This window comes from Heteronotia binoei, chromosome 15, assembly GCF_032191835.1.
Source record: "Heteronotia binoei isolate CCM8104 ecotype False Entrance Well chromosome 15, APGP_CSIRO_Hbin_v1, whole genome shotgun sequence".
NCBI lineage: Eukaryota > Metazoa > Chordata > Lepidosauria > Squamata > Gekkonidae > Heteronotia > Heteronotia binoei.
In genome coordinates this window covers 9,328,380-9,400,468 of record NC_083237.1, presented here as the reverse complement: position 1 = coordinate 9,400,468, position 72,089 = coordinate 9,328,380, and the positions used below count along the sequence as shown (strand labels likewise).

Genomic DNA, 72,089 nt, shown 5'->3' with positions numbered 1-72,089 from the left:
AGACGATATCTCCGGAGCGAGTTCTTTTTTCCACTTCTCCCATACCCTACTGGGCCCCATAAAGGTTGATAATTTATCACCTATCTTCTTCCTCCTTTTTGTTCTATCAAATAAACTTTCCTTTCCTCCTACTACCTCTAAATTTTCCTTTTCTATCCCGTTCAGCTCTTCTCCTAACTCTCCCTCCAACCAAATCATTAAGTGCCTTAATTGATATGCATCATAATAGTAAATTATATTGGGAATCCCCCATCCCCCATCTTTAATACCATAATATCTATACCTATTAGCTGTCCTTGGTTTCTTTGATGCAAAAACAAATCTATCTATATCTCCTTGCCATCTCTTCAGTATGTATTCTGGTATATGCCAAGGCAATACATAAAATAAATAAGTCAACCTAGGAACTAAAAACATTTTAACCATAGCATTCCTTGTACTAATTGACTTCTTCCTCTTCCTCCAGTCTCTCATTTTAACTTGAATTCCACTCCAGATTCTTTTATAATTATACTCAAATATTTTTTTAATATTCCTAGGAATATTAACCCCTAAATATTTCACCATTTTATTTGCTATGGGAATACCCAAAATTTTTGAAGCTGCTAATTGTAACCCTGGTTTTACATTAACACACATCATCGAAGATTTTGAAAAATTCACTTTTAACCCTGACACTTCCTCAAATTCCTGTAGTATCTTTTTTAAAGGTGCCACTGCGGGCTCCACATCCTTAATTGTCACCATCATGTCATCTGCATACATTGTTAAGAGATTCCCATCTATTTTCCCTTTCCCTGGAACTTCAAAGCCTATAATTCTTTTGTCCTTTTTTAATTTATTCACTAACGGTTCCAATGCTAAAATAAATAACATAGGGGATAAAGGGCATCCCTGCTTCGTACCACTCATTACCTGAACATATCCCTCTACTGATCCACCAACTCCTATCAACGCCTTGGATTTAGAATATATTGCCTCAATCATATTTTGAAATGTCTCCCCAATCCTATACTTTTGAAATATAATCTTCATGTATGTCCAATCCACAGAATCAAAGGCCTTATAAATATCCAACGCCAAAAGCGTAAGCCTTTTTGCAAATAGGTCATTGTAATAGATCTTATAATTGGAAGTTTAATCCATGGTTAGTGGCAGATGAAGAAAGTAAGTGTAATATTAAAAATGCAATGGAAAGATATTTTGAGGAGAATAGGAAATCAGATACTTCATTAACAATAATATGGGAAGCAATGAAAGCCACTATTAGAGGTGTGTGTATACAGAATTTGGTGAGATTGAAGAAAGGTAAAGATAGGAAAATTAAAGAAGTAGAAGAAGAAGTTAGAGTATTGGAGGAGAAATTTAGGAAATCTAAGAAGAAGGAGGATAAAGAACAAGTAGTTAGGAAAAGGGAAGAGTTGAATGTATTGGATGTTAATAGGACTACGTTAAAATTATGGTATAACAGACAGAAGTATTATGAGTTTGAAGGGAAAGGAGGAAGAATTTTAGCAAATAAAATTAAGAATTTTCAGGTTAGGAAAAATATTAAGGCAATCAGGAACGATATAGGGTTTTTGGAAACTGAACCTAAAATGATACTGGAGAATTTTATAGAATTTTATAATAAATTGTACGCAAACAAAGGGATTAAAAAGGAAGATATAGAAAAATTCTGTGAGGGGTTGGAATTTTTAGAATTAAGTGAAGATAGTAGGAAAGAATTAGATAAGGATATAACGGAAGAAGAAGTTAAGATGGCTATAGATTCTATGAATATGCAATCTGCACCTGGACTGGATGGTTTTAATGCGGTATTTTATAAGCATTTTAAGGATATATTGGCGCCTCATGTGACTGAATTGTTTCAAGGAATTTTGGATGGATCTCCTACACCGCCTACATGGTTGGAGTCGAGATTGGTGTTAATTCCGAAACCTGGGAAAGATCAGACTTTAAGGGATTCTTATAGGCCAATTTCAATCACCAATATGGACTATCGAATATTTGCAAAGGTTATGGCAATGAGACTTAAAAAATGTATAGCACAATTGATAGGGAAAGAGCAATTTGGGTTTATGCCTCAAAAGTATTTGGTAGAGGCAGTTAGGAAGGTGATGGGTATGGTTTATTTAGCCCGCTCCTCCACTTGCAGCTGCTGGAATGGCCTTGGGTCAGCCATAGCTCTGTTATCCGGGAGAACCGGGTTTGATTCCCCACTCCTCCACTTGCAGCTGCTGGAATGGCCTTGGGTCAGCCATAGCTCTCTTATCAGGGAGAACTGGGTTTGATTCCCCACTCCTCCACTTGCACCTGCTGGAATGGCCTTGGGTCAGCCATAGCTCTGGCAGAGGTAGTCCTTGAAAGAGCTGCTGCTGTGAAAGCCCTCTCAGCCCCACCCAACTCACAGGGTGTCTTTTGCGGGGGAGGAAGGTAAAGGAGATTGTGAGCTGCTCTGAGATTCTGAGATTCAGAGTGCAGGGCAGGATATAAATCCAATATCTTCTTATTCGTCTTTTTCTACAGGCACAAAGTCCTGGTTAATTTCTATGGACTGGATTCCTGATCATGTTGGCTTAGAATTATATCCAATGCAAACCTGTGGAACTAAGGAAGGTCTATTCTGAATCCTACTTGGGTCTGTTTACGGGTGATTCCTCCTGGGAAATGTTTGTAAGGTTTCCCAGGAACATATTTGCCAGGGTACTTCAGCCCACAACCTTTTAAATAGTGATTTCCATTATGTCTGCAGTTGTGCAATACACCCAACTATATCACTCTTGAGCAAAAGTCTCCTCTTCCTAGCCCTGTATCATTCAACTGGAAATTTATTTCCATTAATTTTATGGAGAAGATTCCTATGTCATCTCTCCTAAGATGAAATAAAATGATAATTAGACACTAAAAGGCTGCTAAACATGATGAAGAAGATGGACACAGAGTCCTTAAAATGGTCAGTTTCCTGGCAATGAAAAGCCACAGAAAGCAAATATCCCTAATTCAATACTTTACTCTCTGCAATAACTGTTCTCTCTTATTCAGCTCAGGCCTCAATAGAATAATGTAGCATTTAGGAGAAAAGATGCAACCCAGTAACCCAGCACTGGAAGCCAAGATAGAGAAGATCTCCACTGCCACTGTGTATTTCCCTTTGGTGCTCAGGTAGGTTGGAACAAAACAGAACCACACACTGCAAAACATCAGCATGCTGAAGGTGATGAATTTGGCCTCATTAAACGTGTCTGGCAAGTTTCTGGCTAGGAAAGCCATGCTCAAGCTGATGAGGGACAGAAGTCCCAAGTAGCCCAACACAATATAAAACATGATGGCAGACCCTTCATTACATTCTGCTACAATCTGTGTAGTCAGGGACTTCTTGTCTAAATGTGGGTATGGAGGAGAGGTTCCAAGCCACAACACACATAGGCCTGCTTGAATAAGAGTGCAAAGAAGGATGACAGAGTTGGTCAGTCTTTTCCCCACCCACTTCCTCATGCTGGACCCTGGTTTGATGGCCATGAATGCCACAACCACAGTAATGGTTTTGGCCAAGACACAAGAAACAGCCACTGAGAAGATGATGCCAAAAGCTGATTGTCGGAGGAAACAGGACACCTTGGTAGGTTCTCCAAGGAAGAGAAAAGTAGAAAGGAAGCAGAGCAGGAGAGAGATAAGAAGAGTATAGGTGATATCCCGGTTGTTGGCTTTGACTATGGAGGTATCTCTTTGCTTAATAAAAATTCCCAACACGAATACAGTGATTAGGGAAAAATAAAGTGCCACTGAAGCTAAACTGATTCCTAAAGGTTCTTCATAATACAGGAAGCTGATTGTCTTGAAAATGCATTGATCTTGGTCCTTGTTTGGATATTGATCTTCTGGGCATTCAATACAATCGTCCATATCTACAAAAGAGAAGGAAGAAAGAATGAAAATAGTGGTAGCACATATGATTTGGATCAGTTACTCTTGTGGTTTCAGGAATCCCTGTGAGATCTTTTTTATTTTGATTTCTCAGTGTTGTTTCTAGGTCATGACAAAAAAGACACAATTGTACACAATTGAATTATTGCTGTTCCTTTTGTTGAATTGCACAATCCCTGCTACTTTTATTTATTGATTACAAATTCTTCAAATACCTTACATTACATATGTATCCCATACATCCTGTTATTGTTTCCTGTTTCATAATCCAATTACAAATAAATAAACAAAAACAATAAAATACGAAATCCACAAAATTATTAAAACAGAGAGCAAAGGTTTCCTAAGTTGTTTCCTAAGTTCCTACAATGCTTAATATTCTTACAGTCCATCCATTCCTTTTCTTATATTCATCCACTATTAGTCATTTCTTACAACTTTTAACCCTTTACTTGCTTTTTCTCATCTTCGACTCTATTTTGCATCCAATCATATAATTTCTCCCATCTTTGATCTGCCAATTTTTTTTTATTTCCCATTAAATATTGTCGTGAGTATATCTGCTTCTGCAGCTTGTAAAACCTTATCTATTAATTCTTCCATATTTGGAGTTTTGTCTAGTCTCCAATATTTTGCATATAACATTCTCACGGCGGTGCTCTTCCTGTTCCTGTTGTTGTTGAATTGCACAATCCTCGCTACTTCAGGGCTCTGAATGATGGACTATATCCATAGAAACAACAACCAAATACAGCCAAATAAAACATTAACAGGACATTTCAACAATCAGATTGAGAGAAAAAAAAATCCCAGTTATGACTGCTGACTACATCTATTGGCAGTGGGAAAGAGGACAAGATAGACATAACTAGTAGAGAAGGATGCTAGGTCTTCAGGTCTTCACAAAAACTACCTGTTTTGTTTTCTTATACACATTTGAATTATCCTTGCTGCTGTTCCTGTTATTATGAATAACACAAATACATATTATAATGTATATCATACTATATATTGTATATGCTGATCCCATATAATAATTGTATACAGAGCCAAGGCAGCATGGTCTAGCCTGATCGCGTCAGTTATTGAAAACTAAGCAGGACCCATACTTGAAAGGGGAGATCAACAGAGAAGACTCTACAGTGGAAGGCCATGGCAAACCACCTCTGCTTCTCATTTGCCTTGAAACTGAGGTCTTGCTTAGGTCTCCATAGGTCAGCTGCAATCAGATGGCATCTTAGACACATATTGTGTACATGCTACTTACTTGTTGTGCTCAGTGCTTTATTAGTCATTTATAGTTAAAGATTTACATATGACACTTATAAGTAAATTACGGGGAGAAAAACATGACCCCCACCCCATAAATGCATTCCCCCCGCCCGGTCGGAATAATGAGGCAGACACGTATGTTGGGTGAAAATCAGGGCCACTTTATTAACATATTAAACTGGTGGGGAAAAACAAGACCAGACGAGCCCAGGGTACGACCCTACCCTGCCTTGTCCTGGATAGGGTGAGCCACCCTGCCCCTGGCGTGAGCCATCCCTGCGGCTACTACCAGGCGGCTGGATCCAGGTTGCCCCCCCCTCTTCCAGCCTCCCCAACTAAGGAGCCTTTCAAGCTGAGGGCAACCGCTGGCCAGCCATCCTGTCAGATAGCCATACAGCCCAGCTGCCAATCAAGCCGACCAGATGTCCAAAATAGGAAGGTGTCAGAGTGCTTGCTGCATCAGCAGTATAAGCCCCACCTAACTCCAGCCAGTGACCAGCTTAAAACTCAACCTATAACAGGGATCCCAAAATGACCCTAAACAAACAGTGCAAGGTAGGCAAAAACACCACAATCCAGGTCAATTAATTGGGATGAAAAAATCCCTACCTGGCCCTGAAAACCAGCGACCAGCTAATCCTGCACTATTGCTGGGCAGGAGGGTGGGCCAAGAAGAAAGAGCAACTGTGTGCTCTTGGGCAAGGCTGGGGCTTATAAAGCTCCAGCATCCCACTCACCCCTTATCCCTGGATGGGCAGGAAGACACGTTAGACTCCCATTCTTCGAGGAGGTACATGCAGCCCCCGGCCTCAGCCGCAGAAGCGGCGTGACCAGGAAGAGGCTGGAAAACCATGACACAGTCAGGTTGCACTCAAATGCTTCTGAATCTGTTGGTTATGCAGGTCATTCTAAGATATGTATCTTATCTGAGAAACATGGATCACTAAGGACAATGTCAAATGTGTGTGGATGACCTTCTTTCAACCCCAAGCTCACCTTATGAAATTTGGATGCTCATATTCAGGCCTTGAATTCAGTAGGAGCTCACAGGAGCACAGCTCTTGAACCTTTCTGACAGCTCCCCCTCCTCCTCCCCACCTATCTATATTGTCAATTAAATAGCTGCATAACAATCCCTCCACCACCTATTTTTCTACAAAACAACCCCTGGTCATATTCCATTCTTTCCATCTCCAAGAGAGTCCATTTTACCTTGGGTTTTAATCTTATCAGAATTCTGTTTTGGCCTTCTCTTCATTTGACCTCATTCCACCAACTGCACTACATATCAGGGAAACATCTGGGAATGTCCAGAGCAATGCCCAAAATGAAGTGAGGCTTCATCAAGAATGAGTTCGTGAATTTTTTCCCCAACCTTATCTATTGCTAGCTAAAGTGTGATTCACACATGCATGAACTTTGCTTGAGTCCTTACTGTTCATGAACCTTCAGTTGAAGAAAAGAAGACAATACTGACTTTGATGGACTGAGGCTCTGATTCAGTATAAGGCAGCTTCCTATTTTCAAAATGGTGATATAACAGGAAAGTATAAAGAAACATGAAAGAAAAAATGAAATTTTCCATGGAATTCCCATGAAAACATGGAATTTCCCAAATTTTTACTGTGTTGAGAAATATCCCAGATCTTTGGACAGAATGAGACTGTCCGTTGTGGTTTGCACATTTCCATTGCACATTGAAGAAAAGAACTGACCACTATTGAAAACATGGAATTTCCCAGATTTTTGACTATGTTTAAAAATATCCCAGATCTTTGGACAGAATGGGACTGTCCATTGTGGTTTGCACATTTCCACCAGTTAGTATATATGCATTGAAGTCATATACTGAAAAAAATAGGGTGTTTTACCTTTCTGGTTTGAAATCTTTCCATTGGGGCAAGGAACACAGTCATAACAGCAAAATTGCTCTCCTTCTTTCTTTTGCTTCCGAGAACCAGGAAGGCAATATTCGTTGCACTGTGAAATGGGCACCACCTATGCAAAAAGAACAATGGGACTTTAGAACAAATGTGGCAAGACCTTCCATTTTACTGATCATAGGTCTTGTGGTAATAGGGATGAAATAAGAGAGATGAATGATAAGTAACTATTTAAATTCATTTTTTCTTTCATGTTTCTTTATACTTTTCTGTTATATCACCATTTTGAACATATGAAGCTGCCTTATACTGAATCGGACCCTCAGTCCATCAAAGTCAGTATTGTCTGCTCAGACTGGCAGCAGCTCTCTACGGTCTCAAGCTGAGGTTTTTCACGCCTACTTGCCTGGACCCTTTTTAGTTGGAGATGCCAGGGATTGAACCTGGGACCTTCTGCTTACCAAGCAGATGCTCTACCACTGAGCCACCGTCCCTCCACATTTTTCTGTTTGCAACTTCAATCCATGTATTTTTTTCAATGTGACACATCACTAAGTTCCTTGGCAGGAAGGCAGGAAGATGTGGAATACATTGCCCATCTCCGGCATCCACAAAATGAAAGTCTGAGATCTCATAGAACCTCCTGAACACATCCATGAGAACATATGAAGCTGCTTTATCCTGAATCAGACTATTAGTCTACCAGGGTGGTTATTGTCTAGTGGTGGTGGTCTTCAGGATCTCAGGCAGATGTTTGCCCCATCACCTCCTTTCTAGCTCTTCAACTAGAGATGTGAAGGACTGAATGTAGGACTTTCTGTGTGCAAAGGGAAACTCTTCCAGTGAGCCATGCCTCGTCCCACATTTCCATCCCCTTCTATCTTTAATTTGTTTAGCACATGTGATTTCCAGAGTCTGATTTCTGAATATATGATTGACTACTCAGCTAAATGGCACATCCCACCTAGGCTGATAAACATTTCTATTCCAGTGGTGGCCCAAAGTGGCTTATAGAGGGGGGAAAGAGCAAGCAAATACACAACACTAACTTCTGGGCTGGTTCTTAAACTACTGGACAGCTGACTTATAGCCTCAAGCTTTTGTAAAATTCGTATAATATTGAAAACATAAATGAGATCTCTGGTATGTGATTCCTGGGATACAGGAAAGGCAGCCCTCCAAACTTAGACACCTGACCTGGTAACAGAGGCATCTCTACAAACATCCCAGAACGCATACCTGGTTGAAGCGGCTCTGCCACAAAATTTTGTCCTCATCAATGATCAGTTCCTTTCCTTCAATAGCGTCAGGATCCACTTTTCCAATTCTCACTTTAGCATAAGACTTGTTTGGGAATACGACCAAGTTCATGACATCAAATCCACCTCCTGTTTCCTTCTTACCACTGAAAGACACTGTTTCTTCTGCTGAGTTGTTAAAGGAAATATGCTGAAGACATTGGTGAAGCTGGATAGGAAAAAAAAAATGTGAAAACGTTGAAGGGTTTGAAGCCCAGCACTATTCCGAAGACCCTCAATTCTCCTCAGATTTTTTATTGGTTGGTGAAGACTGGCAAGAGGCTTGGATTTAGTAAACAGAGAGAGAGAGACTAATAAGACTAGACTAATTTATGCCATTTCATGAATTATATATTTTGAAGACATAAAACATAACATTCCAAAATTCAGAATATCACAATTTCATAAAACCCAAAACTTGACTTAATACACTTATATGAACCCAAGAGGTTTTAGATATACAGAACATTCTGGACTGATCAACAGTGTTTCACAAGGAACTGCTTGTTGATAGCCAGCCCAGAGGAGACAAATTCGTATTCAATAAATAATCATAGCGTACAGAACACGACTCACAGCCTATTACAAGAATAACACAAAAGGAAAATATATAACCAAAATTCAGGAGACCACCCTCCCAAAATCAAGATCTGGATATTTTCTATAAGAATTTATGAAATCCTTTTGGCTTACCCAATTTGTGTATATATATTGCTCTTATTCAATGATATATTCTGAATAATATAATAACTTGGCAGAAAGCTTATAAAACAAATGACTGGCAATTAAAAATCTGATTCAAATTTTAGGTATACTTTGATATAGGTTGTGACCTCAATAACCAAAATCATTCAAGCACTGGGTTTTCTCCCCAAATTATTGAAATAATGGAGAACTGATCTGCGTGTCTCTGGGGCTCTGAAGGAGCAGTTTGTTTTTGAAGTAGAAGCACAAAATTTGCAGCATAGTATTCAATGCCTCTCCTTAAAATGCCCTCAAGTTTCAAAAGGATTGGACCGAGGGTCCAATTCTATGATCCCCAAAAGTAGGTGCCCCTATCCTTCCCTATTATTTCCAATGAAAGGAAGGCATTTAAAAGGTGTGCGGCCCCTTTAAATGTGATGGCCAGAACTCCCTTTGGAGTTCAATGATGCTTGTCACAACTTTGCTCCTGGCTCCAGATATTTCGTGAATTGATATTTGGGGGCTCCACCCCAAAAGTCTCCTGGCTTCACCCCCAATGTCCCCTTGAATTGGACTTGGCAACCCTAGAAAAAACGCAGTCTGTTGACAGCCTTCCAGATAACTCTGTTCTGGTCACCGGGGATGTAAAGGATTCATTTATTTAGTTCATTTATACCATGCCTTTCACTCCAAAAGGAAATCAAGGTGAGGTAGGCTAGGCTCAGAGGGTTTCCATGGCACAAATGGACATTCAGACCAAAGTCTCCCAATTATGAAAATTAGCTAAGAAAGTCTTGACAGGATCTTGAGCTTGTTCGGAGGTTCTAGCAGGGAAGCTCAGCTATTCCATACCCTTGACCGAAGAATGGGACATTTCTTCTATCTAGGATTGTTGTACTTTTCCACCAAGTGTGCAGCTCTGGGAGGGATAGAGATGGAGCAGTGAGAGAGGTAGGGGACCCCTACTTAGCCAGCCAGATCTGCCAAATCAACTATGAACATAAATGGGGTGACTGATGTTGCAGCCAGATGGCTCTCACATCCATATATACACATATACATATTGTGTTGTTGTGCTTGATAAATAAATTTTAAAAATAAAAAAGACATTCTTGAATGAATTATGCATTCTCCAGCAGCCTTGGCTTCCGAACATTTCTGGGAAGGCCACACAAATCCCACGCTGAAAAAGCAAAGGCTCCATTTCCTGGACAGAATGTTCTTCACTCTCATCAGTCCTGGCTGAGGGCCCAAACCACGTCCATTCCCTCCCAGAAAGTTAAGCTGCACAATTACTAAATTACTAAATTTCTACATAAATTTGTGTTGCAGAAAGTCTCATGCACTGATGTGTTCATGCCAATACGGACATCTCTTTGGAAAGTTAATAGATTCATACTCTAGCCAAGGCTAGAGATTACAAAGGTCATCTCCTTGGCAACCACCCACCACTAATCTGTGGTTGGAGTGGAAGAGATGCCCTCATAAAGTAAGGGACCACAACCACCCAAAATTGGAGAGAGAGAGAGAGAGAGAACATTGTTTTGAGGGACAAAACCCATCAAATATTCCCATTTTGTTGACTTCTTTGCTGCACGTCCCTTTTTCTCATTTTTGAGTTTTTGCACTATCAACTCCCATATTTATTTTAAAGATTTTGAACTCTGAACATCCCTCGGCACCCCCCCCCCTTCTTTCTGGTTTCAGGCCATGAACCACATTTTTAAAATATTTTCTGAGATTTGGACATAAAGCTTTGGCAACCTCGACCGTACAAATTCTATCTTTGGCCCAAAGTACACCATGTCTTTCACCCCAACAGGGAATCATGGTGGTTTATATCATTGTTCCCTCTCCTATTTTATCCTCAGAACAATCCCATGAGATAGTATGACTGGCCCAAGATCACCTAGCAAGTTTGCATTGCAGAATGAAGATCCATACCCAGGTCTCCCAATTAGATAAGAAAGGAAGATAAGCATGAAGCGACCATCCCTATCCCCACCACCGCCACCAAGAAAATGTGCAAAATTACAAATTTTCTACATCAGTTTGCATTGTACAAAGTTTCCTGCACTGACATATTCATGGGGAAGGTATTACCTGCCAAGACTGGAGATCATGAAGGCCATCTCTTTTGTCAACACCCACCACGGATCTGTGGTTGGAGCGAGATAGATGCATGTCATGCAGAACATGTGCTATCGCATAGACTGCATTATAGATGCTGTAGCTATGGCCAGTCATCTGCATTTCAAAAAGAGGTGCAGGAAGGCTCTCCAGCTTCTCCTCCCCAGTACAGGTTCCATCACTCTGAGATGATTCTTGGGAATTGGGAAGTAGACAGTCAAATGCTTGTTCCCAAAAATCCTTGAGGAAACTATTTTCTGCTATCTGATATGGTTTTATATTTTGAAGAAATATCTGGAATGCTGGTAGCTCTTGTGAGTGAATTGAGAAGAAGATTGCACCCTGGAAGAATTCAAAACCCCCGGACCTTTGTATGCCTGTTAATGCAAAATCAACCTGAGCAGTAATAATCCACACCCTTCTAAATGAAGTATTTTCCAGTAGTTCGTGATTACCTATATGTAGAAATGTGGTCAATGCAATAATGGTCATAGTTTCTCCATAGAGGATTAATGTATTTGCTTTGCTGTTTACCAAAGCTTGATGAACACCTAAAAATAAATATCCAAACTCAAAAATGGAATTCCAGCCACCTTGGCCTCCAAACATTTCTGTGAAGGCCACACAGATTCGATGCTGGAAAAGCAAAGGCTCCATTTCCTGGATGAAATGCTCTCCGCTATCATCAGTCACAGCAAAGAGCCCAACCCACGTCCATCCAAAGTGCTGAAGTAACTGGACAATCCCTGTGTACTGATGGGCTTCATTGGGAACCATGTGGTAAAAGGAAGGGGACTTAGCATTGACCCTGTCAACTGGGGGAAATGATCCATATGTGAGCTAAAAGGAAACAAAGAGAAATGTTTGAAATGCGTTATCAAGTGCTTCTGCGCCTTGTTACTGCTGACTGTTCTTAAAACGAGAACAAAGGGCAATTTCTAAGTAATGGCTAATGGGAGGGGGAGAATCTATACAAGCAACTAGTATTGTATTTCTACAACTATCACATCTCACTTTCAAAGAGGTTTCCATTTGATTTTAATTCTTTGCCCCCCCCCAGACAATTTTTTCATTCACAATTTTCTCTGCTTCTGAGCATGTCCCAGTAAGAAAGACATTTACTTGACAAGATCTCTCATTCTTCCATGCACACAGCCTACCTGTGGAATCTTATAGAGGCCTAGAATGTCTGCCATGTGGAAGGAGTCATCAGATCCAAGTGCCCCTATGATGGCCATTAGATTCTTCTGAATGTCGCATTCAAAATTTGGGAAATATCTATGGCATTTATAAAGCAATTCCAGAGTGGTGCGGTAGGACATCTTATAATCTTTGTAAGTGTCATAGATGTGGAAGCCGAGAGTGACATTAGGCAAGATCTTGGGATCCATGTTGATCTCATCAACAGCAAAGGCCAAGGCCAGGAGGTGCTGGTAAAATTTGGTTGCCATGCTTCAAAGAGAAATAAATCCTTTTACACCATTTCAATTAATGACACTTTTAAATAAATTCTGCTTTAATGGTAATGAGAGCTCTAGAAGTATACACTTTCATGTCATTGTCTGAGGAAAACACATAATTTCCCTATTTTCAACCCAAATAATTCTAGTTATACATTAGAATAGTAAAGCTTATGTTAGAGGTCTTGTAATAAAATTTAATGCAACACAGAACAGGGAAAAGAGGGGGAAAAAAGATTAAGGAATGGATGACTGCATTAAGTAAAAAAGAGAAGGACCTCAAGCAGAAACCAAGTTTGTTGGAACTGAAAAATGAAATGAAAATGCTACAGCATCAAATAAATCTCATTTAATTAGAGGAAATGGAAAAGAAGTTGAGATTCGCAAGACAAATTTTTTTCGAATGGGCAAATAAACCAGGAAGGTGGTTAGCATATAGGATTTGGAAAAGGAGAGAAGACTAATAACCACCCTAAAGGACAGAAATGGGAAGGAAAAATACTCTTAATGATTTTAATGATGTAATCAATGCAAGATCTTAAGGATGTAGTCAAGGACTATTATAGCCAATTATATTTAAAATATTGAAAGAGAAATAAATGCTTTTTGCACCATTTCGGTTAATGACACTTTTTAATATATTCTGCTTCAAACGCAATTAGAGCTCTATAAGCATAGATTTTTATGTTACTGAGATGTCTAAGGATAAACACACAATTTCCCTTTCTTCATCCTGAATAATTCTAGTTATACATCAGAATAGCATAGCCTTCACGTCAGACAGAAGGCAGTTTAGATTAATAGCCTTCACATCTTAGTAAAGGCAGTTTCAAACATCTCTTTAAAATAGTATTACGTATCAGAACAACTCTTCCAGATGACAAATTGCTGTCTACATAGACAAAGATTAAATCAATTTTAGTGTTTGCACTTGTCTCTTTCAGGGTTGATACCCTTTTCTCCTCCTTCTCTATAACTACTCCAAACAACCTACTTCATCACTACTTGCTCCACAGTAATGGATTTCGAAACATTAAAAGCATGCTACAATAATGCTGAGATTTTAAAGGGCCACTTTCTCATTGGTTTTGCTATCCTGAGAAATCTGTAGACCAGATAACAATTGTCCAAGAAAAAAAATGATTTAAGACTGTCAGCTGAGATCATTCACACTAAATAATGCACTTTCAATCCACTTTCAATGCACTTTCTAATTGGATTTTACTTGTGTGAACAGGCAAAATCCAGTTGGAAAGTGCATTGAAAGTGGATTGAAAGTGCATTATTTCGTGAGTGTGATCACAGCCACGATTTGCACAACTCCTTCCGCTCTACTTCACAACTTCAGCACTCTATTTCGTTATCAGTGTTAACCATGCTATTTAACCATCATTATTTGATATTATTTGGTATTGAGGGTTCACAATAAGCTCAAGAAAAATATAATTTCCTTACTCTGCGGCTGCAAAGATTTCTTCAGACACGAATTTTTTAAACTCTAATTCATCTAATTGGTAATTGAACAGAGAAACAACACCACCAATCAGGATGTCTCCTGGATGGTACCATTCATGTGGAATAGGGATCTCCCTTCTGGTGCACTGCATCATACCAACTCTGAACACAATGCAAGGCAGAAGCAGCAGGCACACCAGTAGGTTCATCATCCATTAGTAACAACCCTTGTTTCTAGACCCAGCCTCCCCTCTCTCTGTTTACTGCATCAATTCTCTCAGTCAAGCTCCCTTGCAGAATTGCTGAGTCTGGCCATTAATGTCTTTGTCTTAGTAAGGCTGGTTTTCAGAATGCTGTTGGAAGTTCCAACACTCTGATTTCAAGCCTGCCTCGTACGAAGAGGAAATGCCAGAGATCAACACGACTGAGTCTCTTCTTCCAACATTCAACTGAACACAAGTATTGCAGTAATTATTATTACGACTGCTTCTTTATTATGTTTGCAGTTTGTAAACTGCCTCTGCAACATTGGCTGGATTGTTTAATTATCGTAATTTGAATAATTCCAGTGGGGAATAAGTATGCCTACAGAGTTTATGTTCCTAGTAGTAACTTTGGAAGCAAACATGTTTTTCTCCCTCCACCCCCCCCCCCCCCACACACACACATCTGAGCATGCGGCTCTTCTCTGCTCCTCAGTGGATCAAACTTGTTTTTCAGAGTTCCCCACTGAGCAAATAGCCACAGCCTTACTGTCCAAGAAAAGCCTTTCATTTGAAGATTACAGGCACAAGACCTTAGTTAATTCCTGTGGATGGCATTCTGATTCCTGTTTGCTTAGAATCATAGAGTTGGAAGGGACCTCCAGAGTCATATAGCCCAACTCCCTGCACAATGCAGGAAACCCACAAATACCTACCCCAAATTCACAGGATCTTCATCACTGTCAGATGGCCATCTAGCCTCTATTTAAAAACCTCCAAGGAAGGAGAGCCCACCAGCTCCCAAGGAAGCCTGTTCCACTGAGGAATCGCTCTAACAGTCAGGAAGTTCTTCCTAATGTTGAGCCGGAAACTCTTCTGATTTAATTTCAACCCAGTGGTTCTGGTCCTACCTTCTGGGGCCACAGAAAACAATTCCACACCATCCTCTAGATGAAAGCCCTTCAAGTACTTGAAGATGGTGATCACATCACCTCTCAGCCGCCTGCTCTCTAGGCTAAACATCCCCAGCTCCTTCAACCTTTCCTCCTAGGACTTGGTCTCCAGACCCCTCACCTTCTTCGTCGCCCTCCTCTGGACCCGTCCAGCTTGTCTATATCCTTCTTAAAATGTGTTGTCCAAAACTGAACACAATACTCCAGGTGAGGTCTTACCAGAGCAGAGTAAAGTGATACTATCACATTAAGTGATGTGGACAATATACTTCCGTTGATACAGCCCAAAATTGCCTTTTTAGCCACCGCATCACACTGCTTAGAATTATATTCAATCCAAACCTGTTGAACTAAAGAAGGAATCCTAATTAGGTGTATTCTGAATCTGTTTAGGGGTGTTTCTTCCCAGGAAATATTCGTAAGGTATCCCTGGAACACGTTTCCCAGGTTGCTTCAGCCTGCAGCCTAGCTCAGCTTTTCTATGGAACAATATTAGGCCCATCATCCTCTTGCTTTACTCCAATAGAATTAGTGCAGTCAAAGTTTATAAGGGCACTTTTACGACTCCCCAGATGTGTTTCCAATGCAAGTTTACGCTTGGAATTTGGCTCGATTAAAATAGAAGCCAGGGCAACCCTAGCCTCTATTAATTTCTGGCTTATGCTAAATTATTGCCCCCAAGGATTGCCATCATTAGTCCTTCAGATGGCTTTCGATCTTCTTGGTAAACAGCAGTCTACAATAAATTGATGAGCCTAGGTCTTTCCCCACACTCTCTCCTAAATATAGGCTTAGACCAGGCAAAAGCCATCACCAGACAGAGGGTGCTTGATACCAAATGGCAACGTGATCTCGGCGAAGTGCCAAATTATTTGACACCAGATAATTCTAGATACATTGTAGCACCAGCACCGTATCTCTCATCCCTGGAATCCTCCATTCATCGTAGAACATTTTCTTTAGCCAGATGGCATGCGCTCACCTCAGCAGTTTTAGAGGGGTGATATAGAAAGATCCCTATGAAAGAGAGGTTCTGTCCTTGTGGAACAGGGGCCATCGAAACTGTTGAACATGTTCTCTCATGCTAATTTTACCAGGAGATACGGGCAAGGTTAATTAGTCCCTCAGCATGTAGATTTCAGGGCCATTTCAGTCTTTCTAATTTGGAGATTGCTAGGAAGCTTTTTATGGGAGTGAACCCACAGATTACAGGTCCTTGTGCAAGGTTTTTTGCAATTGCATGTAAAATTCGCAATGTTAGATTATGTTCCGAAGCCAAATTTTAATTGATATTTTAGATACCTTATTTCCTACTGTTCATACTGCAATGTTTGAATATTTTGTAAGTATTTTAGCTTTGTTTTTTAGCTTCTGCAAATTCTTTCATTGACCATATTAAAATCAAACGAACGAACGGATATTGATATCCATTTTGTCCCCAGTTGAGGAATACATCTCACTACATCATCCTTGAGCAAAAGTCCCCTCCTCCAGCCCTGTATCATCCAGCTGAAAATTTATTTCCATTAATTTTATATAGAAGATTCCTAGTCCATCTCTCCTGAGCAGGGCCAGCCCGAAGTCTGGGGGCGTGGCAGGGAGCATGCTCTGCAGAGTTCGTGCCCACTGTCTTTCTGAATTTGCCAAGGCTTCTTGAGGCTCGGGGAGCCTCGGCGAAGTCGGGGGTGTGATGTCATTAAGGCATGTACAAATAGAAAAATTGCGGGCGGGGGGGGGGGGTTCAGCCTTGGGCGCAAGAACCCCTAGCGCCGGGCATGCTCCTGAGACCTGCTCAAGGGGATTTCAATTAAAATATCAAAAGAACATTTATCCAGGAAGATTTGACAAGGGACATAAACAATGGATAAAAATATGCACAAACAATGCACAAACTGTTGAGAGACCAGCATAGCACTGTGTGCTCCAGCACTAATATTCTAATTGGGGAGAGCAATTCCCTGGCATGCCTGTGCTGCAGCAGCTAGGGTGCTACTGAAGTGCTGCTAGCCACTCTGAGTTCAGAGATCTCACTGTGTTAATTAAAGGAATCTTGGTATTCACGTGAATTTCTGAATGTAATACAAGGAGGATATTGAGGAAGGTAGCTAAATAAAGCCAAATCTTGGTATCCCAAGTACTTGCCAGAATCAACTCTGCATAGCTTCTGAGATCTGACGAGACAAAGGCTATCCAGGTAAGGGTGGGCGGTTATTTTTTTTGGGGGGGGGGGGGTAATTTTTTATTCTTTATCATGAGTGAGTGTGTGAATGCACCTGGAAATCCTGTTGACCTCTGCTGACTGACCACTAGGGGAGCATGCAGCCCTATACGGCCGGGGACCTGTATACCGAGCACTTCGGTCAGGGTCACAAAATCTGCTTTCAATCCCTTGCCTTAAAAAGGCCAGACTCATGACAACTAGAGCCAGGCCCTTTTCTGTTTCAGCCCCAAGCTGGTGGAATGAGCTCCCAGAAGAAGTTAGGGCCCTGCCAGAGCTCGCACAGTTCCGCAGGACCTGTAAGGCAGCGCTCTTCCGCCAGGCATTTGTAAATTAAGATCACAGGCTACAACAGACTCTGAAACAACTGGACCACCTTGAACATGAACCTAAGATTGGTATTTCTATAGAACGCCCAGCTGGAACAACAGAATAGGAAAATTCAAAGATTATTATAGCACTTGAATTGGTTTGATTTTTTATGTTTTTAGATCATGTGATTTCCATGTATTTAAATGAGTGTGTAAACTGCCCTGAGCCTGAATTCATGGGGAGGGCGGGATATAAATTGAATAAAATAAATAAATTCAGAGAGGTGGCTGAATAAAGCCTGCCCTGGCCTCACAATTCCTGGTATTCCACGGAGGTCTCCCGTCCAAGTAGCTGCCAGAGTTGACCCTGCTTAGCTTCTGAGATCTGATAAAACTGGGCTTCCCTGGGCTATCCAGATCTGGACTGAGGCATTGAAATCTTCTTTATCAGCCACACTGGACCAAGCAGCGGCAAAAGATGGAGGCAGAATCAAGGTGCTGCTCCATGCCAGATACACCATTCCAGGTCTGGAAGGACAGAGGTGGCTGCTGCCACTCCTATGTTCTTCCTCATGTGTTGATGTTCTCCTTTCCTCTGCTGACATCTCAGCACAATTATATCGGATTTAGTGGAAAGATAACGTCCAGGAATCTAGTGCTGATAGATGAACCATAGAAGAATTCCATGATTACCAGGTATTTGTTTTTGGTGGGCAGGTAGATTAGAATTAGACACTAAAAGGCTGCTAAGCCTGCAGGGCCTGCAAGACCGCCCTTTTCAGACAATCTTATACTGATACCAACTGCTGAGTTGCTTGGAATAAAGAGCCGCCATCCATAATACGATCATGGAACCACTTAAACTGGCAGAACCAGCGCCAAACAATTTTATTGCTGCCAGATACATTTAATACAATTTGAACTATGTATTTTAATTTAATTGACTGGTTTTTCTGTTTAAAAATTTTAATTGTTAAATTTAAAGTTTTATCTATCTATGTTAATTGTTTGAAATGTTGTTAGCCGCCCTGAGCCGCCTAGGCGGGGAGGGCGGGATAGAAATAAAATTTATTATTATTATTATTAAGCATGATGAAGAAGATGAACTTGATGCCATTAAAATTGTCTATTTCCTGGCAATGAAAAGCCACAGAAAGCAAGGACTGAGTGCAAATATCCTTCATTTATTACTTTACTTTTTGTAATAACTGTTCTCTCTTATTCTGGTCAGGTCTCAACAGAATAATGTAGCATTTAGGGGAGAAGATGCAACCCAGTAACCCGGCACCAGAGGTCAAGATAGAGAAGATCTCCACTGCCACCGTGTATTTCCCTTTGGTGCTCAGATAGGTTGCAACAAAACAGAACCACACACTGCAAAACATCAGCATGCTGAAGGTGATGAATTTGGCCTCATTACAAGTGTTCTGGCAAGTTCCTGGCTAGATGAGGGACAGAAGTCCCAAGTAGCCCACAACAATATAAAACATGATGACAAACCCTTCATTACATTCTGCTACAATTTGTGTGCTCAGGGACTTCTTGTCTAAATGTGGGTATGGGGGAGAGGTTCCAAGCCACAACACACATATACCCCCTTGGTAAAGAGAGCAAAGAAGGATGACTGAGTTGGTCATTCTTTTCCCCACCCATTTTCTCATGCTCGGCCCTGGTTTGGTAGCCACAAATGCCTTATGTAATTTTGCCTAGTGAGAGCCCCATGGCACAGAGTGCTAAAGCCACGAGTGGTAGAGTCCATTGTATTCTACGGCACCATAAGATCGAATGGCCCATAAGGGGGGGTCATTTTTTAATTCTGCCCACCACCCCCCTCAAAAACATGTAGATCCGGTCCTGCTCTTGACTTCTGGTATCCAAGGAGGTCTCCCACCTAACTACTTGGCAGAATCAACCCTGCTTAGATTGATGAGCTGATGAGATCTGGCTTGCCTGGGTAACCCCCCATTGGGGGGGGGGGTTATATTTTTGTTTGTGTGCATGCACAAGTGAATATGTGTGCGTATGTGCACCTGGAAAGCCTGGTGGCCTCTGGTGACCTACCTCAACTGGGGGCGTGGAGGATTTTCAAAGAGGTAGCTGAATAAAGCCTGCTCCTGCCTCTTGACTCCTGGTATTCCGAGGAGGCCTCCCATCCAAGTCGTTGCCAGAGTTGACTCTGCTTAGCTTCCAACAGCAACGGCCAAGGGTGCTGGTTAAAATTTGGTGGCCATACTTCAAAGATGAATAAATCCTTTTACACCATTTCAGTTAATGACACTTTTAATATATTCTGCTTCAAAGGCAATTCGAGCTCTATAAACATCCACTTTCATGTTACTGAGTTGTATGAGGATAAACACACCATTTCCCTTTCATCATCCCGAATAATTCTAAATATACATTAGAATGGCATAGCCTTCATGTCAGACAGAAGGCAATTTAAAATAGCCTTCAGTTAAGAGTAAAGACATTTTAAAACAACTTTTTAAAAATAGTATTAAGTATCAGAGCAACTCCTACAGATGACAAATTACAGTCCAACCATCACATAGACAAAACCTCAAAAGTACTATTATCATTTCAATGTTTAGTTTGCTCTGGTTGTCTTTTTATTGTCTCAAGGTTGATCTCCCTCTCCAAATTCAGATATTAGTTTCTCAAGTTGGTACCAAAGCTATCTTCACCTTATTGCACAGTCATATAAATACATCCACAAAAACACCAAGACACCTCTCAACCCATTTCTGTTTGGCTTCGTGGCTGGCTTTGGTATAGAGCCAGCCTTCTGACTGTATGAACTGCAGCCCTCAATGAGGTTTGATGCTTTCTGACTGCGTTGTATGATACAGAGACCACTGGTTGAATCATTGGTTGGATCATTGAGAAATACAAGTGGGGTGAAAAGAACAGTGTTCTGGTGGTTTCTTGGAGATGCCCAATCAAAAGCTTGAGATTTATGCTGCTTACCCCATCAGTGATAGAACATTGAATGACGTCATGCACTGATTCGGGGTTGGATGTTGTCATATGCCAATGTAGTAAAGAGTCCAGTAGCGCCTTTAAGATGAACAAATTTTATTGTAGCTCAAGCTCTTGAGAAGCACAGCTCTCTTAATCCGTCGACAGCTTATGCTACAATAAAATGTGTTAGTTGTAATGGTGCTACTGGACTCTACTTTTTTTTTTTTTTTTGCAGCAACAGACTAAAATGGCTAAGTCATCTGAATCACATGCCAATGGCATCTAGTTGTATAGTCCCATAACTAAGTTTTAGAAAAGGGTCTTCTGCCAATGGCTCTGTGTTTCTCGGCTTGGCTTCGCGAACGAAGATTTAAGAAGGGTGCAATAGTCCACGTCTGCTGCAGGCTCGCTGGTGGCTGAGAAGACCAATGCGGGACAGGCAGGTCCGGCCACAGTGGCTGCAGGGAAAAGTCTGATTTAGGGTTGGTGCTGTAGCAGTGCGATTCTTCCTCAATCTCCTTTTGTCCTCAAGACCAGCTATGCGTGCGTCCTCAAAGGAAGAGACAGCCTTGTGGATGGTGTGTCTCCATGCTTTGCGATCTGAGGCTAGGTCAGACCACTGGTGATGGTTGATGCGACAGGTGCCAAGTGATTTCTTCAAGGAGTCCTTGTACCTCTTCTTTGGTGCCCCTCTATTTCGATGGCCGGTGGAGAGTTCGCCATACAGGGCAATCTTGGGAAGGCGGTGGTTTTCCATCCTAGAAATATGCCCTGCCCAGCGCAGCTGCGTCTTCAGCAGCAGTGCCTCGATACTGGTAACCTCCGCCCGCTTCAGTGTTGGTCACAAAGTCACTCCAGTGGATGTTGAGGATGGTGTGAAGGCAGCGCTGATGAAAGCGCTCGAGGAGTCGCAGGTGATGACGGTATAAAACCCATGATTCGGAGCCGTAGATTAGGGTTGTCATCACAACCGCTTTGTAAACATTGATCTTTGTGCCTTTTTTCAGATGCTTGTTGCTCCACACTCTTTTGTGCAGTCGGCCAAAGGCACGGTTCGCCTTTGCCAGCCTGTTGTCAATCTCCTTGTCGATCTTGGCATCTGAGGAGATGATGCACCCCAGGTAGCTGAACTGCTGGACTGTCTTCAGAACTGATTCACCCACAGTGATGCAGGGAGGGTGATAATCTTCCTGGGGTGCAGGCTGGTGGAGAACTTCTGTCTTCTTCAGACTAACTTCTAGGCTGAATAGCTTGGCAGCCTCTGCAAAGCAGGACGTCATATGCTGCAGAGCTGATACCGAGTGGGAGACGAGTGCAGCATCATCAGCAAACAGTAGCTCTCGGATGAGTTTTTCCATCGTCTTGGAGTGGGCCTTTAGTCGCCTCAGGTTGAACAGGCTGCCATCGGTGTGATAGCGGATGTAGACACCATCGTCATCATCTAGATCTACTGCGGCTCTTTGAAGCATCATGCTAAAGAAGATCGTAAAGAGAGTTGGCGCAAGAACGCAGCCTTGCTTTACACCTGTGCCTATTGGGAAGGTCTCCGAGAGGTCGTTGCAGTGTCTGACTTGGCCTCGCTGGTCTACGTGTAGCTGGATGATCATACTGAGGAACCTTGGGGGACATCCTAAACGTTCCAAGATTTTCCACAGGCCTTTCCTGCTAACGGTATCAAAGGCTTTGGTAAGGTCGACAAAAGTCACATACAGAGCCTTGTTCTGTTCCCTGCATTTCTCTTAGAGCTGCCTGAGAACAAATACCATGTCGGTGGTGCTCCTGTTAGCTCTGAAGCTGCACTGGCTCTCTGGGAGGAGTTCTTCTGCAATGGTGGGCACCAGTCTGTTCAGGAGTATTCTGGCAAGGATTTTGCCTGAGATGGAGAGCAGGGTTATCCCCCGGTAGTTGGAGCAGTCTGACTTTTCCCCTTTGTTCTTGTATAGAGTGATGATGATTGCATCGCGAAAGTCCTGTGGTAATTTGCCTTGTTCCCAGCAGGTGACAAGTACTTTGTGAAGTGAGCTATGTAGTACTGTGCCCCCATGCTTCCAGATCTCTGGTGGAATTCCATCAACTCCTGCTGCCTTGCCACTTTTCAGTTGCTTGATGGCTTTAACAGTCTCTTCTAGGTGGGGATCTCATCCAACTCTGTTTTCACTGGTTGAAGTGGGGTGAGGTGGATTGCTGAATCTTGAACTATGCGGTTGGCACTGAAGAGAACCTGAAAATACTCTGACCACCGGTTCAGTATGGATGCCTTGTCTGTGAGGAGAACTTGGCCATCTGCACTACGCAAGAGAATCTGAGCCTGATATGATGGACCATATACTGCCTTCAGGGCTTCGTAGAACCCTCTTAAATCACCAGTGTCTGCATACAGCTGGGTTCTCTCTGCAAGCTTGGTCCACCAATCGTTCTGAATGTCTCGAAGCTTGTGCTGGAGGTTGCTACATGCAGCGCGAAAGGTTGCTTTTTTCCCAGGACAGGAGGGCTGAGCAAGATGTGCTTGGTAGGCAGATCTCTTTTTCGCCAGTAAATCTTGGATCTCTTGATTGTTCTCATCAAACCAGTCCTTGTTCTTCCTTGTGGAGAACCCGAGGACTTCTTCAGAGATCTGCAGGACGGTAGTTTTTAGGTGTTCCCAGAGTGCTTCTGGAGAAGGGTCTGTGGGGCAACTGGGGTCCTCAATTCTTGACTGGAGTTTTGCCTGGAAGGCAGCTTTAACTTCGGCTGACTGGAGACTGCCAACCTGAAACTTCCTCCGAGGGATACCTCCTCTCCTGGGTGTGGGTTTAAAGTGAAGACGGAGATTGCAGCGTACAAGACGATGATCCGTATGACATTCTGCACTGGGCATTACTCTGGTGTGTAAGACATCTCGAAGGTCTCTCTGGCACACCAGAATGTAGTCGATAAGGTGCCAGTGCTTGGACCGTGGGTGCATCCAGGTTGTCTTCAGACTGTTCTTCTGCAGGAAGATAGTGTTGGTGATGGTGAGCTGGTGCTCCATGCAGAATTCTAGCAGGAGGCGCCCGTTGTCATTGCAGTTGCCAATGCCGTGTTTGCCAAGTACTCCTTTCCAGGCTTCCGAGTCTTTACCTACTCTGCCATTGAAGTCGCCAAGGATGATCACCTTGTCCTCTGTAGGGGTCTTCCGTATGAGGTTGCGTAGATCAGCATAGAACTTGTTCTTTTCTGCAGGATCTGCTTGAAGGGTTGGGGCATACACACTGAAGAGTGTTGCATGCTGCTTGTTTTGAAGTGGGAGGTGCATGGACATGATGCAATCTGAGTGACCTGTTGGCAGGTTTTCGAGTTTGGAGGCAATGGAGTTCCTGACCATGAAGCCAACGCCAGAAAGGCGGCTCTCAGCCTTTGACTTACCCGACCAGTAGAGGGTATAGCCAGCACCGTGTTCTTGAAGACTACCTTCCTCAGGGAAACGGACCTCACTGAGAGCTGCTATGTCGATATTCAACCTGAGAAGTTCGTGGGCAACTAGAGCAGAGCGTCGTTCAGGGCGACCACTGTCTACTGTGTCAAGCATGGTTCTGATGTTCCAACACGCAAGCTTTAGTCTTTGCACACTTTGTGAGGCAGGTGCATGCCTTTTCTTTGTTGTTATTTTTTGACCGCAAGTAAGGATGCCCGTTGACCGCGGCTAGCCAACTGGGGTGGAGGAGACGAGCTTTGTTTAGGCCACCTTTTCTAGGCCCCTCTCCGTGTGGAGCAAGCAGTGCTGTCCCTAGATAAGGCTGCTTGGTCGTTCAGGGTGCTGCCGAAAAATGCTTTCGTCTCCGGGTTAGCATCAGGCGACCAATACCCTGAACCGCCTACATGCAGGATCGGGACTGCGGCTTCTAGTGGCACCTTCCACCTGCCGTTTCGCCCCTTGCCCATCACTGCAGGACTTGATGCGTTGTGGGTTGTGTATGTGGATATGCCCTTCAGGCCTGCGCAGAGGAATTTTTTAGGTGAAGCGCAGTGTGCGCGGTACTGGCTCCACCCTTTCACCTGGGGGTCATCTGCCATGGCCCAGTAAGCCAGGACGCCGGCAGCGAGTCCTCCAGGTGGTAGGTGTTACATTAACGAGCTCTATCTGCCCGGGTTTGATGTTAGAGTTTTCCTTCTCTTAGGCTGGCGAGGTTGGTGGGCCCAGCCTGCCCATTCGGTTATACCGCCGGACAATTTGGTCGCACCATGACGTAGCAAACTCTGTGAAAAACGGGGGGGGGACCAGCGAGAAGGTGTTGCTATGGATGCAGTAATGCAGGAGAGGCCATTGCAGTGACCATCTGCCAGGCATAGCCAGACAGTGACCACGCGGCGTTCACTACACCGGGAGAGGAGAGGCTATGTATTGCGCATACACTTTCCCTGGGGGGGGGTAGGATACCCAGAGGGAGCCCACCCACCCCCGCACCCCCCCAATGCTCTGTGTAACATTGAGAATTGAGACAATTCAGGGCGTTGGTTGCTGTGGATATTCTGGACTGTGTGGCCATGGTCTTAGCATTGTGAGACATGACATTTTGCCAGTAACTGTGACTGGCGTCCTCAGAGGTATAACCCAGAGGCATAATTCAGTGTAATTTAAGTTTTCTTAAAGCCAGCCAAGATTTCCCACTTTTCTCTTATTTTATAACTACTCCAAACGACCTACTTCATCACTACTTGCTTCTCAGTAATGGATTTCAGACCATGAAAGGGATGCCACCGTAATGAAAGGAAAGGTCCCCTGTGCAAGCACCAGTCGTTTCCAACTCTGGGGTGACATTGCTTTCACAATGTTTTCATGGCAGACTTTTTACAGGGTGGGCCACCATAATACTGAGCTCTTAAAAGGTCACTTCCTTGTAGGTTTTGCTATGCTGAGATATCTGTAGAACGGATAACAATTGTCCGAGAAAACAATTTAAGACTGTCATAATTTGGACAACTCCTTCCACTCTACTTTGCAGCTTCACCCTCCTGCTACATTATCAGTGTTAACCATGTTATTTAACCATCTTATTTGATAATACTTAGTACTGCCCAAGAAAAATGTGATTTCCTTACTCTACGAATGCAAAGATCTCTTCAGACGCATATTTCTTAAACTCTAGTTTATGTACTTCATAAGTGAACTGAGAAGTTATACCACCGATGAGGACCTCTCATATGAAGCTGCCTTCTACTGAATCAGACCCTGGGTCCATCAAAGTCAGTATTGTCTACTCAGACTGGCAGCGGCTCTCCAGGGTCTCAAGCTGAGGTTTTTCACACCTATTTGCCTGGACCCTTTTTAGTTGGAGATGCCGAGGATTGAACCTGGGACCTTCTGCTTACCAAGCAGATGCTCTACCATTGAGCACCTGTCCCTCTCCTGGCTGGTACCATTCATGTGGAATAGGGATTTCCCTTCAGGTACACAGCATCAGGCCAACTTTGCGCACAATGCAAAGCAGAAGCACTAGCCACACAAATATCGCCATCATCTGGACAGCAATCCCTTTTCCTGGATCCAGCCTCTTCCCCCATTGCATCAAGTTCTCTCAGTCAAGCTCCCTTGCAGAATGTCTAAGTCCGGCCACGAATGACTGAAGGCAAATATATGTCTTTGCCTTAGTTATGAAGAATTTCAGAATGCCCTTGGAAGTTCCAACCCTCTGATTTCAAGTCTACCTTAGAGCACAATAAAACGTCAGAGATCCAAGGGACTGAGTCCCTTCTCCCAACATCCAACTGATCATGAGTATTCAGGGCTCTTTTTTCTAGCAGGAGCTCCTCTGCATATTAGGCAACACACCCCAGATGTAGCCAATCCTCCAAGAGCTTAGAGGGCTCTTAGTACAGGGCCTACTGTAAGCTCCAGGAGGATTGGCTACATCAGGGGGGCGTGGCCTAATATGCAGAGGAGCTCCTGCTAGAAAAAGAGCCCTGATTGCAGTAATAACTATTACAACTGCTTCTTTATTACTGCTGTAATGTACTGGGCTCAAAGCATGAGGACGCCCAAGAGATAGTGAGTTCAGCTCTTTATTCAGTGATCCAGCGTAGTCAGATAGGAACAGAACTGTCTGGCAGGACCAATGGCCCTGCTTATATGCATGCAAACCTCCCCATCCAAAAACCCATTACCATCATCCCATTACACACAACTATAGGTTAATAGCTGGCCTAACGATCCCTGATGGGCCTCCTTCCTGAACCCAGGTGGCTCTTGTTTTAGGGTCTCCAGCTCAGTCAAGTCTCTGCTGGCCCTAAGGCCAAACTCGTTCCAATACATAACAATTGCACGTTCTAAACTGCCTTTGCAATGTTGGCTGGATTGTTTAATGACAGTAATTTGAATAATTCCAGTGGGGAATAAGTATGCCAACCCAGTTTAGGTTCTAAATTGTAATTTTGGAAGCAAACATCTCTCTCTCTCACACACACACACACACACACACACACAAACAAGCAGGCATACACATATCTGAGCATACAAGTCTTTGCTCCTCTGCAAATTATATTTGCCTCTGGCTTCAGAGTTCCCCACTGAGCAAATAGCTACAGGAGAGTTACTGCCCAAGAAAAAGCATTTGTTGAAGATTACAGAGAAAGCCAGTTTGGTGTCGTGGTTAAGTGCGCTGACTCTTATCCGGGAGATCCTCCACTTTAAAAAAAAAAAATAAAAATATTGTTATATATTCCAACACCACTCCACCTCTGTGAGAGTCCCAGGCCATAGATACATTAAAATATTCCATAAATTTATAACTATTAACATTGCATCCAAATACAACTCCATCACTCTATTTAAACATCTTATCCATTCATTTTCTTATTAACCAACCAATTGTCTTCAATTGTTTAAACTTTTCCAAATATCTCACCATCTTCCTAAACCACCCCTCCTCCTGTTCCCTAACCTTTAATCCGTTCATTCTTCGTATCTTCATTGTTAAATACTCCAAAATAATTATATTATTCATTTTATCCCTCCAGTGATTAATTGTCAATTCCTCAGCTTCTTTCCAGTTCCTTGCTATCACTTGTCTTGCTGCTACTAACATCAAATTAATCCATTTACTATCCTCTTTTGATCTTAATCCCACACCATCCAAATTAATAATTGCCATTGCTTTAGATATACTTATTTTCCATCCCATAATCTTTGTCATCTCTATGCCAACCTGCAACCAAAATTTTTTCACTAAGGGACAATCCCACCACATGTGACTGAAAGTTCCACTTTCTCCACATTTCCTCCAACAATTTTTACTCCCTGATTTAGAAATATAATACATCTTAATGGGTGTATAATACCATTTCTGTATCATCTTCAATCCCTGCTCCTGCACTAACCTAGATGTTGTAACAAAGGGAGGTAATCTAAACATCCTCTCCCAATCTTCATCTAAAATTTTATCTCCAGTATCTGTTTCCCAATGTTCCTTCAAAAATTCTCTTGGGGATTTCCCTGTACCTAATAAAATGTTATAGAATTTTGAAACTATTTTTGACTTATCTTCTCTATACTCTTTCACCAATTTTTCAAAGGGAGTATTAATTCTTTTACCAATATTTTTAAGTTCTTCCTCCTTCAGCAATGAGGAGATTTGACTTTTTAACAACCAATTAATATTATTCAAAATATTATACTCCTCTTTCTTCACCCCATCAGTACCCCAAACCTCTTTCAATTCTCGAATCGTAATCCTCTTCAGTTTATCTCCTACTTCCTTTGACAGCGATCCCCTTAATGGAGCAAATTTATCATAGTACCACATTTTAGTAATAGACGATATCTCCGGAGCGAGTTCTTTTTTCCACTTCTCCCATACCCTACTGGGCCCCATAAAGGTTGATAATTTATCACCTATCTTCTTCCTCCTTTTCGTTCTATCAAATAAACTTTCCTTTCCTCCTACTACCTCTAAATTTTTCTTTTCTATCCCGTTCAGCTCTTCTCCTAACTCTCCCTCCAACCAAATCATTAAGTGCCTTCATTGATATGCATCATAATAGTAAATTATATTGGGAATCCCCCATCCCCCATCTTTAATACAATAATATCTATACCTATTAGCTGTCCTTGGTTTCTTTGATGCAAAAACAAATCTATCTATATCTCCTTGCCATCTCTTCAGTATGTATTCTGGTATATGCCAAGGCAATACATAAAATAAATAAGTCAACCTAGGAACTAAAAACATTTTAACCATAGCATTCCTTGTACTAATTGACTTCTTCCTCTTCCTCCAGTCTCTCATTTTAACTTGAATTCCACTCCAGATTCTTTTATAATTATACTCAAATATTTTTTTAATATTCCTAGGAATATTAACCCCTAAATATTTCACCATTTTATTTGCTATGGGAATACCCAAAATTTTTGAAGCTGCTAATTGTAACCCTGGTTTTACATTAACACACATCATCGAAGATTTTGAAAAATTCACTTTTAACCCTGACACTTCCTCAAATTCCTGTAGTATCTTTTTTAAAGGTGCCACTGCGGGCTCCACATCCTTAATTGTCACCATCATGTCATCTGCATACATTGTTAAGAGATTCCCATCTATTTTCCCTTTCCCTGGAACTTCAAAGCCTATAATTCTTTTGTCCTTTTTTAATTTATTCACTAACGGTTCCAATGCTAAAATAAATAACATAGGGGATAAAGGGCATCCCTGCTTCGTACCACTCATTACCTGAACATATCCCTCTACTGATCCACCAACTCCTATCAACGCCTTGGATTTAGAATATATTGCCTCAATCATATTTTGAAATGTCTCCCCAATCCTATACTTTTGAAATATAATCTTCATGTATGTCCAATCCACAGAATCAAAGGCCTTATAAATATCCAACGCCAAAAGCGTAAGCCTTTTTGCAAATAGGTCATTGTAATAGATCTTATAATTGGAAGTTTAATCCATGGTTAGTGGCAGATGAAGAAAGTAAGTGTAATATTAAAAATGCAATGGAAAGATATTTTGAGGAGAATAGGAAATCAGATACTTCATTAACAATAATATGGGAAGCAATGAAAGCCACTATTAGAGGTGTGTGTATACAGAATTTGGTGAGATTGAAGAAAGGTAAAGATAGGAAAATTAAAGAAGTAGAAGAAGAAGTTAGAGTATTGGAGGAGAAATTTAGGAAATCTAAGAAGAAGGAGGATAAAGAACAAGTAGTTAGGAAAAGGGAAGAGTTGAATGTATTGGATGTTAATAGGACTACGTTAAAATTATGGTATAACAGACAGAAGTATTATGAGTTTGAAGGGAAAGGAGGAAGAATTTTAGCAAATAAAATTAAGAATTTTCAGGTTAGGAAAAATATTAAGGCAATCAGGAACGATATAGGGTTTTTGGAAACTGAACCTAAAATGATACTGGAGAATTTTATAGAATTTTATAATAAATTGTACGCAAACAAAGGGATTAAAAAGGAAGATATAGAAAAATTCTGTGAGGGGTTGGAATTTTTAGAATTAAGTGAAGATAGTAGGAAAGAATTAGATAAGGATATAACGGAAGAAGAAGTTAAGATGGCTATAGATTCTATGAATATGCAATCTGCACCTGGACTGGATGGTTTTAATGCGGTATTTTATAAGCATTTTAAGGATATATTGGCGCCTCATGTGACTGAATTGTTTCAAGGAATTTTGGATGGATCTCCTACACCGCCTACATGGTTGGAGTCGAGATTGGTGTTAATTCCGAAACCTGGGAAAGATCAGACTTTAAGGGATTCTTATAGGCCAATTTCAATCACCAATATGGACTATCGAATATTTGCAAAGGTTATGGCAATGAGACTTAAAAAATGTATAGCACAATTGATAGGGAAAGAGCAATTTGGGTTTATGCCTCAAAAGTATTTGGTAGAGGCAGTTAGGAAGGTGATGGGTATGGTTTATTTAGCCCGCTCCTCCACTTGCAGCTGCTGGAATGGCCTTGGGTCAGCCATAGCTCTGTTATCCGGGAGAACCGGGTTTGATTCCCCACTCCTCCACTTGCAGCTGCTGGAATGGCCTTGGGTCAGCCATAGCTCTCTTATCAGGGAGAACTGGGTTTGATTCCCCACTCCTCCACTTGCACCTGCTGGAATGGCCTTGGGTCAGCCATAGCTCTGGCAGAGGTAGTCCGTGAAAGAGCTGCTGCTGTGAAAGCCCTCTCAGCCCCACCCAACTCACAGGGTGTCTTTTGCGGGGGAGGAAGGTAAAGGAGATTGTGAGCTGCTCTGAGATTCTGAGATTCAGAGTGCAGGGCAGGATATAAATCCAATATCTTCTTATTCGTCTTTTTCTACAGGCACAAAGTCCTGGTTAATTTCTATGGACTGGATTCCTGATCATGTTGGCTTAGAATTATATCCAATGCAAACCTGTGGAACTAAGGAAGGTCTATTCTGAATCCTACTTGGGTCTGTTTACGGGTGATTCCTCCTGGGAAATGTTTGTAAGGTTTCCCAGGAACATATTTGCCAGGGTACTTCAGCCCACAACCTTTTTAATAGTGATTTCCATTATGTCTGCAGTTGTGCAATATACCCAACTATATCACTCTTGAGCAAAAGTCTCCTCTTCCTAGCCCTGTATCATTCAACTGGAAATTTATTTCCATTAATTTTATGGAGAAGATTCCTATGTCATCTCTCCTAAGATGAAATAAAATGATAATTAGACACTAAAAGGCTGCTAAACATGATGAAGAAGATGGACACAGAGTCCTTAAAATGGTCAGTTTCCTGGCAATGAAAAGCCACAGAAAGCAAATATCCCTAATTCAATACTTTACTCTCTGCAATAACTGTTCTCTCGTATTCAGCTCAGGCCTCAATAGAATAATGTAGCATTTAGGAGAAAAGATGCAACCCAGTAACCCAGCACTGGAAGCCAAGATAGAGAAGATCTCCACTGCCACTGTGTATTTCCCTTTGGTGCTCAGGTAGGTTGGAACAAAACAGAACCACACACTGCAAAACATCAGCATGCTGAAGGTGATGAATTTGGCCTCATTAAACGTGTCTGGCAAGTTTCTGGCTAGGAAAGCCATGCTCAAGCTGATGAGGGACAGAAGTCCCAAGTAGCCCAACACAATATAAAACATGATGGCAGACCCTTCATTACATTCTGCTACAATCTGTGTAGTCAGGGACTTCTTGTCTAAATGTGGGTATGGAGGAGAGATTCCAAGCCACAACACACATAGGCCTGCTTGAATAAGAGTGCAAAGAAGGATGACAGAGTTGGTCAGTCTTTTCCCCACCCACTTCCTCATGCTGGACCCTGGTTTGATGGCCATGAATGCCACAACCACAGTAATGGTTTTGGCCAAGACACAAGAAACAGCCACTGAGAAGATGGTGCCAAAAGCCGATTGTCGGAGGAAACAGGACACCTTGGTAGGTTCTCCAAGGAAGAGAAAAGTAGAAAGGAAGCAGAGCAGGAGAGAGATAAGAAGAGTATAGGTGATATCCCGGTTGTTGGCTTTGACTATGGAGGTATCTCTTTGCTTAATAAAAATTCCCAACACGAATACAGTGATTAGGGAAAAATAAAGTGCCACTGAAGCTAAACTGATTCCTAAAGGTTCTTCATAATACAGGAAGCTGATTGTCTTGAAAATGCATTGATCTTGGTCCTTGTTTGGATATTGATCTTCTGGGCATTCAATACAATCGTCCATATCTACAAAAGAGAAGGAAGAAAGAATGAAAATAGTGGTAGCACATATGATTTGGATCAGTTACTCTTGTGGTTTCAGGAATCCCTGTGAGATCTTTTTTATTTTGATTTCTCAGTGTTGTTTCTAGGTCATGACAAAAAAGACACAATTGTACACAATTGAATTATTGCTGTTCCTTTTGTTGAATTGCACAATCCCTGCTACTTTTATTTATTGATTACAAATTCTTCAAATACCTTACATTACATATGTATCCCATACATCCTGTTATTGTTTCCTGTTTCATAATCCAATTACAAATAAATAAACAAAAACAATAAAATACGAAATCCACAAAATTATTAAAACAGAGAGCAAAGGTTTCCTAAGTTGTTTCCTAAGTTCCTACAATGCTTAATATTCTTACAGTCCATCCATTCCTTTTCCAATCATATAATTTCTCCCATCTTTGATCTGCCAATTTTTTTTTTATTTCCCATTAAATATTGTCGTGAGTATATCTGCTTCTGCAGCTTGTAAAACCTTATCTATTAATTCTTCCATATTTGGAGTTTTGTCTAGTCTCCAATATTTTAAAGATAACATTCTCGTGGCGGTGCTCTTCCTGTTCCTGTTGTTGTTGAATTGCACAATCCTCGCTACTTCAGGGCTCTGAATGATGGACTATATCCATAGAAACAACAACCAAATACAGCCAAATAAAACATTAACAGGACATTTCAACAATCAGATTGAGAGAAAAAAAAATCCCAGTTATGACTGCTGACTACATCTATTGGCAGTGGGAAAGAGGACAAGATAGACATAACTAGTTGAGAAGGATGCTAGGTCTTCAGGTCTTCACAAAAACTACCTGTTTTGTTTTCTTATACACATTTGAATTATCCTTGCTGCTGTTCCTGTTATTATGAATAACACAAATACATATTATAATGTATATCATACTATATATTGTATATGCTGATCCCATATAATAATTGGATACAGAGCCAAGGCAGCATGGTCTAGCCTGATCGCGTCAGTTATTGAAAACTAAGCAGGACCCATATTTGAAAGGGGAGATCAACACAGAAGACTCTACAGTGGAAGGCCATGGCAAACCACCTCTGCTTCTCATTTGCCTTGAAACTGAGGTCTTGCTTAGGTCTCCATAGGTCAGCTGCAATCAGATGGCATCTTAGACACATATTGTGTACATGCTACTTACTTGTTGTGCTCAGTGCTTTATTAGTCATTTATAGTTAAAGATTTACATATGACACTTATAAGTAAATTACGGGGAGAAAAACATGACCCCCACCCCATAAATGCATTCCCCCCGCCCGGTCGGAATAATGAGGCAGACACGTATGTTGGGTGAAAATCAGGGCCACTTTATTAACATATTAAACTGGTGGGGAAAAACAAGACCAGACGATCCCAGAGTACGACCCTACCCTGCCTTGTCCTGGATAGGGTGAGCCACCCTGCCCCTGGCGTGAGCCATCCCTGCGGCTACTACCAGGCGGCTGGATCCAGGTTGCCCCCCCCTCTTCCAGCCTCCCCAACTAAGGAGCCTTTCAAGCTGAGGGCAACCACTGGCCAGCCATCCTGTCAGATAGCCATACAGCCCAGCTGCCAATCAAGCCGACCAGATGTCCAAAATAGGAAGGTGTCAGAGTGCTTGCTGCATCAGCAGTATAAGCCCCACCTAACTCCAGCCAGTGACCAGCTTAAAACTCAACCTATAACAGGGATCCCAAAATGACCCTAAACAAACAGTGCAAGGTAGGCAAAAACACCACAATCCAGGTCAATTAATTGGGATGAAAAAATCCCTACCTGGCCCTGAAAACCAGCGACCAGCTAATCCTGCACTATTGCTGGGCAGGAGGGTGGGCCAAGAAGAAAGAGCAACTGTGTGCTCTTGGGCAAGGCTGGGGCTTATAAAGCTCCAGCATCCCACTCACCCCTTATCCCTGGATGGGCAGGAAGACACGTTAGACTCCCATTCTTCGAGGAGGTACATGCAGCCCCCGGCCTCAGCCGCAGTAGCGGCGTGACCAGGAAGAGGCTGGAAAACCATGACACAGTCAGGTTGCACTCAAATGCTTCTGAATCTGTTGGTTATGCAGGTCATTCTAAGATATGTATCTTATCTGAGAAACATGGATCACTAAGGACAATGTCAAATGTGTGTGGATGACCTTCTTTCAACCCCAAGCTCACCTTATGAAATTTGGATGCTCATATTCAGGCCTTGAATTCAGTAGGAGCTCACAGGAGCACAGCTCTTGAACCTTTCTGACAGCTCCCCCTCCTCCTCCCCACCTATCTATATTGTCAATTAAATAGCTGCATAACAATCCCTCCACCACCTATTTTTCTACAAAACAACCCCTGGTCATATTCCATTCTTTCCATCTCCAAGAGAGTCCATTTTACCTTGGGTTTTAATCTTATCAGAATTCTGTTTTGGCCTTCTCTTCATTTGACCTCATTCCACCAACTGCACTACATATCAGGGAAACATCTGGGAATGTCCAGAGCAATGCCCAAAATGAAGTGAGGCTTCATCAAGAATGAGTTCGTGAATTTTTTCCCCAACCTTATCTATTGCTAGCTAAAGTGTGATTCACACATGCATGAACTTTGCTTGAGTCCTTACTGTTCATGAACCTTCAGTTGAAGAAAAGAAGACAATACTGACTTTGATGGACTGAGGCTCTGATTCAGTATAAGGCAGCTTCCTATTTTCAAAATGGTGATATAACAGGAAAGTATAAAGAAACATGAAAGAAAAAATGAAATTTTCCATGGAATTCCCATGAAAACATGGAATTTCCCAAATTTTTACTGTGTTGAGAAATATCCCAGATCTTTGGACAGAATGAGACTGTCCGTTGTGGTTTGCACATTTCCATTGCACATTGAAGAAAAGAACTGACCACTATTGAAAACATGGAATTTCCCAGATTTTTGACTATGTTTAAAAATATCCCAGATCTTTGGACAGAATGGGACTGTCCATTGTGGTTTGCACATTTCCACCAGTTAGTATATATGCATTGAAGTCATATACTGAAAAAAATAGGGTGTTTTACCTTTCTGGTTTGAAATCTTTCCATTGGGGCAAGGAACACAGTCATAACAGCAAAATTGCTCTCCTTCTTTCTTTTGCTTCCGAGAACCAGGAAGGCAATATTCGTTGCACTGTGAAATGGGCACCACCTATGCAAAAAGAACAATGGGACTTTAGAACAAATGTGGCAAGACCTTCCATTTTACTGATCATAGGTCTTGTGGTAATAGGGATGAAATAAGAGAGATGAATGATAAGTAACTATTTAAATTCATTTTTTCTTTCATGTTTCTTTATACTTTTCTGTTATATCACCATTTTGAACATATGAAGCTGCCTTATACTGAATCGGACCCTCAGTCCATCAAAGTCAGTATTGTCTGCTCAGACTGGCAGCAGCTCTCTACGGTCTCAAGCTGAGGTTTTTCACGCCTACTTGCCTGGACCCTTTTTAGTTGGAGATGCCAGGGATTGAACCTGGGACCTTCTGCTTACCAAGCAGATGCTCTACCACTGAGCCACCGTCCCTCCACATTTTTCTGTTTGCAACTTCAATCCATGTATTTTTTTCAATGTGACACATCACTAAGTTCCTTGGCAGGAAGGCAGGAAGATGTGGAATACATTGCCCATCTCCGGCATCCACAAAATGAAAGTCTGAGATCTCATAGAACCTCCTGAACACATCCATGAGAACATATGAAGCTGCTTTATCCTGAATCAGACTATTAGTCTACCAGGGTGGTTATTGTCTAGTGGTGGTGGTCTTCAGGATCTCAGGCAGATGTTTGCCCCATCACCTCCTTTCTAGCTCTTCAACTAGAGATGTGAAGGACTGAATGTAGGACTTTCTGTGTGCAAAGGGAAACTCTTCCAGTGAGCCATGCCTCGTCCCACATTTCCATCCCCTTCTATCTTTAATTTGTTTAGCACATGTGATTTCCAGAGTCTGATTTCTGAATATATGATTGACTACTCAGCTAAATGGCACATCCCACCTAGGCTGATAAACATTTCTATTCCAGTGGTGGCCCAAAGTGGCTTATAGAGGGGGGAAAGAGCAAGCAAATACACAACACTAACTTCTGGGCTGGTTCTTAAACTACTGGACAGCTGACTTATAGCCTCAAGCTTTTGTAAAATTCGTATAATATTGAAAACATAAATGAGATCTCTGGTATGTGATTCCTGGGATACAGGAAAGGCAGCCCTCCAAACTTAGACACCTGACCTGGTAACAGAGGCATCTCTACAAACATCCCAGAACGCATACCTGGTTGAAGCGGCTCTGCCACAAAATTTTGTCCTCATCAATGATCAGTTCCTTTCCTTCAATAGCGTCAGGATCCACTTTTCCAATTCTCACTTTAGCATAAGACTTGTTTGGGAATACGACCAAGTTCATGACATCAAATCCACCTCCTGTTTCCTTCTTACCACTGAAAGACACTGTTTCTTCTGCTGAGTTGTTAAAGGAAATATGCTGAAGACATTGGTGAAGCTGGATAGGAAAAAAAAAATGTGAAAACGTTGAAGGGTTTGAAGCCCAGCACTATTCCGAAGACCCTCAATTCTCCTCAGATTTTTTATTGGTTGGTGAAGACTGGCAAGAGGCTTGGATTTAGTAAACAGAGAGAGAGAGACTAATAAGACTAGACTAATTTATGCCATTTCATGAATTATATATTTTGAAGACATAAAACATAACATTCCAAAATTCAGAATATCACAATTTCATAAAACCCAAAACTTGACTTAATACACTTATATGAACCCAAGAGGTTTTAGATATACAGAACATTCTGGACTGATCAACAGTGTTTCACAAGGAACTGCTTGTTGATAGCCAGCCCAGAGGAGACAAATTCGTATTCAATAAATAATCATAGCGTACAGAACACGACTCACAGCCTATTACAAGAATAACACAAAAGGAAAATATATAACCAAAATTCAGGAGACCACCCTCCCAAAATCAAGATCTGGATATTTTCTATAAGAATTTATGAAATCCTTTTGGCTTACCCAATTTGTGTATATATATTGCTCTTATTCAATGATATATTCTGAATAATATAATAACTTGGCAGAAAGCTTATAAAACAAATGACTGGCAATTAAAAATCTGATTCAAATTTTAGGTATACTTTGATATAGGTTGTGACCTCAATAACCAAAATCATTCAAGCACTGGGTTTTCTCCCCAAATTATTGAAATAATGGAGAACTGATCTGCGTGTCTCTGGGGCTCTGAAGGAGCAGTTTGTTTTTGAAGTAGAAGCACAAAATTTGCAGCATAGTATTCAATGCCTCTCCTTAAAATGCCCTCAAGTTTCAAAAGGATTGGACCGAGGGTCCAATTCTATGATCCCCAAAAGTAGGTGCCCCTATCCTTCCCTATTATTTCCAATGAAAGGAAGGCATTTAAAAGGTGTGCGGCCCCTTTAAATGTGATGGCCAGAACTCCCTTTGGAGTTCAATGATGCTTGTCACAACTTTGCTCCTGGCTCCAGATATTTCGTGAATTGATATTTGGGGGCTCCACCCCAAAAGTCTCCTGGCTTCACCCCCAATGTCCCCTTGAATTGGACTTGGCAACCCTAGAAAAAACGCAGTCTGTTGACAGCCTTCCAGATAACTCTGTTCTGGTCACCGGGGATGTAAAGGATTCATTTATTTAGTTCATTTATACCATGCCTTTCACTCCAAAAGGAAATCAAGGTGAGGTAGGCTAGGCTCAGAGGGTTTCCATGGCACAAATGGACATTCAGACCAAAGTCTCCCAATTATGAAAATTAGCTAAGAAAGTCTTGACAGGATCTTGAGCTTGTTCGGAGGTTCTAGCAGGGAAGCTCAGCTATTCCATACCCTTGACCGAAGAATGGGACATTTCTTCTATCTAGGATTGTTGTACTTTTCCACCAAGTGTGCAGCTCTGGGAGGGATAGAGATGGAGCAGTGAGAGAGGTAGGGGACCCCTACTTAGCCAGCCAGATCTGCCAAATCAACTATGAACATAAATGGGGTGACTGATGTTGCAGCCAGATGGCTCTCACATCCATATATACACATATACATATTGTGTTGTTGTGCTTGATAAATAAATTTTAAAAATAAAAAAGACATTCTTGAATGAATTATGCATTCTCCAGCAGCCTTGGCTTCCGAACATTTCTGGGAAGGCCACACAAATCCCACGCTGAAAAAGCAAAGGCTCCATTTCCTGGACAGAATGTTCTTCACTCTCATCAGTCCTGGCTGAGGGCCCAAACCACGTCCATTCCCTCCCAGAAAGTTAAGCTGCACAATTACTAAATTACTAAATTTCTACATAAATTTGTGTTGCAGAAAGTCTCATGCACTGATGTGTTCATGCCAATACGGACATCTCTTTGGAAAGTTAATAGATTCATACTCTAGCCAAGGCTAGAGATTACAAAGGTCATCTCCTTGGCAACCACCCACCACTAATCTGTGGTTGGAGTGGAAGAGATGCCCTCATAAAGTAAGGGACCACAACCACCCAAAATTGGAGAGAGAGAGAGAGAGAGAACATTGTTTTGAGGGACAAAACCCATCAAATATTCCCATTTTGTTGACTTCTTTGCTGCACGTCCCTTTTTCTCATTTTTGAGTTTTTGCACTATCAACTCCCATATTTATTTTAAAGATTTTGAACTCTGAACATCCCTCGGCACCCCCCCCCCTTCTTTCTGGTTTCAGGCCATGAACCACATTTTTAAAATATTTTCTGAGATTTGGACATAAAGCTTTGGCAACCTCGACCGTACAAATTCTATCTTTGGCCCAAAGTACACCATGTCTTTCACCCCAACAGGGAATCATGGTGGTTTATATCATTGTTCCCTCTCCTATTTTATCCTCAGAACAATCCCATGAGATAGTATGACTGGCCCAAGATCACCTAGCAAGTTTGCATTGCAGAATGAAGATCCATACCCAGGTCTCCCAATTAGATAAGAAAGGAAGATAAGCATGAAGCGACCATCCCTATCCCCACCACCGCCACCAAGAAAATGTGCAAAATTACAAATTTTCTACATCAGTTTGCATTGTACAAAGTTTCCTGCACTGACATATTCATGGGGAAGGTATTACCTGCCAAGACTGGAGATCATGAAGGCCATCTCTTTTGTCAACACCCACCACGGATCTGTGGTTGGAGCGAGATAGATGCATGTCATGCAGAACATGTGCTATCGCATAGACTGCATTATAGATGCTGTAGCTATGGCCAGTCATCTGCATTTCAAAAAGAGGTGCAGGAAGGCTCTCCAGCTTCTCCTCCCCAGTACAGGTTCCATCACTCTGAGATGATTCTTGGGAATTGGGAAGTAGACAGTCAAATGCTTGTTCCCAAAAATCCTTGAGGAAACTATTTTCTGCTATCTGATATGGTTTTATATTTTGAAGAAATATCTGGAATGCTGGTAGCTCTTGTGAGTGAATTGAGAAGAAGATTGCACCCTGGAAGAATTCAAAACCCCCGGACCTTTGTATGCCTGTTAATGCAAAATCAACCTGAGCAGTAATAATCCACACCCTTCTAAATGAAGTATTTTCCAGTAGTTCGTGATTACCTATATGTAGAAATGTGGTCAATGCAATAATGGTCATAGTTTCTCCATAGAGGATTAATGTATTTGCTTTGCTGTTTACCAAAGCTTGATGAACACCTAAAAATAAATATCCAAACTCAAAAATGGAATTCCAGCCACCTTGGCCTCCAAACATTTCTGTGAAGGCCACACAGATTCGATGCTGGAAAAGCAAAGGCTCCATTTCCTGGATGAAATGCTCTCCGCTATCATCAGTCACAGCAAAGAGCCCAACCCACGTCCATCCAAAGTGCTGAAGTAACTGGACAATCCCTGTGTACTGATGGGCTTCATTGGGAACCATGTGGTAAAAGGAAGGGGACTTAGCATTGACCCTGTCAACTGGGGGAAATGATCCATATGTGAGCTAAAAGGAAACAAAGAGAAATGTTTGAAATGCGTTATCAAGTGCTTCTGCGCCTTGTTACTGCTGACTGTTCTTAAAACGAGAACAAAGGGCAATTTCTAAGTAATGGCTAATGGGAGGGGGAGAATCTATACAAGCAACTAGTATTGTATTTCTACAACTATCACATCTCACTTTCAAAGAGGTTTCCATTTGATTTTAATTCTTTGCCCCCCCCCAGACAATTTTTTCATTCACAATTTTCTCTGCTTCTGAGCATGTCCCAGTAAGAAAGACATTTACTTGACAAGATCTCTCATTCTTCCATGCACACAGCCTACCTGTGGAATCTTATAGAGGCCTAGAATGTCTGCCATGTGGAAGGAGTCATCAGATCCAAGTGCCCCTATGATGGCCATTAGATTCTTCTGAATGTCGCATTCAAAATTTGGGAAATATCTATGGCATTTATAAAGCAATTCCAGAGTGGTGCGGTAGGACATCTTATAATCTTTGTAAGTGTCATAGATGTGGAAGCCGAGAGTGACATTAGGCAAGATCTTGGGATCCATGTTGATCTCATCAACAGCAAAGGCCAAGGCCAGGAGGTGCTGGTAAAATTTGGTTGCCATGCTTCAAAGAGAAATAAATCCTTTTACACCATTTCAATTAATGACACTTTTAAATAAATTCTGCTTTAATGGTAATGAGAGCTCTAGAAGTATACACTTTCATGTCATTGTCTGAGGAAAACACATAATTTCCCTATTTTCAACCCAAATAATTCTAGTTATACATTAGAATAGTAAAGCTTATGTTAGAGGTCTTGTAATAAAATTTAATGCAACACAGAACAGGGAAAAGAGGGGGAAAAAAGATTAAGGAATGGATGACTGCATTAAGTAAAAAAGAGAAGGACCTCAAGCAGAAACCAAGTTTGTTGGAACTGAAAAATGAAATGAAAATGCTACAGCATCAAATAAATCTCATTTAATTAGAGGAAATGGAAAAGAAGTTGAGATTCGCAAGACAAATTTTTTTCGAATGGGCAAATAAACCAGGAAGGTGGTTAGCATATAGGATTTGGAAAAGGAGAGAAGACTAATAACCACCCTAAAGGACAGAAATGGGAAGGAAAAATACTCTTAATGATTTTAATGATGTAATCAATGCAAGATCTTAAGGATGTAGTCAAGGACTATTATAGCCAATTATATTTAAAATATTGAAAGAGAAATAAATGCTTTTTGCACCATTTCGGTTAATGACACTTTTTAATATATTCTGCTTCAAACGCAATTAGAGCTCTATAAGCATAGATTTTTATGTTACTGAGATGTCTAAGGATAAACACACAATTTCCCTTTCTTCATCCTGAATAATTCTAGTTATACATCAGAATAGCATAGCCTTCACGTCAGACAGAAGGCAGTTTAGATTAATAGCCTTCACATCTTAGTAAAGGCAGTTTCAAACATCTCTTTAAAATAGTATTACGTATCAGAACAACTCTTCCAGATGACAAATTGCTGTCTACATAGACAAAGATTAAATCAATTTTAGTGTTTGCACTTGTCTCTTTCAGGGTTGATACCCTTTTCTCCTCCTTCTCTATAACTACTCCAAACAACCTACTTCATCACTACTTGCTCCACAGTAATGGATTTCGAAACATTAAAAGCATGCTACAATAATGCTGAGATTTTAAAGGGCCACTTTCTCATTGGTTTTGCTATCCTGAGAAATCTGTAGACCAGATAACAATTGTCCAAGAAAAAAAATGATTTAAGACTGTCAGCTGAGATCATTCACACTAAATAATGCACTTTAAATGCACTTTCTAACTGGATTGTACTTGTGTGAACTGGCAAAATCCAGTTGGAAAATGCATTGAAAGTGGATTGAAAGTGCATTATTTAGAGTGAATGATCTCAGCCACAATTTGCACAACTCCTTCCACTCTACTTCACAACTTCACCACTCTATTACATTATCAGTGTTAACCATGCTATTTAACCATCTTATTATTTGATATTATTTGGTATTGTGGGTTCACAATAAGCTCAAGAAAAATATAATATCCTTACTCTGCGGCTGCAAAGATTTCTTCAGACACGAATTTATTAAACTCTAATTCATCTACTTGGTAATTGAACAGAGAAACAACACCACCAATGAGGATGTCTCCTGGCTGGTACCATTCATGTGGAATAGGGATCTCCCTTCTGGTGCACTGCATCATACCAACTCTGAACACAATGCAAGGCAGAAGCACCAGGCACAGTAGTAGGTTCATCATCCATTAGTAGCAACCCTTGTTTCTAGAACCAGCCTCCCCTCTCTTTGTTTACTGCATCAAGTTCTCTCAGTCAAGCTCCCTTGCAGAATTGCTGAGTCTGGCCATTAATGTCTTTGTCTTAGTAAGGCAGGTTTTTAGAATGCCGTTGGAAGTTCCAACACTCTCATTTCAAGCCTGCCTCGTACGAAAAGTAAATGCCAGAGATCAACATGACTGAGTCTCTTTTTCCAACATTCAACTGAACACAAGTATTGCAGTAATAAATATTACGACTGCTTCTTTATTATGTTTGCAGTTTGTAAATGGCCTCTGCAACATTGGCTGGATTGTTTAATTATCGTAATTTGAATAATTCCAGTGGGGAATAAGTATCCCTACAGAGTTTATGTTCCAAGTAGTAACTTTGGAAGCAAACATGTTTCTCTCCCTCCACCTCCCCCCCCACACACACATCTGAGCACGCGGCTCTTCTCTGCTCCTCAGTGGATCAAAGTTGTTTTTCAGAGTTCCCCACTGAGCAAATAGCCACAGCCTTACTGTCCAAGAAAAGCCTTTCATTTGAAGATTACAGGCACAAAACCTTAGTTAATTCCTGTGGATCGCATTCTGATTCCTGTTTGCTTAGAATCATAGAGTTGGAAGGGACCTCCAGAGTCATATAGTCCAACTCCCTGCACAATGCAGGAAACCCACAAATACCTACCCCAAAATCACAGGATCTTCATCACTGTCAGATGGCCATCTAGCCTCTATTTAAAAACCTCCAAGGAAGGAGAGCCCACCAGCTCCCACTGTTCCACTGAGGAATCGCTCTAACAGTCAGGAAGTTCTTCCTAATGTTGAGCCGGAAACTCTTCTGATTTAATTTCAACCCATTGGTTCTGGTCCTACCTTCTGGGGCCACAGAAAACAATTCCACACCATCCTCTAGATGAAAGCCCTTCAAATACTTGAAGATGGTGATCACATCACCTCTCAGCCGCCTGCTTTACAGGCTAAACATTCCCAGCTCCTTCAACCTTTCCTCCTAGGACTTGGTCTCCAGACCCCTCACCATCTTCGTCGCTCTCCTCTGTACCCATTCCAGCTTGTCTATATCCTACTTAAAATGTGTTGTCCAAAACTGAACACAATACTCCAGGTGAGGTCTTACCAGAGCAGAGTAAAGCGATACTATCATATCAAGTGATGTGGACAATATACTTCCGTTGATACAGCCCAAAGTTGCCTTTTTAGCCACCGCATCACACTGCTTAGATTTATATTCATTGCTTAGATTTATAAGGAGAGTACTGTGCATCATGTGAGTATGAATAAGCCACCACATGATGAGTGCATACATTTGTGGCATCGTAGGTTGGGGCACATTCACTTTCAGGCTGTGAAAAAAACCCTGCAAGCAGCTGGAATCACCCCCAAGCCCTGTGGATGTTTCGTAGAGTGTGAAATATGCAAAGCTATGAAGTCCAAAGCCACTCCAACTATATCTCCTACAAAGTTCCAGACGAATGGAATATTGGATCTAGTGTTTGTCGACCTGATTGGCCCTTTTCCTACCAGGAGTCTAGGCGGGGCTAAATATTGCTTGTGCATCGAAGACCATCATTCCCGGTATGGTTTCTGTTTTCTTCTCAGATCCAAAGCATAGACGTACCAGGCATTCCACAACTGGCTTCGTTTTGTGAAGAGGAAGACTGACAAGGTTCCTAAATCCCTTATTTCAGACAATGGAAGTGAATTCTGTAATGAGAAAATGTTTTCTTTGTTTAAGAGATATTGTATTCACCATCAATGTACAGCTCCTTACAGGCCTCAACATAACGCCTTCTGTGAGAGATGGAATCAATCTCTATACAACATGTGTCTGTCTATGTTGAGAGATAGTGATTTACCCATGAGCTATTGGGGGGAGAGTATTATGTGTGCTTCTCATGTTTTGAAATTAACCTGGTCATCTGCTATAGGGAAAATCCCAGCAGAAGTTTGGTATGGCAGGCAAGCCTCCATTAAACACATTAAGATCTTTGGGATCCCCGCCTATGTTCATATACCAAAAGAGCTTCAAAGGAAGGGAAAGAATAAAGCTATAAAGTTGTTGTTTATGGGCTATGCTAATAACCATCAAGCTGATAGGTTTTCTCAAGTTGGAGAAAAGAAAATCACAACAAGCTGCTCAGCTATTTCTTGGAGAATTCCGTTGGCTGGCAAAAGATGTCTTCTACTGTGATCCTGCCAACAGCAGCGAAACCTGATACACAGCTCGCATCCAGCAGCGAGAGGCGGAGCCCGTCACCTAGCAACGGAAGAATCAAGAAAGAGCCTTTAACCCCTGTGTCTTCAGGAGTTGGAGTTTCCCAGCAGCAGCAGACGGCAGTACAGCAGACAGTGTCAGAAGAGGCTGCAGAGCCGATGCTCAGACGGTCTACTCAAGAGACACGGCCGCCGGATCGTTACAGCCCGGGGCAAGCATGTGCCGTACTTGCAGAGCCTTCTTGTTATGAAGGTATACGGCATTTGTCGCAAGATGAGCAAGCAGGATGGACAGCTGCTATGAGAGCGGAACTTGAGTCCCTAAAGAGCCTGAATGTCTATGAGGAATCTGCTCTACCAACTAATCAGAGACTCATAGGCTGCAGATGGGTATACAAACTCAAGACTGGGGCAGATGGCAATATACAATATAAAGCCAGGCTTATTGCCCAAGGTTTCTTGCAAAATGAGCAAGATTATGACGAGACATTCGCTCCTACACTCAAAGCCACTTCTGGCTCTTTCCCAGATGACCCCCCCAGGTTACTCGGTCTTTCACCAATCACGGAATAGCGGGCGGGGGGAAGGAGTGGCATTATTCATACGGGAGGGTTACTCCTTCCGGGCTCTCCCGGGCCCAAAGATTGAGGGCATTGAATGTGCCGGTCTGGCGTGGGATGTCGGAGAGGGGTTGGCGATCTGGCTGGTGTACCGTCCGCCTAACACACCGGCCAGCGCCTTACCATCCCTGATGGAGGCTGTGGCGAGCTGGGCGTTGGAGTACCCAGGGCTTATGGTCCTGGGTGATTTCAACGTCCATGCCGACGACTCGGCCTCCACTCAGGCGATGGACCTAGTGTCTTCCATGGCGACACTGGGACTCTCTCAATTTGTTACGACACCCACGCACCAGGCCGGGCACATGTTAGACCTGATCTTTGCGTCCGGGATTTCGGTGAACGATATCGCGGTAGAAGCGGTACCATGGTCGGATCGCCTAGCCCTCAAGGCCCGTGTGGGGATGCCACCCCAACCCTGTATGGGCGGAGAGCCTATTTTGGCTCGGCCCCGGAGCCTGATGGACCCGGAACGGTTCCAAATGGCACTGGGGGATCCCTGGCCCCCTGGCGATTCCCTCGATGACCTGGTGGAGGCCTGGCAAGGCCGGCTAACCAGGGCCATCGACGAGATCGCACCTCGACGTCCTCTGCGCCCTCGCAGGAGGCTGGCTCCATGGTATACCCTGGAGCTACGCCGGCTGAAACAGGGGCTCAGACGACTAGAGAGGCAGTGGCGGCATACTCGGGACGAAGCGACGAGAACATCTTATAGAATGTTTATGAAGTCTTATGAGATGGCAGTCAAGGCTGCAAAGAAAGATTACTTTGCAGCCAAGATTGCATCTGCAAATTTGCGCCCGGCACAATTATTTAGAATAATTGGAGACCTTACTACATTGCCTCAAGGCAAACCAAATGTTAGGGAATTAGAGATAGGCTATGAGGCTTTTGCGAAATATTTTGCAGATAAAATCACGTCGCTCCGCCAAGACCTGCCTATCACATTGGATGCAGTACGGGAACTTGAGGCTCCGCGCCTGTCTTCGGGTTTGGAGTTGGGTAGGTTTGACCCACTCAGCCTGGAGGAAGTCAACGGAATTCTCTCTGTTGCGCGCCCAACAACGTGCGATTTGGACCCTTGCCTCTCCTGGTTGATTAAAGCTTGCCAGAGGGAGCTTAGATGTCCTTTACGGGACATAATAAATAGATCCCTCTTGGAGGGGCGTTTTCCATCACCTCTGAAAGAGGCTTTGGTCCGCCCCCTCCTGAAAAAAATGTACAGCAGACCCGGCCGAATTGGCAAATTACCGACCGGTTTCTAATTTACCATTTTTAGGTAAAATTATTGAGAGGGCAGTGGCGCTGCAACTACAGGGTTTTCTGGATGACGCTTCCGTCCTAGACCCTTGCCAGTCCGGCTTTCGCCCGGGCCACGGGACGGAGACAGTGCTGGTTGCCTTGGCAGATGACCTCCAGCGGCAACTGGATCGAGGTGGCGTGGCGGTGCTGATGTTGTTAGACCTGTCGGCAGCGTTCGACACGGTCGACCTTCGGCTACTGACCCGCCGCCTCGCCGACATAGGGGTCAGGGGGCTGGCCTTACAATGGCTTTCCTCCTTCCTCAAAGGTCGGGGACAAAGGGTGGCAATCGGGGGTGAGCTTTCCCGGAGGCGCACACTAGATTGTGGGGTGCCTCAGGGAGCAGTTCTCTCCCCGATGTTATTTAACATCTACATGCGCCCCCTTGCCCAGATTGCCCGGAGTTTTGGACTGGGTTGTCATCAATATGCGGATGACACCCAGCTCTATCTGCTAATGGATGGCCGGCCTGACTGCGTCCCAGTGAATTTAAACCGGGCACTGCAGGCCGTGGCAACTTGGCTTAGGCTGAGTGGGTTGAAGCTGAACCCGACGAAGACAGAGGTCCTTTGCGTGGGGCGCGGCGCTCTGGGAAGGGAAATACCTCTCCCGGTTTTTGACGGTGCGCCGCTGAAAGCAGCGGCCCGGGTCAAGAGCCTGGGAGTCCTACTGGAGCCTTCACTATCAATGGAGGCCCAGGTAGCGGCCACTGCCAAGTCGGCATTTTTCCACCTGAAGCGGGCAAGGCAGCTGGCTCCTTTCCTGGAGCGCCGGGACCTGGCAACAGTGATCCATGCGACGATCACCTCAAGACTAGATTACTGCAATACCCTCTACATGGGGCTGCCTTTGTGTCGAACCCGGAAGCTGCAGCTAGTGCAGAACGCAGCGGCCAGGCTGTTATTAGGACTCCCGAAATGGGAGCATATACAGCCGGGGCTGCGTGAACTGCACTGGCTGCCAGTTACATACCGGGTCCGATACAAAGTGCTGGTTATTACCTTTAAAGCCCTATATGGCCGAGGACCTGCCTACCTGAGGGACCGTCTCTCCCCATATGAGCCCCAAAGAGCACTGAGGTCAGCAGGGAAGAACATGCTGACTATCCCTGGGCCAAAGGAGGCAAAATTACAGAGTACACGGGCACGGGCCTTCTCTGTTATAGCCCCGTGCCTTTGGAATCAACTTCCAGAGGAAGTACGGGCCCTGCGGAATTTGGACCAATTCCGCAGGGCCTGTAAGACCATTCTTTTCAAGCAGGCTTTTGTAGACGTTGATAGGATGGCTATTTAATCCACCAACGATTTATCTAGTGATCCCTGCCATAATATAAGTGTACAGAATAACATCAGGAAGATCACCGCCGTTTAAACTATGGACCGACCCAGACAGTTGGAACTGGTTTTAGATCGTTGTTTTAAATTAATGTATAATCTAAATGTTGTTTTAAATCACCTTATATTGTATATTGTATATTGTATAATTTTATTGAACTGTTGTTAGCCGCCCTGATCCTGCCTAGGCGGGGAGGGCGGGATATAAATAAAATTTATTATTATTATTATTATTATTATTATTATTATTATTATTATTATTATTATTATTATTATTATTATTATTATTATTATTATTATTATTATTATTATTATATATTGCACTTTGACAATGGCAGCCAAACATAACTGTTTTAACAAACATCTTGATGTAAAAACTGCTTATTTGCATGCTCCACTGAAACACTCTGTGTACATGAGAATACCACCAGGTGCCTCTGGTGAGAATGTCAATATATGTTGGTCATTGAAAAAATCCCTGTATGGTTTGAAGCAAGCTGATCACGAGTGGAACCAGTATTTAACTGATAGCCTAAAGAATTTAGGATTTAAACAAGGTGTTGCAGATCCCTGTATATTTACTAAAGGGAAGGGGGAGCAACAATGTACCATCCTGGTGTTTGTGGATGATTTGGCAATCATATGTAAAAGTGCCAAAATCATGAATGCTATTGTTGATACTCTTAAAGCCAGATTTACTGTCAGAGATCTTGGCAACATTAAACAATATGTTGGCCTAGAGATTGAAAACATATCTGGAGGGTATAGAGTTTCTCAAAGAGCTAAAATAGCCCAGTTACTGAAACAATACAAAATGGATCAGTGCAAAGGGGTTCAGAGTCCCATGTTTCAATACAATGATGCTGACAATGAGCAAAGTCCTTTATTCGATCAGGGAATCTACCAATCTCTGGTTGGAAGCTTACAATACCTTGCTAACTGGTCTAGACCAGACATTGCTATGGCTACTAACCTTTTAGCGGGAGCAGTGAAGCAACCCAGACAATGTCACTGGTTGGCAGCTAAGCATATTCTTAGATATCTTAAACAGACCTTAGATTTAAGTTTGTTTGTTACTCCTACTGGAGAACGAAGAATGCATGCCTATGCCGACGCTAGCTTTGCTAATGACCATGATACCAGGCAATCTACCACCGGATTAGCTATTTTCCTGGGGGGAGTACTGGTGGGATGGAGGTCACTGAAGCAAAGACATGTAGCCTTGTCAACCTGCGAAGCAGAATATTCCGCTCTTAGTACTGTTTGTACAGAGCTCATATGGTACAAACAATTGTTAACTGACTTTGGAATACGTAATGTTGATCCAATAACTGTGTTTGAAGATAACCAGGCAGCTATTCAACTTGCTACTACTCTTGGTGTTAAGGGAAGATCGAAACACACTGATGTCAGGTTCCATAATGTCAAACAAAGCTTAGAAGACAAGCTGATTGTACTAGAATATTGTGCTACAAATAGAATGTTGCTGATTTGTTTACCAAAGCTCAGACTCATGTTAAACATAAGGAAAGTTGTCTGAAGTTAGGACTTAAGTGATGGGATGGCAGTACTGTAATACTGTGTTATAATGTGATTTAACTATGTATGTTAAATTGTATATGTGGCTGTATAGACTATGTAGTTACATAGGGGGAGAATGTCAGCATTGGGTTCTTTAAGAGAGCAAAATGCTGAGTAATAGTTATGTAACTCAAGCTATACAGGCTAATGCATGTCACGAGAGTAGCATGTGTAGCTAGTTTACTAATCAATGATAGTGATTGGCTAGCTGCACTATAATAGCAGAGGTCTAACTCTCAGCCACTGTGGGTGATACAAGGAGAGGAGGACGGTGTGTGAGAGAGGAGCAATATCTAGAACTCAGACTGTTACTCTGAAGGATTGGATAAGACTGGATATGATGTATGGACTGGTATGTTAACTACTCTACTCGGATACTGATTTTGTACTGTTGCCTTGGCTGGACTGACTACCTGTGTATGAACCTTTGGACTGCCTATAACTGCCTCTACCGTCTTTACCCAAATATATCTGTTTGACCGGCTGTTTGGAGTTTGTCTTTTTAGCACAGCAGCTGCAGCTGCACTTATCAGGTTACTCAAACCGAAAAACTTCCCACGCACACTGTCAGGGTGAAAAGAACAGTGTTCTGGTGGTTTCTTGGAGATGCCCAATCAAAAGCTTGAGATTTATGCTGCTTACCCCATTAGTAATAGAACATTGAATGACGTCATGCACTGATTCGGGGTTGGATGTTGTCATATGCCGATGTAATAAAGAGTCCAGTAGCGCCTTTAAGATGAACAAATCTTATTGTAGCTCAAGCTCTTGAGAAACACAGCTCTCTTCATCCATTGACAGCTTATGCTACAATAAAATGTGTTAGTTGTAATGGTGCTACTGGACTCTACTATTTTTTTTTTGCAGCAACAGACTAAAATGGCTAAGTCATCTGAATCACATGCCAATGGCATCTAGTTGTATAGTCCCATAACTAAGTTTTAGAAAAGGGTCTTCTGCCAATGGCTCTGTGTAACATTGAGAATTGAGACAATTCAGTGCGTTGGTTGCTGTAGATATTCTGGACTGTGTGGCCATGGTCTTGGCATTGTGAGACCTGATGTTTTGCCAGTAACTGTGACTGGCGTCCTCAGAGGTATAACCCAGAGGCATAATTCAGTGTAATTTAAGTTTTCTTAAAGCCAGCCAAGATTTCCCACTTTTCTCTTCTTTTATAACTACTCCAAACAACCTACTTCATCACTACTTGCTTCTCAGTAGTGGATTTCAGACCATGAAAGGGATGCCACCATAATGAAAGAAAAGGTCCCCTGTGCAAGCACCAGTCGTTTCCAACTCTGGGGTGACGTTGCTTTCACAACGTTTTCACGGCAGGCTTTTTACAGGGTGGGCCACCATAATACTGAGCTCTTAAAGGGTCACTTCCTTGTAGGTTTTGTTATGCTGAGAAATCTGTAGAAGGGATAACAATTGTCCGAGAAATCAATTTAAGACTGTCATAATTTGGACAACTCCTTCCACTCTACTTTGCAGCTTCAGCCTCCTGCTACATTATCAGTGTTAACCATGTTATTTAACCATCTTATTTGATAATACTTAGTACTGTGGGATCACTATAAGCCCAAGAAAAATATGATTTCCTTACTCTACGAATGCAAAGATCTCTTCAGATGCATATTTCTTAAACTCTAGTTTATGTACTTCATAAGTGAACTGAGAAGTTATACCACCGATGAGGACCTCTCATATGAAGCTGCCATCTACTGAATCAGACCCTGGGTCCATCAAAGTCAGTATTGTCTACTCAGACTGGCAGAAGCTCTCCAGGGTCTCAAGCTGAGGTTTTTGACACCTATTTCGCTGGACCCTTTTTAGTTGGAGATGCCGGGGATTGAACCTGGGACCTTCTGCTTACCAAGCAGATGCTCTACCACTGAGCCACTGTCCCTCTCCTGGCTGGTACCATTCATGTGGAATAGGGATTTCCCTTCAGGTACACAGCATCAGGCCAACTTTGCACACAATGCAAAGCAGAAGCACTAGCCACACAAGTATCTCCATCAACTGGACAGAAATCCCTTTTCCTGGATCCATCCTCTTCCCCCATTGCATCAAGTTCTCTCAGTCAAGCTCCCTTGCAGAATGGCTAAGTCCGGCCACAAATGTCTGAAGGCAAATATATGTCTTTGCCTTAGTTATGAAGAATTTCAGAATGCCCTTGAAAGTTCCAACCCTCTGATTTCAAGTCTACCTTAGAGCACAATAAAATGTCAGAGATCCAAGGGACTGAGTCCCTTCTCCCAACATCCAACTGCTCATGAGTATTCAGGGCTCTTTTTTTTCTAGCAGGAGCTCCTCTGCATATTAGGCCACACACCCCAGATGTAGCCAATCCTCCAAGAGCTTAGAGGGCTCTTAGTACAGGGCCTACTGTAAGCTCCAGGAGGATTGGCTACATCAGGGGGGCGTGGCCTAATATGCAGAGGAGCTCCTACTAGAAAAAGAGCCCTGATTGCAGTAATAACTATTACAACTGCTTCTTTATTACTGCTGGAATGTACTGGGCTCAAAGCATGAGGATGCCCAAGAGATAGTGAGTTCAGCTCCTTATTCAGTGATTCAGCATAGTCGGATAGGAACAGAACTGTCTGGCAGGACCAATGGCCCTGCTTATATGCATGCAAACCTCCCCATCCAAAAACCCATTACCATCATCCCATTACACACAACTATAGGTTAATAGCTGGCCTAACGATCCCTGATGGGCCTCCTTCCTGAACCCAGGTGGCTCTTGTTTTAGGGTCTCCAGCTCAGTCAAGTCTCTGCTGGCCCTAAGGCCAAACTCGTTCCAGTACATAACAATTGCACTTTCTAAACTGCCTCTGCAATGTTGGCTGGATTGCTTAATGACAGTAATCTGAATAATTCCAGTGGGGAATAAGTATGCCAACCCGGTTTAGGTTCTAAATTGTAACTTTGGAAGCAAACATCTCTCTCTCACACAAACGCACAAAAACAAACAAGCACGCATACACATATCTGAGCATACAAGTCTTTGCTCCTCTGCGAATTATATTTGCCTCTGGCTTCAGAGTTCCCCAATGAGCAAATAGCTACAGGAGAGTTACTGCCCAAGAAAAAGCCTTTGTTGAAGATTACAGAGAAAGCCAGTTTGGTGTCGTGGTTAAGTGCGCTGACTCTTATCTGGGAGATCCGGGTTTGATTCCCCGCTCCTCCACTTGCAGCTGCTGGAATGGCCTTGGGTCAGCCATCGCTCTCTTATCTGGGAGAACCGGGTTTGTTTCCCCACTCCTCCACTTGCAGCTGCTGGAATGGCCTTGGGTTAGCCATTGCTCTGTTATCCGGGAGAACCGGGTTTGATTCCCCACTCCTCCACTTGCAGCTGCTGGAATGGCCTTGGGTCAGCCATAGCTCTGGCAGAGGTTGTCCTTGAAAGGGCTGCTGCTGTGAAAGCCCTCTCAGCCCCACCCAACTCACAGGGTGTCTTTTGCGGGGGAGGAAGGTAAAGGAGATTGTGAGCTGCTCTGAGATTCAGAGTGTAGGGCGGGATATAAATCCAATATCTTCTTATTCGTCTTCTTCTACAGGCACAAAGTCCTGGTTAATTTCTATGGACTGGATTCCTGATCATGTTGGCTTAGAATTATATCCAATGCAAACCTGTGGAACTAAGGAAGGTCTATTCTGACTCCTACTTGGGTCTGTTTAGGGGTGATTCCTCCTGGGAAATGTTTGTAAGGTTTCCCAGGAAAATGTTTGCCAGGGTACTTCAGCCCACAACCTTTTTAATATTGATTTCCATTATGTCTGCAGTTGTGCAATACCCCCAACTATATCACTCTTGAGCAAAAGTCTCCTCTTCCCAGCCCTGTATCATTCAACTGGAAATTTATTTCCATTAATTTTATGGAGAAGATTCCTATGTCATCTCTCCTAAGATGAAATAAGATGATAATTAGACACTAAAAGGCTGCTAAACATGATGAAGAAGATGGACACAGAGTCATTAAAATGGTCAGTTTCCTGGCAATGAAAAGCCACAGAAAGCAAATATCCCTAATTCAATACTTTACTCTCTGCAATAACTGTTCTCTCTTAATCAGCTCAGGCCTCAATAGAATAATGTAGCATTTAGGAGAAAAGATGCAACCCAGTAACCCAGCAGTGGAAGCCAAGATAGAGAAGATCTCCACTGCCACTGTGTATTTCCCTTTGGTGCTCAGGTAGGTTGGAACAAAACAGAACCACACACTGCAAAACATCAGCATGCTGAAGGTGATGAATTTGGCCTCATTAAAAGTGTCTGGCAAATTCCTGGCTAGGAAAGCCAGGCTCAAGCTGATGAGGGACAGAAGTCCCAAGTAGCCCAACACAATATAAAACATGATGGCAGACCCTTCATTACATTCTGCTACAATCTGTGTAGTCAGGGACTTCTTGTCTAAATGTGGGTATGGGGGAGAGGTTCCAAGCCACAACACACATAGGCCTACTTGAATAAGAGTGCAAAGAAGGATGACAGACTTGGTCAATCTTTTCCCCACCCACTTCCTCATGCTGGACCCTGGTTTGATGGCCATGAATGCCACAACCACAGTAATGGTTTTGGCCAAGACACAAGAAACAGCCACTGAGAAGATGATGCCAAAAGCTGATTGTCGGAGGAAACAGGACACCTTGGTAGGTTCTCCAAGGAAGAGAAAAGTAGAAAGGAAGCAGAGCAGGAGAGAGATAAGAAGGGTATAGGTGATATCCCGGTTGTTGGCTTTGACTAAGGGAGTATCTCTTTGCTTAATAAAAATTCCCAACACAAATACAGTGATTAGGGAAAAAGAAAGTGCCACTGAAGCTAAACTGATTCCTAAAGGTTCTTCATAATACAGGAAGCTGATTGTCTTGAAAATGCATTGATCTTGGTCCTTGTTTGGATATTGATCTTCTGGGCATTCAATACAATCGTCCATATCTACAAAAGAGAAGGAAGAAAGAATGAAAATAGTGGTAGCACATATGATTTGGATCAGTTACTCTTGTGGTTTCAGGAATCCCTGTGAGATCTTTTTTATTTTGATTTCTCAGTGTTGTTTCTAGGTCATGACAAAAAAGACACAATTGTACACAATTGAATTATTGCTGTTCCTTTTGTTGAATTGCACAATCCCTGCTACTTTTATTTATTGATTACAAATTCTTCAAATACCTTACATTACATATGTATCCCATACATCCTGTTATTGTTTCCTGTTTCATAATCCAATTACAAATAAATAAACAAAAACAATAAAATACGAAATCCACAAAATTATTAAAACAGAGAGCAAGTTGTTTCCTAAGTTCCGACAATGCTTAATATTCTTACAGTCCATCCATTCCTTTTCTTATATTCATCCTCTATTAGTCATTTCTTACAACTTTTAACCCTTTACTTGCTTTTTCTCATCTTCGACTCTATTTTGCATCCAATCATATAATTTCTCCCATCTTTGATCTGCCAATTTTTTTTTATTTCCCATTAACTATTGTCGTGAATATATCTGCTTCTGCAGCTTGTAAAACCTTATCTATTAATTCTTCCATATTTGGAGTTTTGTCTAATGTCCAATATTTTGCATATAACATTCTCGCGGCGGTGCTCTTCCTGTTCCTGTTGTTGTTGAATTGCACAATCCCCGCTACTTCAGGGCTCTGAATGATGGACTATATCCATAGAAACAACAACCAAAAACAGCCAAATAAAACATTAACAGGACATTTCAACAATCAGATTGAGAAAAAAAAAATCCCAGTTCTGACTGCCGACTACATCTATAGGCAGTGGGAAAGAGGACAAGATAGACGTAACTAGTAGAGAAGGATGCTAGGTCTTCAGGTCTTCACAAAAACTACATGTTTTGTTTTTTTATACACATTTGAATTATTCTTGCTGCTGTTCCTGTTATTATGAATAACACAAACACATATTATAATGTATATTATACTATATATTGTATATACTAATCCCATATAATAATTGGATACAGAGCCAAGGCAGCATGGTCTAGCCTGATCGCGTCAGTTATTGAAAACTAAGCAGGACCCATATTTGAAAGGGGAGATCAACACAGAAGACTCTACAGTGGAAGGCCATGGCAAACCACCTCTGCTTCTCATTTGCCTTGAAACTGAGGTCTTGCTTAGGTCTCCATAGGCCAGCTGCAATCAGATGGCATCTTAGACACATATTGTGTACATGCTACTTACTTGTTGTGCTCAGTGCTTTATTAGTCATTTATAGTTAAAGATTTACATATGACACTTATAAGTAAATTACGGGGAGAAAAACAAGACCCCCACCCCATAAATGCATTCGCCCCGCCCGGTCGGAATAATGAGTCAGACACGTATGTTGGGTGAAAATCAGGGCCACTTTATTAACATATTAAAGTGGTGGGGAAAAACAAGACCAGACGATCCCAGGGTACGACCCTACCCTGCCTTGTCCTGGATTGGGTGAGCCACCCTGCCCCTGGCGTGAGCCATCCCTGCGGTTACTACCAGGCGGCTGGATCCGGGTTGCCCCCCCTCTTCCAGCCTCCCCAACTAAGGAGCCTTTCAAGCTGAGGGCAACCGCTGGCCAGCCATCCTGTCAGATAGTCATACAGCCCAGCTGCCAATCAAGCCGACCAGATGTCCAAAATAGGAAGGTGTCAGAGTGCTTGCTGCATCAGCAGTATAAGCCCCACCTAACTCCAGCCAGTGACCAGCTTAAAACTCAACCTATAACAGGGATCCCAAAATGACCCTAAACAAACAGTGCAAGGTAGGCAAAAACACCACAATCCAGGTCAATTAATTGGGATGAAAAAATCCCTACCTGGCCCTGAAAACCAGCGACCAGCTAATCCTGCACTATTGCTGGGCAGGAGGGTGGGCCAAGAAGAAAGAGCAACTGTGTGCTCTTGGGCAAGGCTGGGGCTTATAAAGCTCCAGCATCCCACTCACCCCTTATCCCTGGATGGGCAGGAAGACACTTTAGACTCCCATTCTTCGAGGAGGTACAGGCAGCCCCCGGCCTCAGCCGCAGTAGCAGCGTGACCAGGAAGAGGCTGGAAAACCACGACACAGTCAGGTTGCACTCAAATGCTTCTGAATCTGTTGGTTATGCAGGTCATTCTAAGATATGTATCTTATGTGAGAAACATGGATCATCAAGGACAATGTCAAATGTGTGTGGATGACCTTCTTTCAACCCCAAGCTCACCTTATGAAATTTGGATGCTCATATTCAGGCCTTGAATTCAGTAGGAGCTCACAGGAGCACAGCTCTTGAACCTTTCTGACAGCTCCCCCTCCTCCTCCCCACCTATCTATATTGTCAATTGAATAGCTGCATAACAATCCCTCCACCACCTATTTTTCTACAAAACGACCCCTGGTCATATTCCATTCTTTCCATCTCCAAGAGAGTCCATTTTACCTTGGGTTTTAATCTTATCAGAATTCTGTTTTGGCCTTCTCTTCATTTGACCTCATTCCACCAACTGCACTACATATCAGGGAAACATCTGGGAATGTCCAGAACAATGCCCAAAATGAAGTGAGGCTTCATCAAGAATGAGTTCGTGAATTTTTTTCCCAACCTTATCTATTGCTAGCTAAAGTGTGATTCACACATGCATGAACTTTGCTTGAGTCCTTACTGTTCATAAACCTTCAGTTAGAGAAAAGAAGACAATACTGACTTTGATGGACTGAGGCTCTGATTCAGTATATGTAGCATATGGCGTTCGCAGAACGCAACCATTCCGTTATAACGAAACCATTTCGTTATAACGCACCATCGAAGCAGCGTTAGTCCGCGCAGACAGCGGAGGCAACTGGAACACCCAGGTGCCTCCGCGCGAGGAGCTAACCGCCCGCCAATCACAGCCAGTGGCGGGAAATATGGCTGGCCAGCATTGGACTGGCCAGCAGAAGAAAATAGTTCCGGGACTGTATATATGTGGGACCCGGCCCGCGTGCTCTCTCTCTTCCATCTTGTTTTGTACCATGCAATAAACTATGTTGCCCTACACCCGTCTCCAAGTCTGGTACATTACAGTATAAGGCAGCTTCCTATTTTCAAAATGGTGATATAACAGGAAAGTATAAAGAAACATGAAAGAAAAAATGAAATTTTCCATGGAATTTCCATGAAAACATGGAATTTCCCAGATTTTTGACTATGTTGAGAAATATCCCAGATCTTTGGACAGAATGAGACTGTCCATTGTGGTTTGCACATTTCCACCAGTTAGTATATATGCATTGAAGTCATATACTGAAAAAAATAGGGTGTTTTACCTTTCTGGTTTGAAATCTTTCCATTGGGGCAAGGAACACAGTCATAACAGCAAAATTGCTCTCCTTCTTTCTTTTGCTTCCGAGAACCAGGAAGGCAATATTCGTTGCACTGTGAAATGGGCACCGCCTATGCAAAAAGAACAATGGGACTTTAGAACAAATGTGGCAAGACCTTCCCTTTTACTGATCATAGGTCTTGTGGTAATAGGGATGAAATAAGAGAGATCAATGATAAGTAACTATTTAAATTCATTTTTTCTTTCATGTTTCTTTATACTTTTCTGTTATATCACCATTTTGAACATATGAAGCTGCCTTATACTGAATCGGACCCTCAGTCCATCAAAGTCAGTATTGTCTGCTCAGACTGGCAGCAGCTCTCTACGGTCTCAAGCTGAGGTTTTTCACGCCTACTTGCCTGGACCCTTTTTAGTTGGAGATGCCAGGGATTGAACCTGGGACCTTCTGCTTACCAAGCAGATGCTCTACCACTGAGCCACCGTCCCTCCCCATTTTTTTTTGTTTGCAACTTCAATCCATGTATTTTTTTTCAATGTGACACATCACTAAGTTCCTTGGCAGGAAGGCAGGAAGATGTGGAATACATTACCCATCTCTGGCATCCACAAAATGAAAGTCTGAGATCTCATAGAACCTCCTGAACACATCCATGAGAACATATGAAGCTGCTTTATCCTGAATCAGACTATTAGTCTACCAGGGTGGTTATTGTCTAGTGGTGGTGGTCTTCAGGATCTCAGGCAGATGTTTGCCCCATCACCTCCTTTCTAGCTCTTCAACTAGAGATGTTAAGGACTGAATGTAGGACTTTCTGTGTGCAAAGGGAAACTCTTCCAGTGAGCCATGCCTCGTCCTCCATTTCCATCCCCTTCTATCTTTAATTTGTTTAGCATATGTTATTTCAAGACTCGAGTCTGATTTCTGAATATACGATTGACTACTCAGCTCAATGACTCATCCCACCTAGGCTGATAAAGTTTCTATTCCAGTGAAGGCCCAAAGTGGCTTATAGAGGGGGGAAAAGAGCAAGCAAATACTCAACGCTAACTTCTGGGCTGGTTCTTAAACTACTGGGCAGCTGACTTATAGCCTCAAGCTTTTGTTAAATTCGTATAATATTGAAAACATAAATGAGATCTCTGGTATGTGATTCCTGGGATACAGGAATGGCAGACCTCCAAACTTAGAGCACCTGACCCGGTAACAGAGGCATCTCTACAAACATCCCAGAACACACACCTGGTTGAAGCGGCTCTGCCACATAATTTTGTCCTCTTCAATGATCAGTTCCTTTCCTTCAATAGCGTCAGGATCCACTTTTCCAATTCTCACTTTAGCATAAGACTTGTTTGGGAATACCACCAAGTTCATGACATCAAATCCACCTCCTGTTTCCTTCTTACCACTGAAAGACACTGTATCTTCTGCTGAGTTGTTAAAGGAGATATGCTGAAGACATTGGTGAAGCTGGATAGGAAAAAAAAATGTGAAAACGTTGAAGGATTTGAAGCCCAGCACTATTCCGAAGACCCTCAATTCTCCTCAGATTTTTTATTGGTTGGTGAAGACTGGCAAGAGGCTTGGATTTAGTAAACAGAGAGAGAGACTACTAAGACATCCCTTTGGAAAGTTAATAGATTCATACTCTAGCCAAGGCTAGAGATCACAAAGGTCATCTCCTTGGCAACCACCCACCAGTAATCTGTGGTCGGAGTGGAAGAGATGCCCTCATAAAGTATGGGACCACAACCACCCAATATTGGAGAGAGAGAGAGAGAGAGAGAGAGACCATTGTTTTGAGGGACAAAACCCATCAAATATTCCCATTTTGTTGACTTCTTTGCCGCATGTCCCACATTTTCTCATTTTTGAGTTTTTGCACTATCAACTCCCATATTTATTTTAGAGATTTTGAACTCTGAACATCCTTCTGCCCCCCCCCCCCCCAATCTTTCTGGTTTCAGGCCATGAACCACATTTTTAAAATATTTTCTGAGATTTGGACATAAAGCTTTGGCAACCTCGACCGTACAAATTCTAACTTTGGCCCAAAGTACACCATGTCTTTCACCCCAACAGGGAATCATGGTGGTTTATATCATTGTTCCCTCTCCTATTTTATCCTCAGAACAATCCCTTGAGATAGTATGACTGGCCCAAGATCACCTAGCAAGTTTGCATTGCAGGATGAAGATTCATATCTCACAATTAGATAAGAAAGGAAGATAAGCATGAAGCGACCATCCCTATCCCCACCACCGCCACCAAGAAAATTTGCAAAATTACACATTTTCGACATCAGTTTGCATTGTACAAAGTTTCCTGCACTGACATATTCATGGGGAAGGTATTACCTGCCAAGACTGGAGATCATGAAGGCCATCTCTTTTGCCACCACCCACCACTGATCTGTGGTTGGAGCGAGATAGATGCATGTCATGCAGACCATGTGCTATGCCATAGACTGCATTATAGATGCTGTAGCTATGGCCAGTCATCTGCATTTCAAAAAGAGGTGCAGGAAGGCTCTCCAGCTTCTCCTCCCCAGTACAGGTTCCATCACTCTGAGATGATTCTTGGGAATCCGGAAGTAGGCAGCCAAAGGCTTGTTCCCAGAAATCCTTGAGGAAACTATTTTCTGCTATCCGATATGGTTTTATATTTTGAAGAAATGTCTGGAATGCTGGTAGCTCTTGGGAGTGAATTGAGAAGAAGATTGCACCCTGGAAGAATTCAAAACCCCAGGACCTTTGTATGCCTGTTAATGCAAAATCAACCTGAGCAGTAACAATCCACACCCTTCTAAAGGAAGTATTTTCCAGTAGTTCGTGATAACCTATGTGTAGAAATGAGGTCAATGCAATAATGGTCATAGTTTCTCCATAGAGGATTAATGTATTGGTTTTGCTGTTTTCCAAAGCTTGCTGAACACCTGAAAATAAATATAGAGCATCAAAAACGGAATCCCAACGACCTTGGCCTCCAAACATTTCTGTGAAGGCCACACAGATTTGATGCTGGAAAAGCAAAGGCTCCATTTCCTGGATGAAATGCTCTCCGCTATCATCAGTCACAGCAAAGAGCCCAACCCACGTCCATCCAAAGTGCTGAAGTAACTGGACAATCCCTGTGTACTGATGGGCTTCATTGGGAACCATGCGGTAAAAGGAAGGGGACTTAGCATTGACCCTGTCAACTGGGGGAAATGATCCATATGTGAGCTAAAAGGAAACAAAGAGAAATGTTTGAAATGTGTTATCAAGTGCATCTGCGCCTTGTTACTGCTGACTGTTCTTAAAAGGAGCACAAAGGGCAATTTCTAAGTAATGGCTATTGCGGGGGGAGGGGGGGAGAGAGAATCTATACAAGCAACTAGTATTGCATTTCTACAACTATCACATCTCACTTTCAAAGAGGTTTCCATTTGATTTTAATTCTTTGCCCCCCCCCAACAATTTTTTCATTCACAATTTTCTCTACTTCTCAGCATGTCCCGGTAAGAAAGACATTTACTTGACAAGATCTCTCATTCTTCCATGCACACAGCCTACCTGTGGAATCTTATAGAGGCCTAGAATGTCTGCCATGTGGAAGGAGACATCAGATCCAAGTGCCCCTATGATGGCCATTAGATTCTTCTGAATGTCGCATTCAAAATTTGGGAAATATCTATGGCATTTATACAGCAATTCCAGAGTGGTGCGGTAGGACATCTTATAATCTTTGTAAGTGTCATAGATGTGGAAGCCGAGAGTGACATTAGGCAAGATCTTGGGATCCATGTTGATCTCATCAACAGCAAAGGCCAAGGCCAAGGGGTGCTGGTAAAATTTGGTTGCCATGCTTCAAAGAGAAATAAATCCTTTTACACCATTTTAATTAATGACACTTTTAAATATATTCTGCTTCAATGGTAATGAGAGCTCTAGAAGTATACACTTTCATGTTATTGTCTGAGGAAAACACATAATTTCCCTATTTTCAACCCAAATTATTCTAGTTATACATTAGAATAGGAAAGCTTATGTTAGAGGTCTGGTAATAAAATTTAATGCAACACAGAACAGGGAAAAGAGGGGGGAAAAAGATTAAGGAATTGATGACTGCACTAAGTCAAAAAGAGAAGGACCTCGAGCAGAAACCAAGTTTGTAGGAACTGAAAAATGAAATGAAAATGCTACAGCATCAAATAAATATCATTTAATTAGAGGAAATGGAAAAGAAGTTGAAATTCGTAAGACAAATTTTTTTTCGAATGGGCAAATGAACCAGGAAGGTGGTTAGCATATAGGATTTGGAAAAGGAGAGAAGACTAATAACCACCCTAAAGGACAGAAATGGGAAGGAAAAATTCTCTTAATGATTTTAATTATGTAGTCAATACAAGATCTTAATGATGTAGTCAAGGACTATTATAGCCAATTATATTTAAAAAATTGAAAAAGAAATAAATGCCTTTTGCACCATTTCAGTTAATGACACTTTTAATATATTCTGCTTCAAAGGCAATTAGAGCTCTATAAGCATAGATTTTTATATTACTGAGATGTCTAAGGATAAACACACAATTTCCCTTTCTTCATCCTGAATAATTCTAGTTATACATCAGAATAGCATAGCCTTCACGTCAGACAGAAGGCAGTTTAGATTAATAGCCTTCACATCAGAGTAAAGGCAGTTTCAAACATCTCTTTAAAATAGTATTAAGTATCAGAGCAACTCTTCCAGATGACAAATTGCTGTCTACATAGACAAAGATTAGATCAATGTTAGTGTTTGCTCTTGTTGTCTCTTTCAGGGTTGATCCCCCTTTTCTCCTCCTTCTCTATAACTACTCCAAACAACCTACTTCATCACTACTTGCCCCACAGTAATGGATTTCAAACCATGAAAAGCATGCTACAATAATGCTGAGATTTTAAAGGGCCACTTTCTCGTTGGTTTTGCTATCCTGAGAAATCTGTAGACCAGATAACAATTGTCCAAGAAAAAATGATTTAAGACTGTCAGCTGAGATCATTCACACTAAATAATGCACTTTCAATCCACTTTCAATGCAGTTTCTAACTGGATTTTACTTGTGTGAACTGGCAAAATTCAGTTGGAAAGTGCATTGAAAGTGGATTGAAAGTGCATTATTTAGTGAGTGTGATCACAGCCACGATTTGCACAACTCCTTCCGCTCTACTTCACAACTTCACCACTCTATTTCATTATCAGTGTTAACCATGCTATTTAACCATCTTATTATTTGATATTATTTGGTATTGTGAGTTCACAATAAGCTCAAGAAAAATATGATTTCCTTACTCTGTGTCTGCAAAGATTTCTTCAGACACGTATTTATCAAACTCTAATTCATTTAATAGGTAAGTGAACAGAGAAACAACACCACCAATGAGGATGTCTCCTGGATGGTACCATTCATGTGGAATAGGGATCTCCCTTCTGGTGCACTGCATCATACCAACTCTGAACACAATGCAAGGCAGAAGCACCAGGCGCACTAGTAGGTTCATCATCCATTAGTAGCAACCCTTGTTTCTAGACCCAGCCTCCCCTCTCTCTGTTTACTGCATCAAGTTCTCTCAGTCAAGCTCCCTTGCAGAATTGCTGAGTCTGGCCATCAATGTCTTTGTCTTAGTAAGGCAGGTTTTCAGAATGCCGTTGGAAGTTCCAACACTCTGATTTCAAGCCTGCCTCGTACGAAAAGGAAATGCCAGAGATCAACACGACTGAGTCTCTTCTTCCAACATTCAACTGAACACAAGTATTGCAGTAATAAATATTACGACTGCTTCTTTATTATGTTTGTAGTTTGTAAACTGCCTCTGCAACATTGGCTGGATTGTTTAATTATCGTAATTTGAATAATTCCAGTGGGGAATAAGTATGCCTACAGAGTTTATGTTCCTAGTAGTAACTTTGGAAGCAAACATGTTTCTCTCCCTCCACGCCCCCCCCCCACACACACATCTGAGCACGCGGCTCTTCTCTGCTCCTCAGTGGATCAAACTTGGTTTTCAGAGTTCCCCACTGAGCAAATAGCCACAGCCTTACTGTCCAAGAAAAGCCTTTCATTTGAAGATTACAGGCACAAGACCTTAGTTAATTCCTGTGGATGGCATTCTGATTCCTGTTTGCTTAGAATCATAGAGTTGGAAGGGACCTCCAGAGTCATATAGCCCAACTCCCTGCACAATGCAGGAAACCCACAAATACCTACCCCAAATTCACAGGATCTTCATCACTGTCAGATGGCCATCTAGCCTCTATTTAAAAACCTCCAAGGAAGGAGAGCCCACCAGCTCCCAAGGAAGCCTGTTCCACTGAGGAATCGCTCTAACAGTCAGGAAGTTCTTCCTAATGTTGAGCCGGAAACTCTTCTGATTTAATTTCAACCCAGTGGTTCTGGTCCTACCTTCTGGGGCCACAGAAAACAATTCCACACCATCCTCTAGATGAAAGCCCTTCAAGTACTTGAAGATGGTGATGACATCACCTCTCAGCCGCCTGCTCTCTAGGCTAAACATCCCCAGCTCCTTCAACCTTTCCTCCTAGGACTTGGTCTCCAGACCCCTCACCATCTTCGTCGCCCTCCTCTGGACCCGTCCAGCTTGTCTATATCCTTCTTAAAATGTGTTGTCCAAAACTGAACACAATACTCCAGGTGAGGTCTTACCAGAGCAGAGTAAAGCGATACTATCACATCAAGTGATGTGGACAATATACTTCCGTTGATACCCCCTCTCCTCCATTCATCGTAGAACATTTTCTTTAGCCAGATGGCATGCGCTCCCCTCAGCAGTTTTAGAGGGGTGATATAGAAAGATCCCTATGAAGGAGAGGGTCTGTCCTTGTGGAACAGGGGCCCTCGAAACTGTTGAACATGTTCTCTCATGCCAATTTTACCAGGAGATACGGGCAAGGTTAATTAGTCCCTCAGCAAGTAGATTTCAGGGCCATTTCAGTCTTTCTAATTTGGAGATCGCTAGGAAGCTTCTTATGGGAGGGAACCCACAGATTACAGGTCCTTGTGCAAGGTTTTTTGCAATTGCATGTAAAATTCGCAATGTTATATTATGTTCCGAAGCCAAATTTTAATTGATATTTTAGATACCTTATTTCCTACTGTTCATACTGCAATGTTTGAATTGCAGTATGAATTGAATTTGAATTGTTTTTTTAGCTTCTGTAAATTCTTTCGTTGACCATATTAAAATCAAACGAACGAACCGATATTGATATCCATTTTGTCCCCAGTTGTGGAATACATCTCACTACATCATCCTTGAGCAAAAGTCCCCTCCTCCAGCCCTGTATTATCCAGCTGAAAATTTATTTTCATTAATTTTATATAAAAGATAACTAGTCCATCTCTCCTGAGCAGGGCCAGCCCATGGGAGTAAGCCAAGTAGGTAGCTGCCAAGAGCACCACCTGACTTAGGGCACCACGAGGTGCCCCCTCTCCTCATGTCTGATGCCTTCTTGACCTCACCGAGGCTTAGAAGCCTAAGCAAAGTTGGGAGGCATGGCAGTGAGCACACTCAGAGGCTGGTTGTCTTCCTGACTTCGCTGAGGCTTTCCAAGGCTTGGGAAGCTTTGGCAAAGTCCGGGGGCGTGGCAGTGAGCATGCTCTGCAGAGTTCGTGCCCACTTTCTTTTTGAATTTGCAAGGCTTCTTGAGGCTCGGGAAGCCTAGGCGAAGTCAGGGGTGTGATGTCATCGGGGCATGCACAAATAGAAAAATTGCGGGGGGGGGGGTTCAGCCTTGGGCACAAGAACCCCTAGCACCGGGCATGCTCCTGAGACCTGCTCAAGGGGATTTCAATTAAAATATCAAAAGAACATTGATCCAGGAAAATTTGAAAAGGGACATAAACAATGGATAAAAATATGCACAAACTGTTGAGAGACCAGCATAGTACTGTGTTCTCCAGGACTAATATTCTAATTGGGGAGAGCAATTCCCTGGCTTGCCTGTGCCGCAGCAGCTAGGGTGCTACTGAAGTGCTGCTAGTCACTCTGAGTTCGGAGATCTCACTGTGTTAATTAAAGGAATCTTGGTATTCACGTAAATTACTGAATGTAATACAAGGAGGATATTGAGGAAGGTAGCTAAATAAAGCCAAATCCTGGTATCCCAAGTACTTGCCAGAATCAACTCTGCATAGCTTCTGATATCTGACAAGATCAGGGCTATCCAGGTCAGGGTAGGCGGATATTTTTTGGGGGGCGGGGGTAATTTTTTATTCTTTATCATGAGTGAGTGTGTGCATGCACCTGGAAATCCTGTTGATCTCTGCTGACTGACCACTAGGGGAGCATGGAGCCCTATACGGCCAGGGACCTGTATACCTTCGGGACCACCTTTCCCCACATGTTCCCCCGAGAGCACTTCGGTAAGGGTCACAAAATCTGCTTTCGATCCCTTGCTTTAAAAAGGCCAGACTCATGACAACTAGAGCCAGGACCTTTTCTGTTTCAGCCCCAAGCTGGTGGAACGAGCTCCCAGAAGAAGTTAGGGCCCTGCCAGAGCTCGCACAGTTCCGCAGGACCTGTAAGGCAACGCTCTTCCGCCAGGCATTTGTAAATTAATATCAAAGGCTACAACAGACTCTGAAACAACTGGACCACCTTGAACATGAACCTAAGATTGGTATTTCTATAGAACGCCCAGCTGGAACAACAGAATAGGAAAATTCAAAGATTATTATAGCACTTGAATTGGTTTGATTTTTTATGTTTTTACATCATAATGTGATTTAATGTTCCATATATTTAAATGAGTATGTAAACTGCCCTGAGCCTGAATTCATGGGGAGGACGGGATATAAATTGAATAAAATAAATAAATTCAGAGAGGTGGCTGAATAAAGCCTGCCGTGGCCTCACAATTCCTGGTATTCCACGGAGGTCTCCCGTCCAAGTAGCTGCCAAAGTTGACCCTGCTTAGCTTCTGAGATCTGATAAAACTGGGCTTCCCTGGGCTATCCAGATCTGGACTGAGGCATTGAAATCTTCCACAATGGACCAAGCAGCGGCAAAAGCTGGAGGCAGAATCAAAGTGCTGCTCCATGCCAGATACACCATTCCAGGTCTGGAAGGACAGAGGTGGCTGCTGCCACTCCTATGTTCTTCCTCATGTGTTGATGTTCTCCTTTCCTCTGCTGACGTCTCAGCACAATTATATCAGATTTAGTGGAAAGATAACGTGCAGGAATCTAGTGGTGATAGATGAACCATAGAAGAACTCCATGATTACCAGGTATTTGTTTTTGGTGGGCAGGTAGATTAGAATTAGACACTAAAAGGCTGCTAAGCATGATGAAGAAGATGAACTTGATGCCATTAAAATTGTCTATTTCCTGGTAATGAAAAGCCACAGAAAGCAAGGACTGAGTGCAAATATCCTTCATTTATTACTTTACTCTTTGTAGCAACTGTTCTCTCTTATTCAGGTCAGGTCTCAACAGAATAATGTAGCATTTAGGGGAGAAGATGCAACCCAGTAACCCGGCACCAGAGGTCAAGATAGAGAAGATCTCCACTGCTACCGTGTATTTCCTTTGGTGCTCAGATAGATTGGAATAAAACAGAACCACACACTGCAAAACATCAGCATGCTGAAGGTGATGAATTTGGCCTCATTAAAAGTGTCTGGCAAGTTCCTGGCTAGAAAAGCCGCAGTCAAGCTGATGAGGGACAGAAGTACAAGTAGACCACAACAATATAAAACATGATGGCAAACCCTTCGTTACATTCTGCTACAATCTGTGTGCTCAGGGACTTCTTGTCTAAATGTGGGTATGGGGGAGAGGTTCCAAGCCACAACACACATATACCCCCTTGGCAAAGAGAGCAAAGAAGGATGACTGAGTTGGTCATTCTTTCCCCCAGCCATTTTCTCATGTTCGACCCTGGTTTGGTAGCCACGAATGCCACAACCACAGTGATGGTTTTGGCCAAGACACAAGAAACAGCCACTGAGAAGATGATGTCAAAAGCAGATTGCTGGAGGAAACAGGACACCATGGTAGGTTTCCCAAGGAACAGAAAGGAAGAAATGAAGCAGAGCAGCAGAGAGATAAGAAGAGTATAGGTGATATCTCGGTTGTTGGCTTTGACTATGGGGGTATCTCTTTGCTTAATAAAAATTCCCAGGACTAATACTGTGATTAGGGAAAAAGAAAGGGCAGCTGAAGCTAAAATGATCCCGATGGGTTCATCGTATGACAGAAAGGTGATTATTCTGGGAATGCATTGGTCTTTGAACTTGTTTGGATATTGATCTTCTGGGCATCTGATACAATCCTCCAGATCTGTAAAAGAAAAAGCTGGGGGAAACAATAAGAATTTCTGTGGTAAGGTAATAAATATACGATCCGGATCAGTTACGTTTTTGGCTTCAGGAAACTATGAGATTTTTTTTTTTTAAAAAAATGTTGATATCTCATTGTTGGTTCTAGGTCTGTATATCATCACACAAAAATACATTTTTATATTCTTCTAGACAACTGAATTATTCTCACTGAAGTTCCTGTTATTATGCATATTATGATGAATACATATTACAACGTATATATGCCAGTTTGGTGTAACGGTTAAGAGCGCAGACCCTAATCTGGGAGGACCAGGTTTGATTCTCCACTCCTCCATATGCAGCTGCTGGTATGACCTTGGGTAAGCCACAAATTCTCAGCAGAGCTGTTGTCTCAAGAGATGTCCTCTCAGAGCTCTTTGAGCTCCACATGCCTCACAGGGTGTCTGTTGTGAGGAGAGGAAGGTAAAGCAGATTGTAAGCCACTCTGAGAGTTTGAGTGAAAGAGTCTCCAATCTCCTCCTCCTCCTATTATTGTTTATTATTATTATTTTGTTCTTGTTGTTGTGTGCAGAAAGCAAAGCAGCATGGTCCAGCTGATATTGACAGCTAACCAGAAAAGGGTAGATCACCGAGAAAGACCCCGCAGAGGAAGGCAATGGCCAACCACTTTTGCTTCTCATTTTCCTTGGAAATGAGGTCTCGCTTAGCTCCATAAATCAGCTGCAATCACGAATTATATACATGCTACTTACTTGTTGTGCTCAAAGCAATTTTAATAATTTATATTTAAACATTTACCTATGCAGCTTACAGTAAATTATGTAAAAGAAAACAAGACATGGATCAGCAAATAAAATGTATTCATGGCCTTGTTTCTACTTACAAGCTCACATTGTGAAATCTGGATGGTCATATCCCAGTCCTTCTATCCCCAAGTGAGTATTGGTATACCTCTGTTATAATCTAATTGGAATCCTGTCCTCACGCTTCTGCTCTTTCAACCTCATCCCACCTAATTCCTCTGGTGACCTGGAGCAAGGGAAGCTGAGTTATCTACCACCTCCCTCTTTTGTCATTCCTCAGGCTGCTTCAGGAGGAGCCTGGGAAGTGTTTCAGACACCAAGCCTTGTTATTGCATTTACTTTACTAGTGGTGTTTCCATTGGTTTCATTTTTTTAAATTTCTCCTGCCATTTAATAAAGTTTCTTCTTCTTCTTCTTCTTCTTCTTCTTCTTCTTCTTCTTCTTCTTCTTCTTCTTCTTCTTCTTCTTCTTCTTCTTCTTCTTCTTCTTCTTCTTCTTCTTCTTCTTCTTCTTCTTCTTCTTCTTCTTCTTCTTCTTCTTCTTCACCATTCAGTCATGTCCAACTCATGGCAACTCTGGGGTCAGCTTTCTCCATGTTTTCCGATCTTGTGAAGTTTATACTCACATTAAATACTGCACTCCATCTGAACAGCATATCCCCCTCAATTTTTATGCAACTCACCCTAACACGGGCTTTGATTCTACCTTCAGTGGTGTTAACACTTATGTAATGTTTTGCCTAGTAAGAGCCCCATGGCGAAGAGTGGTAAAGCCATAACTGGTAGAGTCCATTGTATTCTATGGGACCATAAGATAGAATAACCCATAGGGGGCATCATTTTTTAATTTTGCCCCCCCCCCCTCAAAAACATGTAGATCCGGTCCTGCTCTTGACTTCTGGTATCCAATGAGGTCTCCCACCTAAGTACTTGGCAGGATCAACCCTGCTTAGATTCTGAGAGCTGATGAGATCTGGCTTGCCTGGGTGACCCCCCCCATTGTGGGGGAGGGTTATATTTTTGTTTGTGTGCATGCACAAGTGAATATGTGTGTCTATCTGCACCTGGAAATCCTGGTGGCCTCTGGTGACTGACCTCAACTGGCGGTGTGGAGGATTTTCAGAGAGGTAGCTGAATAAAGCCTGCTCCTGCCTCTTGACTCCTGGTATTCCAAGGAGGTCTCCCATCCAAGTAGTTCCCAGAGTTGACACTGCTTCCAACAGCAAAGGCCAAGGGTGCTGGTAAAATTTGGTGGCCATACTTCAAAGATAAATAAATCCTTTTACACCATTTCAGTTAACGACACTTTTAATATATTCTGCTTCAAAGGCAATTCGAGCTCTATAAACGTACACTTTCATGTTACTGAGTTGTATGAGGATAAACACACAATTTCCCTTTCATCATCCTGAATAATTCTCAATATACATTAGAACAGCATAGCCTTCATTTCAGACAGAAGGCAATTTAAAATAGCCTTCAGTTCAGAGTAAAGACATTTTAAAACAACTTTTTAAAATAGTATTAAGTATCAGAGCAACTCCTACAGATGACAAATTACAGTCCAACCATCACATAGACAAAACCTCAAAAGTACTATTATCATTTCAATGTTTAGTTTGCTCTGGTTGTCTTTTTATTGTCTCAAGGTTGATCTCCCTCTCCAAATTCAGATATTAGATTCTCAAGTTGGTACCAAAGCTATCTTCACCTTATTGCACAGTCATATAAATACATCCACAAAAACACCAAGACACCTCTCAACCCATTTCTGTTTGGCTTCGTGGCTGGCTTTGGTATAGAGCCAGCCATTCTGACTGTATGAATTGCAGCCCTCAATGAGGTTTGATGCTTTCTGACTGCGTTGTATGATACAGAGACCACTGGTTGAATCATTGGTTGAATCATTGAGAAATACAAGAGGGGTGAAAAGAATGGTGTTCTGGTGGTTTCTTGGAGATGCCCATTCAAAAGCTTGAGATTTATGCTGCTTACCCCATCAGTGATAGAACACTGAATGACATCATGCACTGATTCGGGGTTGGATGTTGTCATATGCCAATGTAGTAAAGAGTCCAGTAGCGCCTTTAAGACGAACAAATTTTATTGTAGCTCAAGCTCTTGAGAAACACAGCTCTCTTCATCCGTTGACAGCTTATGCTACAATAAAATGTGTTAGTTGTAATGGTGCTACTGGACTCTACTATTTTTTTGCAGCAACAGACTAAAATGGCTGTCATCTGAATCACATGCCAATGGCATCGAGTTGCATAGTTCCGACTCTGGGGTGACGTTGCTTTCACAATGTTTTCACGGCATTTTTTAAAGAGTAGGCCACCGTAATACTGAGCTCTTAAAGGGTCAGTTCCTTGTAGGTTTTGCTATGCTGAGAAATCTGTAGAACAGATAACAATTGTCCGAGAAAACAATTGAAGACTGTCATAATCTGGACAACTCCTTCCACTCTACTTTGCAGCTTCACCCTCCTGCTACATTGTCAGTGTTAACCATATTATTTAACCATCTTATTTGATATTACTTAGTATTGTGGGATCACTATAAGCCCAAGAAAAATATGATTTCCTTACTGTACGAATGCAAAGATCTCTTCAGACGCATATTTCTTAAACTCTAGTTTAAGAACTTCGTAAGTGAACTGAGAAGTTATACCACCGATGAGGTCCTCTCCTGGCTGGTACCATTCATGTGGAACAGGGATTTCCCTTCTGGTACACAGCATCAGGCCAACTTTGCGCACAATGCAAAGCGGAAGCACTGGCCACACAAGTATCTCCATCATCTG

General features: G+C 42.3%; 3 protein-coding genes across 3 annotated transcripts; all 3 read right to left on the bottom strand.

The window, feature by feature from the left end:
- Positions 1 to 3,003: 3,003 nt before the first annotated feature.
- On the bottom strand, positions 3,004 to 12,645 carry LOC132584675 (vomeronasal type-2 receptor 26-like). Its single transcript, XM_060256575.1, has 5 exons — positions 12,355 to 12,645; positions 11,729 to 12,034; positions 8,322 to 8,549; positions 7,071 to 7,197; positions 3,004 to 3,908 (listed from the first exon to the last, which is right to left on the bottom strand). The coding sequence occupies exons 1-5, from the start codon at positions 12,643 to 12,645 to the stop codon at positions 3,004 to 3,006; spliced, it is 1,857 nt and encodes a 618-aa protein (XP_060112558.1).
- Positions 12,646 to 31,524: 18,879 nt separating this feature from the next.
- LOC132584674 (vomeronasal type-2 receptor 26-like) lies at positions 31,525 to 42,692 on the bottom strand. Its single transcript, XM_060256574.1, has 6 exons — positions 42,541 to 42,692; positions 40,795 to 41,086; positions 40,169 to 40,474; positions 36,762 to 36,989; positions 35,511 to 35,637; positions 31,525 to 32,429 (listed from the first exon to the last, which is right to left on the bottom strand). Exons 1-6 carry the CDS (start codon positions 42,690 to 42,692, stop codon positions 31,525 to 31,527), a joined length of 2,010 nt encoding a protein of 669 aa, XP_060112557.1.
- An 11,187-nt stretch (positions 42,693 to 53,879) lies between these two features.
- LOC132584673 (vomeronasal type-2 receptor 26-like) lies at positions 53,880 to 62,003 on the bottom strand. Its single transcript, XM_060256573.1, has 5 exons — positions 61,713 to 62,003; positions 60,516 to 61,382; positions 59,401 to 59,628; positions 58,141 to 58,267; positions 53,880 to 54,784 (listed from the first exon to the last, which is right to left on the bottom strand). Exons 1-5 carry the CDS (start codon positions 62,001 to 62,003, stop codon positions 53,880 to 53,882), a joined length of 2,418 nt encoding a protein of 805 aa, XP_060112556.1.
- Positions 62,004 to 72,089: the final 10,086 nt, after the last annotated feature.

Excerpts from the sequence above, each read along its gene's own strand:
- LOC132584673 (XM_060256573.1), bottom strand. The coding sequence starts at position 62,003 with ATGGCAACCAAATTTTACCAGCACCCCTTGGCCTTGGCCTTTGCTGTT. Across the intron at positions 58,268-59,400 it reads GGCAGAGCCGCTTCAACCAG|GCGGTGCCCATTTCACAGTG; the intron begins GTGTGTGTTCTG and ends CTTTTTGCATAG. Across the intron at positions 54,785-58,140 it reads AAAGATTTCAAACCAGAAAG|ATATGGACGATTGTATTGAA; the intron begins GTAAAACACCCT and ends TCTCTTTTGTAG.
- LOC132584674 (XM_060256574.1), bottom strand. The coding sequence starts at position 42,692 with ATGCAGTGCACCAGAAGGGAGATCCCTATTCCACATGAATGGTACCAG. Across the intron at positions 41,087-42,540 it reads GAAATCTTTGCAGCCGCAGA|CATGGCAACCAAATTTTACC; the intron begins GTAAGGATATTA and ends TTCTCTTTGAAG. Across the intron at positions 36,990-40,168 it reads TAGGTGTTCATCAAGCTTTG|CTTCACCAATGTCTTCAGCA; the intron begins GTAAACAGCAAA and ends TTTCCTATCCAG.
- LOC132584675 (XM_060256575.1), bottom strand. The coding sequence starts at position 12,645 with ATGGCAACCAAATTTTACCAGCACCTCCTGGCCTTGGCCTTTGCTGTT. Across the intron at positions 8,550-11,728 it reads TAGGTGTTCATCAAGCTTTG|CTTCACCAATGTCTTCAGCA; the intron begins GTAAACAGCAAA and ends TTTCCTATCCAG. Across the intron at positions 7,198-8,321 it reads GGCAGAGCCGCTTCAACCAG|GTGGTGCCCATTTCACAGTG; the intron begins GTATGCGTTCTG and ends CTTTTTGCATAG.